Source organism: Caretta caretta, chromosome 3 (assembly GCF_965140235.1).
Source record: "Caretta caretta isolate rCarCar2 chromosome 3, rCarCar1.hap1, whole genome shotgun sequence".
NCBI classification, from domain to species: Eukaryota; Metazoa; Chordata; order Testudines; family Cheloniidae; genus Caretta; species Caretta caretta.
In genome coordinates, this window is record NC_134208.1 from 79248082 (window position 1) to 79320170 (window position 72089).

Below are 72089 nucleotides of genomic sequence, written 5' to 3' on the forward strand. Positions count from 1 at the left end.
AGAAGAAGCTATAAGTGTGGATTCAGGGAAGGATCCTTCATCTCTGAATTGTTTCGACTCTTACAGGGAAGTGTACCAGATGCAAAGCGGAGATCCCCAGAGACAATCGGGGTACCCTGAAAAGACTTTTGGGAAACTGGCAGTTTATTATATCACTGCCACCATTTGGAATTACAAACTGTGACTCACCTGTGCATATGTTTTTCCTGCTTTCACTTCTCGATAACTCTCATTTCCTTTTCTTAGCTAATAAACTTTCAGTTAGAATACTCTAGAATTGGCTACCAGTTTGTCTTTCGTGTTAGATCTAGGATACCAATTGATTTTGAGTAAGTGACTGGTCTCTTGGGACTGGAAGGAACATAAATACGATGTGATCTTTGGTAGAAGAGACCATTATCAATAAGTCCAGTTTGTCTGGGCTGCAAGATGTATTGCAGAGTCTAAGGGATTGTCTGTGACTCCATGGTAAGACTGGTATAGTGATCTAGGAGTTTACATTTGTTACTGGTTTGGTGAAATCTAATTATAGAATACATCACCAGATTGGGGTGTGTGCCCTGTTTTCTGATAGTCTGCCCTGAGGTAGGCACTCACGGTCACACATGGACAGCATGACACCTTCTATAAACAAAAAATCAAGTGTTTGTAGTAGAGGTGTAAATGAATCTGTCTATCCTATTACCTCGGTTATGGTCTGTGCCCATGAGGAATCCCATTGACTTCAGTGGGGCTGCACATGGGTGCAAAGGCCCATTCAAACAGAATGCATTGTAGGATCAGGGTCTTAGTTGTATAATATTTTTAAATGGATAATTCACTGATTAAATTTTTTAAAAAATGAGTAAAATTAGAGATAGCTATGGGAATATTAGATTTGAAACAAACATGCACATATTGGATCATTTTTTCATGCAAATATTGATTTCCTGGTAGCTAGAATAATATTTAAAGGGAAACTACTAAACATGACACTTTGCAAATTATAGCTTCAGAAAATTGTAATTGAGTTTGTAGTTGCCCTGAATTGTGACAAGTCCCTAGCACAGAGAATCCCTGGCTTCTTGGCACTACTGCAATATAATTGAATAATAAATAAAAAAATTACTACTACCACTGTGGCTTAGGAAGGGGTGGCGTAGAATTCTACAACTGAAGAGTGAGGGGAAAGGAAGATCACTATTATAATGTACATCAGCTTAGTGCACCAGAATACGGAGGGGTTCATCAATTTGCTAGCTGCATGTCAGAGATGAGCACGTTTGCATTTTAATGTCATTCACATTTTAATTGGATACAGACATTCATTCTGTAAGGCCAAGGTAGAAGAAGAGTAAAACAAGGGGCAGGAAAAAAAGAATGAAAAATCTTTTTTTAAGATATGTAGATATGTCACTTAACTTTTTTTCTGTCACCTTCCCATTTCACTGCTCATGTTCCAATGAAATTTTAAGGATTTGCCACCATCATAGACCGTGCAACTTTTTCTTTTTAATTGAAAGGATACCATCTTTGCCAAGTAGGTTTCCCTGAGGTTTTCCAGCTGTAATTCAAATGTTATACATCACCATATATATCTCCATCACATTTCAAATATGGTTCAGTAATTTCAATTTATTATAGCATCACAGTAGTAACACTATAGTTATGGTTGATGAGATACTTGTATTATAAACTCCTGTTTTCAGACACTTATAACTTTGTGAAAAAATTACCCTTTGAGCTGAAATTTCTTACACTTGTTCCTAGTCTGAAGGTGAATTTATATTCTGGAAATTTAGTAAACTTCCATTTGTTCATTTTTTAAATAAGTTAACCACTTAAAACATGAAAGAGCCCTCACTTTTTTACAACACTATTCAGATGATTTGCATTTGTTTGAGAAACTCAGAAACATTTTGCCTTGAAAATTCCCAAAATTGATCCACTTCATTGCTTTGATAAATATGAAGAAGGATTAATAAAAAAGTTTGAATGAATGGAAATGGCAAACCACCTTCAATGTTAAAACTTAGAACAACATGCTTTGATGAACCTACAACCTCTGTGTGTTTGGATTTATTTCTCTTCTCTGTGTCTTCTGCATAAATAACTAACTTAGATTATGGTATTGAAATGGTTAGTTATATATTACAGTTCCAGCCAGCCAAAAAGTTTGCATGTTTGTTAGCTAGAAGATTAATATATATATTTTTTTAATATGGGACAAACTCAAAAATGTCAAGGCCAAAAGTTTCCAAGAGTGGCCACCAATTTTGGGTGCCCAGCTGGTAATACCTTGGGACCTGAATTTTAAACTGGGATCACCCACAAGTTCAACTGAAGTCAATGGAACCTGCAAGTACTCAAAAACGCAGACTGAGGGACCATTAGCAGCTACTTTTGAAAAGTTGGCTGCATATCTGGATCAGGATTAACCTTTGTAGGTTACGGTTTTATACAGAAACAGCAACCATAGGTTGCCCTGTTTCTATGCAGTGGTTTAGCAGATTTTTTAAGAATGTTTTTAAAGGACATTGAAAAATTGAAGAAGTTGCAGCAAAAAGCCACAAAATTAATTAGAGGGCTGAAAAAAATGTCTTACAGTTGGAAAGTTAAAGACTGTTTACCTCATTAAAAAACAGATTGAAAAAAAGTGACTCGATTAGAGTGTTTTAGTACTTTCACTAGCAGAAAATGCTAGGTACCAAAGGGTTCTTTAACAGAATGGAGAAAGGCACAGCAAGAACTAATGACTGGAAGCTAAAGCTAGACAAATTCAAATTAGAAAACAAATAACAAATATTTAACAGTGGGGGTAATTAATCATGGAACAAACTATCAAGGGAAGCAGTAGATTCTTCATCTCTTGATGTCTTCAGATCAAGACTAGATGCCTTTCTGGAAGATCTGCTTTAGTCAAACAAAAGTAATTCAACTCAATGAAGGGCTAACAAGATAATATTCCATGACCCATGATATACAGGAGGTCAAACTAGATCAGGGATCGGCAACCTTTCAGAAGTAGTGTGCCGAGTCTTCATTTATTCACTCTAATTTAAGGTTTTGTGTGCCAGTAATACATTTTAACTTTTTTAGAAGGTCTCTTTCTACAAGTCTGTAATATATAACTACACTATTGTTGTATGTAAAGTAAATAAGGTTTTTAAAATGTTTAAGAAGCTTAATTTAAAATTAAATTAAAATGCAGATCTTATCAGTTTAGTGATATCCTTGCCCTTGCTTTTACTTGCTGAGTTTTCCAATGTCTGGCACGTATTTGGATACTTTAAGCTGCACTTCTGACAGGCTTTGAGTGATCAGTTGTTAACCAACTCCGAGAGGGACAGAGGACAGATTTCATGTGAGAAAATACCTGTTTACACATGTATGTGGATCCAAATGTTGAAAGCATTGCAAACGCAATTTTCTTCAAAAAGTTAAATTTCACTGGCAGGGACATCCAGCAGCTCATAATAGAGGCCTCATGATCTCTCTCGGTAGCTTCAAGTACACTCTGCAGATCTCCAAACTTTGATGCCCACAATTCTGAGCTTTTTGACTGAATGAGCTGCATTTCAAACTCTTCAACACCCATCCACTGAAATACAGACAAATCCAAGTTGCTTTTGTTGAACTTTTCAGGTTTAATTAGGAAAGAAAGCATTGGGCCAAATCGCTGGAAACCTTGAAATCTGTCAGAAAATTCTGATTCCAGTTCTTGCATGTACATTCTAATCTCAAAGTCAAACGCAGTGTGCTGTTCCACGTGGCGTGATGGTGATGTAAGCAGCAAATCAGGACTTAAAAATATCCCAGTACAGTGGCGCTGGAACAATTTTTAAGGTGGGGGTGCTGAGCTGTGCCCCCTCTTGCCCTTGTCTGCACCCCTCACTGCCCCAGACTGGGGCCAGTGGGCCACAGATGAGGGCAGCTGCAGAGCCCTGGCTGGCAGCCAGGACCCCAGACCGGCAGCAGAGCCCCCTGGACCAGTGTCTGGGACGCGGGGTCTGCAGCAGGAACCCCAGCTGGCAGGGGGCCAGCGGCTGGTACCCCAGGCCTGCAGCGGAGCCCCCGGGACCGGTGGCCTGGACCTGGGGCTGGCAGCGGGCTGAGCGGGGCCGGCGGAAGGAACCCCAGCTGGCAGGGGGCTGGCGGCTGGTACCCCAGGCCAGCAGCAGAGCCCTTCGGGACCGGTGGCCAGGACCTGGGCAGTGTGAGTGCAACTGAAAATCAGCTCGCGTGCCATAGGTTGCCTACCCCTGGACTAGATGATCTAATTGTCCCCTCTGGTCTTAAAAAAATGCTATGAATTTGACTCTATAAGGTGATTTAGAGTCCATCCTCCCAGCTGAATGGCTCCTTACAGAATATTTCCCAAAATAAATGTATATGTACCAGATTATGAGGATTCAACTACTTTCTCTGGGAAGTACTCATCTTCCATGGACAATTTGGAAAGAGAAACAGAGAAGGAATACTTTCCTCACTACTGAAATGTATCCATCCACTTTACCACTTTACTTTAAGGTGGTAAATGGGGCACTGAAATTCTGCCCTATATCACTGGACAGTAAGTTAAATTAACTGAAATTACAGGGGAATGTGATGACCTAATTTAGAATTTGGCAAAGTTGCTTACACTCTTGTGAGACCACACCTAGAGACTTTGAAAAAAACCATGGAACCTCTAATGACCAAAAGTGTTCAGGTCCTCAGCATTTCACATGGCCACATCATTTCATTAGAGAGAAGACTGTAACTGCAAGTATTAAAGTTATGAGCAAATTGCTAAACCACAGTGAAAACCACCTTATCCAGGATAATGGTCAAAATTCTGTGATTGCATCCACTGTGTCCCAGCATGTCCAAACATAGTTGAGACACAGCAGATTATATTACTCTTGAAAATGTATTCCGTTACAACCTTTGTACCAGCATGTAGTCTCTTTCTTTGCAGATCTTGTTGGCAACAAAGATGATTAAGAAGCCTTTTTGCTATTGATTATTCTACACCTCTTCATTACTATTTACTTCTGTCTGTTTCTGTATGTTCTGCATGAACACACTTGATTTCATTTTTGATTTTGGAACAGTTACCAAAAGACTAATTTAGCAGTGTCTTGTGAATGCTCTTTATTTCTGATTTGGAGCTATTTCCATGTCACTAATCTGCTAAATAAATGGTGATGAACAGCACTAATTTTACAGATTTTTTAATAAATTTTTTGTCATCCAAAATAAATTGCAGTAAACAGTTTGAGAGACATATTAATTAGGTAAAGGATAAACTGGTTCATCTGATTTTGATATGTAAGAATCTGGAACATTCAGAAGCAGCATGACAGGCTTGTTACTTGGGGTTGTCAGAACGTCCATAAGGGGTAACTTAACGATTTCACTCAAAGCAATATAAGGAATAAATCAACAGGAACCCAGCACTTCCATCTGATAAGATTCATGCAAGTAAGTGTGCTCTAACACTGCAGTTTATTAGATTTAAGCACACACAAACATAAACAATAGGTTTAGAACATCCCAGATATGTACCTAACATCTGGAACAGTATTGAGTAATTAAGAGCAGGTTTGTAGTGGCCAGTTGCTCACCCACGGGTGAGAAAGGGTGTCAGGAAAAACGTCTCTCAGGATGGCTTCAGAGGACTACTCCAAGTATATTCTATTAACTAATCTTTTATAACTAACCTCTATAAAACACATAGGTCATAATGACCCCCACTGTATCATCACTTTTCTAACTGTCAATAAACTGAATATCAGAGGTGCCTAGACTCAAGGTTTTCCATCCACCAAGGTTTTCAGTCTCAGTTGTTTACTTCTTTGTCCCCGCCTCCCCTTCTGATTAGCAGAAACTGCCAGCTAGACATGACCTTGCTTCTAAAAGCCTGTCTCCAAATTAACCCTTAACTGTTCTCTCTTGTGTTCTGTTTCATTACTTCAGGGTCGCTGAATGCACATAACATGGTTGCAATTAGCTTGATCACATTCTGCAGTATACACACCCTTCAAATCCAGGGCAATAAGCTCTCCAGATCCTCAAGTCAATCTTTCTTTTAACTAACAGATTCAGTGAGATGTATCTCACTCTTTGGAGAGTAAACAAACACAAACAAAAAAACTATCCCATTACTTCTAGTTTAATTTCATTAACAAAAAGGTAATTCCAAAATAACACTGCATGAACCTCATCTTAAGCCTTTTTCCTAGGCTTGGCTGTTCCTACCTTCCTTCTTCCAACCTCCTACCTTGGCTGTTCCTTCCTTCATTCAAATCTCTGCAGAACAAACTGTAGCTCCCAGAAGGCCCTTGTCCCTTAAATTCGTTGTGGCAAAGTACTTCCACATATGATATCTTAACTTTATACAGCAGTTCAGAGTAACCATGAACACAGATGCACTGTCTATTTTAAGCGATTTTTTTCATGTTTATTATGCAAGGTATTTTAAAGAAATAATAAATTAACTGGTCATATTTAACACTGGGACAAGTGAGATGAAGCTCTTTATAACCCATTTCAATTTTCCTCAAACTTCCATTTTTTAATTTAAATCTTAGTGTTTTTCTAGACAAACACTAATGTGGCAAGCTGGGTTGTAAATCTACAGCTCACTACATTACCGTGCACTAACTATCCGTGTGGACCCTGCTACACCATACTAAAAGTTCCCTTGTGCGCTTTAATCTACTTTGCTTTGAAATGGGAGTAGATCAAAGAACATTAAGGAACTTTTAGTGCACACTAGGAAGGCCCACATGGACTGTTACTGCACGGCATGCTAGTGAGCTGTAGATTTATACCCCAGCTTGCTGTGTACTAACTGTTCTCCTATACAAGCCCTTATTGTGATGCGTTCTGACCATATTTTTAAATTCTTTAGGTTCTTCAGTATTATTTCTCTGTCCTCGCTGGTATCTATTAATTTTGTTAACCTATGTTCCCCTTTTCCAGGTTACTTATAAAGATATTTGAGAAAACCAAAACTAGCACAAATCCCTGTTTTTATTAGACTTGGTTTAGAATCCTTCAGCCAATTTTCAGTTCATGTCACCATGCTTACATCCAAGCCAATCTGAATTAAATTTAGAGAAAGAGCTCATGAAAGTTTTTAATAAAATGTTTTACTAAAACCCAAATATATTATTTCCACTGCATTCATCCACCAAAATAGAAATTGGATCCAGGCTGGCAAACCCATGGATGTGCATGGAGCCACATTGACTCCAGTAGAAAGTTCCCATGGGAACAAGATTCTCCTGACACAGTTCAGTCTCAGGATCAGGACCTAATTTCGTAATGCTGTCCCTCCAAAAAAAATAAAAGTAAAATAAAATAAAAATTCCTCACCTGGCAAGCTTTATTCCTTATAAACGTATGCTGGTTATTGATTATATTTCTCTATCCTTTGGGAGGGGGGTGTGTGTGTGGAAGGAAGTTGATAACAGCTCTTGTTAACTACAGTGAAGCCCCCAGGTGCTCCATGCCTAGATCATAATTTCTCTTATCTGTTGAAGAGCCCCATCTCTTCCTCTTTAATCACAATTTGTAGCATGAATTTTATTTGTTTGAAAATTTATACTGACGAGGTGTTTTCCACTATTCATTTATTCTCCTGTTTCAAAATTTCACTGTCCAGTCAGGAAGCTGTGATAGGGAACACTCACTTCTATTGCTACCTAGTGGTCAGGTGAAGGTTCAGCTGTCTACTTGCTGGATGTCCCCTTAATTCACTGTAGAGCCTCTCTGTGGTGAGCACTCTCTGTTTTGTGACTCAGCCCTCCACCCAAGTCACACATTCCAGTACACCCCTTTCTAGGTACACATACACCAAAAAGACCAGTTTTGGGGCTGTCTTCAGATGCCTGCAAGGGCTTCAGGGCTTTCTCTTTAGGTTGGAGAATTGGGGGTCTTGACCCTTGTATATTCAGGGCCTTCCCCATTTAGGTTCCCTATTCAATGACAGGCACCTAACATTGTTCGCTCTTTAGGAGTTGGTAGGAGACCATGGGCCAACCCTCTCCACTTGGCTCCACTCCAGGGCCCAATGCAAGGCAGCTAAATCCTGCACCTTGGGGTGATAAGTAGCTGCTTCCCAGAATCACTTCCACCCCTTATTCCCCACAAGGTAAATTAAAGAACTGAACACAAAATAAAGGTTCTGACCTTCAAAAACAATCACCAGTCCCTCCTTTGCAGGCTTGGTCAGGTCAGCATCACCAGACCTCCAGCAACAAGAGCTCCTGAAGTACTCCTTTCCCAGAGCCCAGGTCTTCTCCATTCCACTATCTGCCTCCCTCCGAGCTGCTCTGCTTCCCTTTTTAAGCTCTGCCTTCAGCTTGTGCAGGCTCTGCAGGTGCAGCAGTGCAGGGCCAAAGCAGCTCCCTAACCCTTTCTCCAGTGTGAGGTTTGTATACTCCATCACAGGAGCAGAAACAGTAATATGTGAATACTAGCAGCACTGGTGATACATCTCCAATGAAGAGAAACTTATAAAGTGCACCTGTCATGTTTGCAAAGAGTAAGTCAACCAACTCCAATTCCCGCCCCCTCCCCGCAATATTTCACCACAACAGTCTGCATTTCAGAATTTCCTTTGCTACTGAAAATACTGTTGGCACATAATGCCAGTTCCTCACTTCTTCCTTTTTTGTCTATTCTATACAATAATTGCATCTGAAAAAAACACCCTACATTAAAAAGAAAAGGAGTACTTGTGGCACCTTAGAGACTAACCAATTTATTTTAGCATGAGCTTTCGTGAGCTACAGCTCACTTCATCAGATGCATACCGTGGAAACTGCCTAATTAAAGACTTAGCCACTCCCAGTCTCTATTTAAGCCTAAATTAATAGTATCCAATTTGCAAATGAATTCCAATTCAGCAGTTTCTCGCTGGAGTCTGGATTTGAAGTTTTTTTGTTTTAAGATAGCGACCTTCATGTCTGTGATTGCGTGACCAGAGAGATTGAAGTGTTCTCCGATTGGTTTATGAATGTTATAATTCTTGACATCTGATTTGTGTCCATTTATTCTTTTACGTAGAGACTGTCCAGTTTGACCAATGTAAATGGCAGAGGGGCATTGCTAGCACATGATGGCATATGCATCCGATGAAGTGAGCTATAGCTCACAAAAGCTCATGCTCAAATAAATTGGTTAGTCTCTAAGGTGCCACAAGTACTCCTTTTCTTTTTGCGAATACAGACTAACACGGCTGTTACTCTGAAACCCTACATTAAAAGAAGGTTAAGGTTGCATTGAAAAGTTAGGAAAGGCCTGAATTAAAGTAGCTTATGTTTCCTGCCAGATACCTGTTACACTCATTTCATTATAACCTTCATCTTTCAGTATCACCTTCCTCTCTTCTGATTTGTTTTGAATACCTTTTATATTTATGTACAGATTTTTTGGTACATACAACTCTAATTTTTTCTCCTCTTTTCTTTCAGAAGAACTCTTTGCTCTGTTTTATTTTGCCATATTATTTGAATATGAAGATATAACTCTCCATATCCTTACTTCCTGAATAGTTTTAAGCCAGTCTAACAAGTTCTGATGGTCTGGATGCAGGAGGTTGGTGTGCTATCTACTTAAGCAGAGGCTAATTCAAACAATTCCCTCCTGCCATGAATCCAATCCTCTTTTTCCTACAACATTGCTGCGCCAGAAGGAGCTTTATGGTCTCTAAATCCCTAAATTTACACTTGAATAAAATGCATCTTTCTCCAGTGATGTAATTTGCTCCCATATGTTCTGCAGGCAATTAGAATTCCCAAGTATTCTTAAGGATCCAAGACATGCTGATGAGGACATTTATTGTGATGGGACCCTTGAAATAAAGAAAACAGTATGTTATCTTATCTGGCCCTCTTATTAATGAGCCATCAATCAGAATGAGTCATCTATTCCCTGCTTTCAGTAGCTCCCTTTCTGTGCTTTTTGCTCTTGGCATGGATCCTTCAAGTCACAAAAAAGCATCAGGGAAAAGAAAAAATACATGGCTCTATATCAGGCATTGGTGAATTCACTTTGCTCAATTTCAGGCCATTTTTACATATTAGGTTCATGATTTTGAACTCCGCCTCAAAACACTATGGGCTTGCATTCTGCACAGCAAAGATACTCCAAAGATATACACTATGTAGCCCCTTACCCCTGGTCACGTCTTTCCCAGAGGACAGGGTTTGCTTTGCATACAGAATAACTTGTAGATAATAAATACAATTAAATACTGGGAAGTTCAGCTAACAATTTCACGTAAAACTCCCTTTGATGTCAATAAGACTTGCGTGTGTACAGTACACATGTGTGTCCTTTAAGCCAGTTGTTCCCAACTTTTTGGGACACTGTAATAGTTCATCAAATTAGCAACGTGCAGCAATGTGAACCAGTGTCTCCTGTCACATATTCAACTATGCATGTTCTAATGCACAGTGAAGTTCAGTCTGCTAGAAACACTAGTATCACTCTGAGGTTATGGTTTAGAGAAGCCTAAGACAGGAAGTGACTGTTGCTCTATTTTCAGACATACATTTTCCCCCCTTTCTATATCTCTTTGCAGTGCAAAGAACAAAAAACCATTTTAGTGCAAATTAAATACCCAACAGCTGTTGAGAACACTTTTGCACTGTTCAGAAAAGACTGATGCATTGCAACTTCATTTGTCTGAGGAGAAACAAAAAGAAAGTGCTGGAAGGGATTGGATGACTTGTGAGACTATGAACCGGATATTTACTGCCTACAGAAATCCAGTTTATAAAAGCCCCTATAGTAAACCTGCATGCTGTTTTTTAAGAGAAAATGTATTTTGCTTAAAGGCCATGATTCACTCAGAGTTCTCTACACAGTGGTGGGAGCTCCTGCTTTCATACTAGATATGTCCCAGCAATCTGGTGTGAAGAGAAATTACAGTTAGAGTCAGAAAGTGATGTGACAACCCCAGTGCCCTGGCTGCAGAGGCAAGGACAGTCATAAGAATGGCCATTCTCCATCAGACTAAACGTTCATCTAGCCTAGTATCCTGTCTTCCAATAGTGTCCAATGCCAGGTGCCCCAGAGGGAATGAACAGAACAACTAATCATCAAGCGATCCATTCCCTGTTGCCCATTCCCAGCTTCTGGCAAACAGAGGCTAGAGACACCATCCCTGCCCATCTTCGCTAATAGCCATTGATGGACATATCCTCCATGAACTTATCTAGTTCTAGTTTGCATCAAGTCCTGGAGCTATTCTTTCCCTACACATTTTTCATGGTTTCTGGACAAATCCACACAGTACAATGCCACTGCGTGAGAAATGTTTCTGCACTTGTGGCCCAACACCTTGAAATCAGAGTGACTATCCTTCAGTGTTTGATGTCTTCATCTTGAGCCAGCAACCAGCACTTGAGTACTGTGGGACTCCATTTTAGCTCTTAATAATCATGCTGTTTCATATAAGCCTTACAGAGGGAGACCTGCAATGTATATATTTCACCAACTAGGCTGACATTTCTGGCCTGAACAAAAGCAATAAATCCTTGCAAGAACGACTGCAGCAATGAGATCTAATTCTTGATTGCCGAGCGAAGGGGTTCAGACAGAATAGGTAATATTCAGAAAATAATTTGAACTTTGGGGGAGCTTACCAGCTCCATCCTCTGTTTCCTAATGTACTTTCTGCACAGGGAAATAGAGGATTGTTTAAAATAAGCAGGAAATGGAGGCTGAGACCAGAGAAGCAGAATTCTCCCCACACTCATATCAGTTCTAGTTCAAGAGAAACTTCCTCCGAAATAAGGAAGATCCTACTGGTCTGGAACATTGCTGTAGTTAGGTAGGGTGATAGACACATCCAAATACCTTAAAATAGAAAGTGGAAATCTGAATACAAGGCCTTACTATGTAATAATGCAGAACTGATGAGAGTGAGAGAAATCACATCCCTGGTAGGTTGAAGATCAGAATGTATATGTAATGCAGCTGACAGTAATTTGGTTTTGTGGAAATAAGGGTATAATTTATGCCAGACCTGTTAATTAAACTCTAAACATCTCAACACATAATGCTTACCCAGGGGTTAATTTAGCTAATCTGGATGGACATGGAAAGAAGACTGTACAGTGTGTCCACAATGGAAGCGCTATATTAATCAAAAGGCCTTTGAGGCTGGTGCCTAAGGAGCAGTGAGTTGGGGCCCACCATTTTGGAGATGCAGTGAGGAAAAGATGTAAGCATGGGAGGAACAGCAAAGGATGCTAAATATGAGGGCCTTGAAGAATGATGGCTGGCCAGTATATATTTAAAAGCAGTAGATGTGTGCTGTCAAATTAGCAGAGGAACAGTAATGAAGCGTACAGTTGTACATAGCAGAAGAGTTGCCTGCTGGCTGGTGGGGATGGGGCAGGGCGGAGGGGGAAAGGGAAGGAGAAGAAGGGGAACACAGAACTAGTTGAGAAGAGCTGTCTAGACTGCAGAGGAGCAAAAGGGTAGTAGAGTGATGGTAAAACAGCAAACCTTTGATCTGTGAGCTGTTCCCAGTGCAAAGAGTCACTGCATGACCAGATTAAGGAATGATACTGCAAATTGTTTCTGGAGAAGATGGGCATGCTGTACTGAATAAAGCGACTCACATGAAGTGTTCTGCATTGTTCAGGATTTGTCCTGTAGTCTTGACCTGCATTGGGAATACGAGCACAAAGAAAACTGAAGGCCAACCTGTTAGGGTGATCCAGCCCTGCTTATGAAGTAATGTGCACTGGGCACTTATGGGCGCTGTAGGTATGTCTACACTGCAATTAAAAAGCCATGGCTAGCCTAGGTCAGCTGACTCAGACTCACAGGGCTTGGGCTGCCAAGCTGCTTAACTGTAGACTTCCAGGCTAGCGCTAAAGCTGGGGCTCTAGCAACCTGCAAAGTGGAAGGGTCCCGGAGCTCCAGTCCGAGCCCAGAGGTCTACATTGCAATGAAACAGTCTTGCAGCCTGAGCCCCATGATCCCGAGTCAGCTGGGATGTGTCAGCTCTAGGTGTCTATTTGCAGTGTAGACATACCCTCCGAGGCTGACTAACTTTAAAGCCAGTCTACATTAGCTTTTAACAGAACTCTTAAAGGTTTTATACTTTCTATTATGGTCATCACCTTTTCTGCAGGTCATACATTGTTTCATCCACATATTAAAGCTTTTGATTTTTCATGTTTTATATACATTGGAAAATGGTCCATTTTATTGCCACTTACTGTACTCCTTTCTGGAAAAAAAAACAGTTTTCTGAGATTAAGGCACAAGTGGGATTATAGAAATTCCATCAATGAAGAGATGATTAAGCAATGAATACAACCCCCCATTCCCAAAACAAATAATACATGAACTTGAGAGAGGGAGAGAGAGAGAGAGAGAGAGAGAGACACCGCCATTTCATTTCCTTGTGCTTAATTAAAATTAGAATCATATCTGTACAGTTCTTTAATAACAGCTAATCTTTGAACTTTACCTTTCAGCACAGCTTTTTTTATTTGAACACAAATCCAGTGATTACTTTGAGTTCAGAAATAAATTTTTAGCCGCTGAAATCAGAGCTATATCATGACAGCTGTATACCAAGGCTATCTTCTGTTGAAATTCCTAAATGTAGCATACATCAATGTCCATTTCTTAGAGCAATGTCATTGTGCTCTACAAAAAACACCAGCTAATCAATCTTTGTAATAAATAAATTAGGCTAAAAGTCATTTTGTGTCACTTTGACTTTTAACTATATTCACACTGCAATATTACAGATTCTACTTTTGCTGCAGGGAATGTTTTCTTTTTTTTCTCCTTTTCCATCTAAGGCTCACTTTTTCCAATTTAGATTAGGCAAAAGAAAAGTCAGAGATAGAAAAGTATAATTGACTTAATTTGGTTTAATTAACTGCAGGAGAATGAAGACAATTAGTTAATGCATCTTAATGAATTGAATTATGAAATGCATTGCTCCCAATGGGAGCAAATGATCCCTGTAATGGGAAAAATGGGGATGAAAATACACTGAAGTGTCTTTTTTGTTTGTTTCTCTCTCTCTCTCCCTCCCCCTCCCCCCCATCATTAGGGTGGCCAATTCAAAGTAGCTGGAGTGTCATAGATACTTCCTATGCATGTACTAGCAGGCCAAAAGCTTAGAGATGAAATCTACTTGGGAGTTCAGAGTGAATTCTATCACCTAAAATTCCCCAATAGGCCCCATCTCCTGATTTCTAGAAATGATTGGCAGTGTTAATCCAGCTCCCAGTTTATATCAGTCACTGTACAAAGGTGGGATTCAATGATTAACTGAAATAGAAAAATAATAAAAAAAGACAAAACCCCTTTTTCAGGGCTAATATATATGTTGTATAACTGAGTTGATTTAGCTGCTACAGCAGATGAAGATTGAATATGAACCATATTTCATGCAGAATTCTTACCATTACCAACTAATATTCAAATTCTCACCCCCCCCCCAAAAAAAAAATAGTGCTACAAAATCCTTTAATTCTGAAGTTCCATATTTTCTAGGGGCAAACAGGTCTAATTATAAAAAGAAGAGGAGGACTAGTGGCATCTTAGAGACTAACCAGTTTATTTGAGTATAAGCTTTCCTGAGCTGCAGCTCACTTCATCGGATGCATTCAGTGGAAAGTACAGTGAGGAGATTTATATACATAGAGAACATGAAACAATGGGTGTTACCATACACACTGTAAGGAGAGTGATCACTTAAGATGAGCTATTACCAGCAGGAGAGGGGGAAGAAAACCTTTTGTAGTGATAATCAAGGTGGGCCACTTCCAGCAGTTAACAGGAATGTCCGAGGAACAGTGGGGGACTACCAAAAGGTCTAATCATAGTATACACAAGGTAAATACAATGCTGTAAAGAACAAGCTTCCTTCAAAAGTCATGTTGTACAGTGTGTCCATAGTTCGGTAGAAAGAAGAGATTAATTACATTTTGGAATATAAATGAACTATCTTAGTTTTTCTGAATTGTCCTTTGTTCACATAATCATCGTATATTACAAAAAAATCTGGTTATGTTGATATCACATCTTCCATTTATTTCCACTACCATTTAATGTATTTTATTCATTTAACCCAGCAGAAAATGAGATGTTCACAGCATTCCCTTACTAACTTGATAACAAATACATTCCTGGAAAATTACAAATCTTGCATTAACTCAGTTGTAAATATGAAACCTAATTGTTACTGATAGTTAATAAAATTCATTCTGCCACAGTCATCACTTCTGTCCAATATAGGGTTTTATGATTTGAAAATTTACACCATTTTGAAACTTTAAGGGGTTTATCCATAAGTAATTTGGGGCATTTAATACTCAATTTGTATGTAATTTCCACATGAAAATTGTATTATGCCCTGATACTATGTAAATGAAATGAAATTGATACTCATTTACTCAGGTTTCACAGTGCTTGATGGTAGAGGGTGTTCTAAATGAAAAAAAGATTAGAAAGATTTAATATAAAGACTGCAGCATCAGCACATACATAGAGTTGCTAATATTGGGGTGGTTGTATAATATTAGTATAATATTGCTCATAATAATACTGTTACAAAGTCTCTAAGAAGCAGGGTCAGTTAAACCAATATGTGACAGGCACCTCTTTATATTCTGAGTCAAAAACATATTGCCAAGCCAAGAGAAGAGAGTAACAATTGCAGAACACAGCTGTCCTGGCTGTACCACTCCTTGGAGAGCTACTACAGCAGAGTTCACTAATCAAACAAGGAGAATTGGGCTTAAAAATAGACTCATCAGAACAATATGGTTAGTGAACCTCCCATTAAAAGGACTAGAGAACATTTAAAAAGTGCTTTTAGTTGTGGGGCCATAATAAGACACATTTTGAATGTATTTTTTCCTGTAGGTCAGAAGGTTGAAGCAATAGGAAGGGAATTACAAATAACATGTTTTCAGCTTTGCTTTCACAATAGTTTCCAGTTCCTGGGACTTTTCCTGAAATATTTTCAGTTTCTGAAAACTAGAGCTTTATCAATGAAAGTGAAACAACAAGTCAATTTTGTTTTAACGAAAGTTCAGATGTAGCTCTGATGGGGGACGCTTGAGAGCACATCAGTGGCAGTCTGCATTGCTAGTGCTGACAAGAACAACATTTCACTGCCCCTCAAGAAGGACATGTACTTAATACTTAATTTTAGAACATAGTAACAATGTGATCTTTTTACTGTGTAAGCTTTGTCTTTCCACACTTCCTATTGGTTGATGCTAAAAGGCGTTCTGTCACATCTCAAATTAAATTGCAAACTCTTCGGAGATAGGCTCGTGTCTTTGCATTTTTGCTGTAAAGTTCCTTGCTAGTGGAAGTGGTAGTAATAATAAATATTGGCCAGATATTACTGGACGTTAGCTAAAGAAACCCTGATTTGTAAAAGGTTGCATGATGAAATAAGAAAAGGAGTACTTGTGGCACCTTAGAGACTAACCAATTTATTTGAGCATGAGCTTTCGTGAGCTACAGCTCACTTCATCAGATGCATACCGTGGAAACTGCGGCAGACTTTATATATACACAGAGAATATGAAACAATACCTCCTTGGGTGGGAGGAGGTATTGTTTCATATTCTCTGTGTATATATAAAGTCTGCCGCAGTTTCCACGGTATGCATCTGATGAAGTGAGCTGTAGCTCACGAAAGCTCATGCTCAAATAAATTGGTTAGTCTCTAAGGTGCCACAAGTACTCCTTTTCTTTTTGCAAATACAGACTAACACGGCTGTTCCTCTGAAACCTGTCATGATGAAATAAGTTGCATTGGGATTTTGCTAGATGGAGCTAAATCGTAGTTATGTGTTGCTTAATCTAACATGATCAGAGTCAGCATAACTAGTTAGAACAATTAGTTAAAAGAAATAATTTAGCTTGATTTTTCTCTTTCTATGTCTTAAAATAAAACAAAATATTTAGTGATAGGAGAACCCATGCATTTCGTGGGCTTCAATGACTAGCTCTTCAAAGTCTTGTATGTCTCTTGTGCATTGTCAGGGAGATTTTCAAAAGTACAGATGGGGGTTAAGCACCTAACTGGTATTTATGCCTTTGAAATCTTCCCCATGTGCCTCATCAGTTAAGTGTAAAAGATCATTTCTAGTTTCCCATGTAAGGCTTTACTCTAGCTGTGCAGTGCATATCACATCATCACACACTTATTTGTGTCCTCTTACTGTTAAAGACCAGGATGCCTTACCAGATTTGGGCATTGGAGTGCCAAATAGGAACAGAAGTCAATTCTTCAAAAGGAAATGTGTGTGTGCATGAGCCTTTCGGGTCAGGCCAGTCTAGATAAACGAAGTGAAAGTCCAAAAATATTACATTACATCATCTTCAGCCCACACATTAATAAAGAAATCATCTTTTCTTCTGTTAAAGCACAGAGTAATTACATGTACATATGTTAATAATAATTAGAACTGGCCCTCTAGACTAGAAGTCGGATTTGATTAGATAGCATGAAAATCTTATGAGTTGTTTTGGTAAGGATTGATCACCAACAGTTTCTTCTATCATAAGTTGAGGTCTTACAAGAAGAGAAGATTATTCACCAGGAATCTGCTTTAACATAGTCTTTTCTTCCCTTATCTTACTGGGCAATCACCTTGGCTAGCGATGGTACGTCTCCACCAGTCACAGATCAGGACACCAGATCCACCAATCAATTACTTTCCCTCAGTTAGTGAAGCCTCCACAGAAGGAAAGAATCAGTCAAAAGCATAATAGGTGGTGTAATGCAAATAGAATTGGTTGGGAATTTTCTGTCAAAATGTTGTTTTTTTTTCTCCAAATAGAAAAGTCAGTTTCTAAAAATTGAAATTGTCTGTGGGAATTCATCCAGGCAACTTACCTAATAGAGGAGAGCTAAGGATCTGAGCATCCAAACTACATTTCCCATGAGGCATTGCAGAAGTTTAGGTGGACACAATTCAATGCTAACCAAAAACAAAGCTGAACAATGCCAAACCAAATCAACACATTTTGATATGTTCAACAATCCAAAACTAAATATTTTTATATTTCCTTCTGAATTAAATGTTTTCAAAACTTTCTGTTCAGCAAAAAATATATATATTTACACTTTTCATCCTGATTCTGGATGACAAAAAAAAAAATCAGAACACTGGAATTTCCCAGAAATTCCCATTTTCAGCTAGCTATAACTCCAAGCAACATTCCCTGAGGAGATGTAAGAGGAACAAACCAGATTGTTTATAATAGTTTTGAGATTTTTCTCCTGCATAAAAAAATCCATTTTTGTTTTCCAAGAAAAAAAGAAGACACTAAAATATACCCATAAGGTTTTATGAAATGAAACATAACACATATAAAATGATTTACTCTGTAATCACATTTACTCTTCAAATGAAAAAAGGTACACACTTTATCCAAAATGAAAAGTAAAACTAAAACACAATAGAGTCCCCAGTCCATTAACTAATTTTGGACTTTCCGTATTTTAAAAGCTGTTTTTCAATAACAATAATCTCTTACTAATGTATTTTCTTTCCAAAGCCTACTCTGTTATGAAGTTTTGTCCAAATCAATCTGAATGTGCTAAAAGTAAACATAATTGAGTCTGAGCTCACTGGACAGGAGTAGAAGTCTTTTAAAAATTAGCAACGTTTTAAATACAGCCATCCCATCTTCCATTTCCTACAATTTCTGATGTAATGAAGTACAACAGAACAGCCTTTAAAAAAAAAAGTAGGTATGTGGATTTTAAATACTGAAAGAGAAGGAAGTAATTTAGGATTATCTCCCATTAGCAACATTTCAGCCTCTACTTTCTGTTCTGAGCACAACCCAGGACCCTTGCATTTGATGTCAGTCATGTTGGCTTAGTAATGGAAAAGTTCCCCTGCTTCTGTAATCCCTCTGCTAGGTGGTTAATGGCAAGAAAAAAAGGTCAGCTTCAAAATATCGAAGATCCCTCTTAAAACTAGCAAACACCAGCAGCTCAAGACCCCACTAAGAATTTCTGGGTTCATGAAATACCTCCTCAGGACACCTGTAACAGTCCACACTTTCTCAGTTGCAAGTATAGGGTTCATGTATGAAACAAGGAAAACGTTATTGGGGGAAAGGGAATTTAACAACAACTTGGGGAAAACAGCAACGATCTATCTATGTGGATGATAAATAAGGCACCTGCACAACATGGTAACTTTGACAGGAGTCTGTTAAATTGGTTCCCCACCCACTGTGGGTATATCCAATTGGTAAATTTCCCCTATACCATGTTACTTCCCTCTCCCACATCTGCTAAACCCAACTCACAGTTTGATGTCAGTTGGTAGTGTAATCCCAGATTCCTGAGCTGCAATTGGCCATGTCCCTTGGGAAGTGCTGTGTAGTCCCAAGGCTTCACCATCTAACTCAATTGTAGTGATTTCAGCTTTATTTAGTTGCAGAGTAGGAAGTGTCTCACCAGAGTTCACTCAGCTCTGCTGTTGTCCTCTATGGCTTCAGTAAAAAGTAGCCTCTGTGTCACCAAAGAGTCCCTCAATGGTGTAGAATCTAAGAACATATAGGATATAGGACTCTTGAGCAGAGTCCTTGCCAGAAGATAGGAGCCTCTTTCCCCCATCTCCCTTTGATTCCTCTATTCAACCAATTCTGAGTTTGTGTACAGTTATGGTGTCTCCCAAAGTGCCACTGGAGAAATTCTGGGTAGAAAACTTATAGAAACGACTCTCCCCCCTTGTAGCTATACTTCGTGCTTTAACCAATGGATGGGATAGAGCTTCTTCACTTCTGGAATTTCTAGGTAAATAATTTATGCAGATGAATCATAGGACTAGAAGGGACTTTGAGAGGTCATCTAGTCCAGTCTCTTGCACTCATGGCAGGACTATATTATCTAGACCATCCCTGACAGGTGTTTGTCCAACCTGCTTGTAAAAATCCCCAGTGATGGAGATTCCACAACCTCCCTAGGCAATTTATTCCACTGCTTAACCACTCTGACAACTAGGAAGTTTTTCCTAATGTCCAACCTAAACCTCCCTTGCTGCAATTTAAGCCCATTGCTTCTTGTCCTATCCTCAGAGGTTAAGAAGATGGATGAAGATCTGTGGTCATTCTCCCCCTCTGTTCAACAGATGGGACCAGAAAGCTTTGTAGTCTCTAGAGCTTCAGGCCACTGGGCTTACACTTCTATGAGTAGAGTTTTTCTTGCACTGTTCCAGTTCTTTGTTGTTGCTTAGCTCAACAAGATTTCCCTTGAGACTTCAGTAATAGTGTCATACCCATAATTTGCTGAATCCCTCTGAAACCATCTTCAGAATCCATTCTTGTGTAACTTACTTGCCATGTTTATATCAAAATCTGTGCTGTACCCAGCACAACATTCAACATACTTATGTTAGTTGGATGGAAATGTACAGGCAGAGGGCTCAATCTTGTCATCTAGCCAAGATGGATTGAATGCAGCACTTGAGGTGAGACATGGAAAAAGTTGGGTATATTCTTTCTTTACAATCCCCTTAATCTGGGTGCCAACTCCATCTCATAGCACAAATTAGATCAGCCCAGAGGCTGCTTTAATTAGTTCTGGTTGATGACAGCTCCCAGTATTCTATTATGTCATCCTAGATTTGCTAGACTTTCTTCCTTTCACCATGTCCCTTTTGCTGGGTCCTGGGGGATACAGCCAGCTTCTCTGGCTGTATGTTACCCAATGATTCTTCCACACCAGGGAACTTTTCAGCTGGCTGGGAAAGCAAAGTGTAAAACCCCTTAGTGCATCTGGAGTGGCCCAGAAGGGCCATAGATAGGGCTAGGATCTTGTCCATGATCTTCCTGACAGTTCCACTAAATATTTTTGGCAGCTATTTTTCAATCGACAAGCTATGAACCTCATGGTTGTGGAAGAATTTAACCTCCACAGTGTGAGTTAGGACTGTGTGAGGTAATTCCGCTTTTTCAATTTAGTTTAAAGAATCTTCCAAATGTCCATAAATTTGGACCTGGGATGTCCTCTTGGATTTTTCATTTTATTTGTTATCTGAGCAAATGGCAAATACCTCCTTTCCATACACCCTCCATGTCCTTGGATAGTGTCTTCAGCAACTTGGACATAATATTCTGTGTTACTTTTCAGATGTAAAATCACTAGGATTAAGGAGGAATGCATTTTCCCTGTTGCCTGGATTCTTGTAGCCATTATCAGGACATTTTTCATGTTTGGCCAACCATATGTGTTAGGGGGCTTATTCATTCACCCACTTACTTCCCTGGTCCTTCTCGCATGAACAGAGAGCAACAATACCCGAAGTCCAAAGGTGCAAACAATTCGATGTTTATTGGGGTGAACTTCCAGCAAGCATGATTCCAGTTTCCTTCGTTAGTATCCTCCTTCCCGGCTCTGACACCACAGAGCCTTACACCTGTGTCCCTGTTCCCATTCCTGCCCTTAGCCAAACATGATTCTAATTTCCCCAGCCCCATTCCCTGTTCCCATTTCCCCTTTTAGCAAAATATGATTCCAATTTCCTTATCCCCATTCCCTGTTCCCATTTCCCCCACCCGCATGCCCACCCCCACCCCCCTACTTCCTGATTGACTGCAGACTATATAATAAAACTTGACTTCTGCTTTGCTATACCTTAACCAATCATTTTCCTGAAATTTAACTAACCAATCCTAACATATTGTAACATGATTATATATCCCACCACCTTAATTAGTTTACACCCAGCAAAATTAATTATACAGCAGACAGGAACAATCACAGAACCAGACAGAGATTATACAAACAAACAATAGCAAAGTGGGAACTATAATGACAAAACAATACAGAAGTGAGGATTTCACATCCCAGCTATTGATAAGTGAGTCTTGCCAGACAGGATGCTATCAAACTAAGTTTCCTTTTACATTTTCTAGGCACTTCCCTTTCTCTGGAGGTGATAGGCACTATCAGGACAGGATTGTATTCCTAACAACCCAATAGCACCTTATTTCAATGTGAGTAGTTTGGAATGTGAGAATGTGACCATTCGCTTCCCAGCTTATGGCTGCCTCTGTTGCTTAGCCAAAGGCCTTAGCCTAAGAACAGGGCCTCAGACTGTCACAGTAAGAAAAGGCCCTTACACCGGCAGACAGTGATTTTGATTCTCTTTTGTACCTCTATAACTAGCCAAGTGATAAGAATACACCTAAATTCTTAGAGCATAGGCCTTCACAGACAGGCCTGAATATCTATATCCTAACAATATGTATTGAAGTCACTGTTGATTTTTTATTATTCTTAGCTTTTCCTCAGCCATACTGCAGATGAAGATTGCCACTATCAAATAGTGTAGATAACATCACTTCCTCACAGGGGACAAGCTATTATCTTGTTTAGGTTAGCTCCCAGAGAAGCAGAGAAAAAGTACATCAACTCACCTCCACTTTCACAGACAATGTGCTTCCTGACCTCAAACAGGTAAGTTACCTTCCCAGGGGTACTATTTTTCTTTTGCCTCAGAGTATAGCAGTTGTCACATTTAACAACAAGGGGACACATTTGATAGGATAGTCTTGTAAGATGCCAACTTTCATACTTTGACTTATCTGGCTCATTGAATATGCTTCTTGCAGGGTAAAGTGCTAGATCCACAAATAGATGTAGGTGCCTAACTGCCAATTTTGGTGCCTAAATCCAAAATTTAAATCCTCAAAAATCTCTGTTCGACAGCTGCCTAACTTTATTAAGTGCCTTTCCAATGGTAAAATCCCCTAGCCATCTATATTTCTGCTGGTGAGCATAAGCAGAGCTACCTAAGTCTTGGTATTGCTGAGCTGCTCACTATCTGGCTCACACCAAGCACCTGCAGGATCCTCATACTGGGTGTTCTCTTTCCTTGCCCATCTCACCTGTGAGACCTGATCAGATAGACATGCTCTGAGCATGCCTAACACATAAAAATGATGTGATTGTGATGGTACCCACCCCCATCTCTCTTATTCCCTATAGCCCAGTGGTAGCACTCATCTAGGAGGTGGAAGACGTAGGTTCAAGCCTCCACTCTATCTGACTGGGAGCAGGGATTTGGACCTGGATCTCCCCTATCCACTAGGTCACAAAAGGGTAGTCTGAGGTGGGAATATCTCCTGTTGAATAAATATTTAAGTTGGCCAGAGAGAGAGTGTGAGAATGACTCTATAGCCTGGTGGTTAGGGCACATCTCTGTTAGAGGCTGTAACAGTTCCCAGATGGGGAATATGGGGAAGGGGAACCCAGGCCCTCCCACTCCACAGAGCTCTGACCCAGGACCCTTTGGGCTACCAGTAATCTGGCAATGAAGGTTGCCCTCCATGGGCCTCTTCCCCACTGCCCCAAGAGGTCAGCTTAGTCCAAGGTTTTCTCATGGTTGCGAAACCCAAACCACAATAGATAAGAGGGAGTTACCAATGTCCAAGGGTCACAGCGTACTTCCTCTCTGGTTGTCTCCAGGGTGCCCTCCCCCTTTCTTGATGGAGGGCCCCTTTGGACAGCTGGATCAGTCTTAGGCTTCCCTCTGCTCTGCTCTGCTGGGGCTGTGGGCTGCAGGTCTTCTCACCTCCAGCTCTACCACCCAAATGAGCTAATTCCCTGCCTTTTAATTTGCTCCAGCAGATGGAGCATTTACTGAAGTTGTGGCAGGGCAGGGCTGGCTGAGCCTAAAATAATCCCTCAACCCCTTGTTGTCTAGTGTGGGGTTTGTACACCCCATCACAGAGAGACACTGAGGTTCCAGTTCCTGCTCCCAATTCATATTTATTTATTCAGACAAAGTGAAACGGCATCTGTGAGAGAGGTATAGTGAGACCATCCCCAGAATAAGGTGGAGCCTGGTGGCTAGGGTGCTCACCTGAGAGATCTGGGTTTAATTTCCTGCTCTAGGTGGGCTATTGGATAATAAAAAAAGAGAATGGAGATGATGCCTCCTTTTGTGGATGATGCCTAAGACCTCTTGGAAATCTAGCCTGAAAAATTGAAACCCTTCATTTCAGTATGTCCATTGTTTACTTTCTTTAGTTTCAACTGACACAATTCACTGAACTCAACACATTCATAAAATGTTTCAGCCAACCCAAATCTGCATTTTTCACTGGAAAAATGTTTTGGACAAAAATATTCATCCAGATCATTAGACCCCAACCTCAGAGATATGTGTGATTCTTCTTACAGATGTTAGACTCCATGCCTTCATGCATCTATGTGACATCATTAGCCAAACTATGCCTGAGGCCTCTGCAGGGCTGTCTACGTCAGGAAGCAAACTAACTGCATCTTGACAGCATGGAAGCATTGGGTTACAATGCCTCAGGACATTCAAGACTCATTGTTGAGGGAACAAAGGAGAAACATGTCTGTCAGGGAGTTCCTTTCTCACCAGCCTCATCTTTTGCAGAAATAAGTTTCAGAGTGAGCACAAATGCTTATCTAGATCACCACAGTTCTGATGGTTTATGGACTCTGTAGGAGATGTTCCTCTGTGCTGAAAATTAGAGCTTTCTCCCTCTCATTGATTCCAAACCCATACAAATACTGACAAATAAAACCACAATGATGTATTATTACACCATGTGGCGGTTCAATACAAGACAGGACACGGCTTTAGGCAAGCAAGCAGGCTGGTCTGCTGATGGGATTACCCCTGTCAGCTTTTCCACCTCTTTTATTTCTCTCCCCCCTGCGCATCACATACCCCAACCGACCGCAAAAGGCATCAACAAAGGAAAAAATATGACTTTGATTAATATTCCTATTTACTAGCCTCTATCTACTACAATCTTTATTCTCAGGCCTTGAGCTTCGGCCAAGGAAGCTTCCCACGGCTGATGTCCTTATTTTGACTTCCCAGATGGTCCATGTTTTCATGGTCCATGTCCTTGGACAGAACAGAGCAATGTGTGCATTGCTCCTACACAACAGTCAGGGTGTGCCCTGACTGTTTCCAGGTGCATGAACGCTACATGAACCCTTCAACACCAACTGCCAAGATATAACTTGATCATTACATCTCAGAGGAGAAATCTTGAAGTCACTTGTAATTAACACTCCTCAGAATCACCTCATGAAAAGCCTTTATTTTTGTATTCTCCCAAGAGTAAGGATGCATATGGACAAGCCTCAAAAGGACAAAAAAGTCAACCTACAATTATAACTGTTCTCTGAGATGATTTTTCATGTGGCCCTATAACCATGATACCCCTCTTCACTTGCAGCCCCAAGTGCTGGCTCTGAAGCTCCCATTGGCCAGGAACCACGGCCAATGGGAGCTGTGGGGGCAGCGCCTGCAGATGGGGTAGCATGCAGAACCGCCTGGCCACACCTCCGCTTAGGAGCTGGAGGGGGGACATGCTGCTGCTTCCGGGAGCTGCTTGAGGTAAGTGCCGCCTTGAGCCTGCACCCCTGATGTCCTCCCGTGCCCCAACCCCCTGCCCCAGCCCTGATCTCCCTCCCACCCTCCAAACCCCTCAGTCCCAGCTTGGATCACCCTCCTGCACAACAAAACCCCTCATCCCCAGCCCCACCCCAGAACCCACACCCCCAGCTGGAGCCCTCACCCCCCTGCACCCCAACCCCCCTGCCCCAGCCCTGATCCCCGTCCCACCCTCTGCATCCCTCAGTGGAAGTGGAAGTTGTTAGGCCACTAGTAGGATATGTCCATAGCTGCAGCTGTGCCAATATAGGACATCAGTGTAGACACTTACTACAGAGCTGGAGGGGTTCTCCCATCATTAATCCAGTTCCTTGAAAGGCAGAATTCTTTTTTTTTTTTTTGATTTAGCACTGTCTACACTGGGGGTTAGGTTGGCTTAACTAGATCTCTCCTGAGTGTGAATTTTCCACAACCCTGCAAGACATAGCTATGCCGATGCAACTCTTCAGTGTAGACCAGCCCTTAGAAAGGGATTCCTCCTCTCTAGGTGGGTAGGCTCTACTACCCAAACCACTCCTTAGGGTGAAATATACATCCACATGTATTGTATAGACATACCATGCTAACAGCAGATCCAGATACCATATGAATAATTATTAAAGCACTCCCCCATATTTGTCACAGAAATCATCCATACATTTCAGAGAGCCCAAGATTCACCTGTAAAGAATTAAAACCTTACAAAATGAACAGTAACGGACTGTTCTATTATTCATTATTTTATGTCTTTCTTTTTTTGTTTTTGTTTTAATTACTCTGTTTGTTCCTCTTTTTGTCTGTTCTCTCATTGTAATAAATAACCTGTTATAACCTATGCTGTGTTTTAGTATGTATATTCTTTATTATGTAAAAGTAGGTCCTTGTTGTACATGATCTTCAGAAAAATGGACTATTATATTATAAAGTCCTTGTACTATTCATCAAAATAATTTATAAACCATCACATGTTTATGGTGATATCTGAATAATAAAAGATAATACCAGTAAGAATATATACAATAGATATATCTGTAAGCTTGCAGAGAAAACTTTCCTTAATGTTTTTGTTACTTGGCTACTTAAACAGTTTGGAGAACCAAAGGGATAGAATAGTTAGGAAGACAACTCATAGATACAGTATGCTTTCCTTACAGCAAACAGACTGACAACATCCTATACTTTTGTTCACATAGGAGATCTATCTTTGACTTCTGTGATCAACTCCACAGGCTGCTGAAAAGTAGAGTGAGTCCTGTACTTCAGAAAGTACTTTGTGCCTCTGTTTTAGTTATGAGGTCTCTTCAAAAGGTTACAGTGCATATACATTAGCTCAAATAATTCAATTATCAGTGTCTTGCATGCCTCATACAATCCATGGATATTGTGCTGAAAATTATACCAGCATTCACTTTGTTCCAAGGACACATCCTCAAAAGAAAGTCATAGACTATGATATGCCTCTATTCCCAAATGTCTTAGGAGCATGACTCTATTCCTGGACCTATTGTGTGAGCAGTAAACAATGAAGAAATCTGTTAAAAGAGAAACTATTTCCACAGCATAAATATGCAAATGCCAAAATATTATAACATATAGATTTGCAAATTACCTGGGTTCTACTCATACTCCTTTTAATGCTGCACGTTAGGAGTACAAATTTAGATTTTGGAAAAAGGGCATTTTGCATCAAAAATCATTCAGATAGAAAATTTCCAACCAGTTCTATTAAATAGTGAATCTTCACAGCAGTCTGTGATTATAGGTAGAACAATAAGTAATGTTTTTTTTTTAATTGTTATTTAGACTATAAGCTATAGGGCAAAGACCAGTGTGTTTGAATAGTGTTTAGCACAATGGGCCTTGATCTTCATTGCAATCTTCAGTTTTGCCAACCCCAAGCATTCAGAAATCAGGAGAACCTTCCCCCACCAAAATAATCAGCTTAAAATACATTTTAGATCCTTTTTATTTACCCTCTGGGATTTGACTCGTTAGGTTACACTTGGGTCATATTTTCAAGCTTTTCTCTGAAAGCACAAGAGCCAGAAACTTACCTTTTAAATGTTAAAACCTGAAATTTTCACATATTCACATCAGTCCAGGGGCTGGCTTTAGGAAAAACATCAAGTATTGCAAGACTTGTGATATAATAGTAAGAGCTGTGCTGCTTTTAGATTCTCCAACTCAAATGCATTAGATGAAGATGCATCTCTCTGACTCACCGTAAATTAAGAAGAAAGATAGTCTGAAGACTAGCAATAGACAATAGGCCTTAGACATCTCAATTGAGACACAGCTGATAGGAGGGAAGAAGAGCAGTATGAAGCTTCTACGTCTGGGGCTTACTTGTTCTATTCCCTCTTAATGCTAATCCTCTATTGATCTGCATCTTTAGCTCTTCTATGAACATCATAGTAAAGATGTGCAAAATGATTTCCTATGACTAACATTAAACAGAACTTCAAACAAAGTTTTTAATGTTTTTAAAATATCTCTGGAGCAAAAATTCAGGATACAGAAGCAGAACTAGCTGCTGTAAGAGGTTCTGAAAAAAAGGGAGAGAAAAGCTAGTGCACATCGTTTTATTTTGTCACAACTCTTCTTATTTAAGTGATTTCATTCATGAAATGTACATTCAGTGCATTTCCAAAAGGCTATAGAGTTAGGTCTTTAATTTTTCCAGTTTATTGCAGACAGCACAAAAACAAGATTGGAGTCAAGAGTCCTTGATTTATTTGCCTTCATTCCAGAGAGCTTTCCTGGGATGTTTGTTTAGAAATCAAGATTATATATGATTTTGCTGCTTTGGACTAAATCCTGCCACCCATACTCACACTCAGAAGTACCTGACTCTGCAAGATGCCCCATTGAGTTGTCCCAGTGGTATCATCAGCAGAGGATATTGGGGAAACTGATTTGTATTCAGCATGAACATTAGAATGTTATGCAGCATATGATAATGCAACTGGAGTCCACAGTCCCTTTTTGAGATTTATAAGAAAGTGAACATTCAAAGTAGCCTGGTATGCATTCTTCACAATGCTTTCATCAGTATGAAGTCAGAGTTCATTTCAGACTATTAGCTTATTAGCTCCATTTTCAAGAAATCTGTAATCAAAATTCTGCATGAAAAGTTAAATGTTTTAGTACAAAAACACCTTGCTTTGTTTTTTTTCTCAGAGACTAAAATTCAGATCTTAACCTGAATTCCTAACTAGAATTATCAGTGATGCCTAGTTCTGTCTCCAGTGACATTACAAACTCCACATATACACACACACACACACACATCCTCCACAAATAATTTAGCACAATAGTGAATTTGTATTTCAGGAAGGTCATAGAGGAGGGAGGCCACATTTCATATGAATTCTATAGAGACTGATCCTTTCAGATCAAGGCAATAGTCACAGGCAGTTCAAGGCAGACTGTCAGATTCATACTTGCTTTTGTACATGGTTCTATTATTAAACCCACATAAAGTCAATTTCCACCCTTGGCTGCACAAGATGATATGCCACAAAATTCAGTAAGGTTCCACTTTGTGTAAACTGGAATAGATTTTAACCCTTAATTTTTATAAATTGATTTAACTTTGATCCCTCCCTTTTGTAAAGAAAACAAAACAAAACAAAACGCCTCTACCAAGCCGTGTGAAGATCATTAGAATAAAAATTCTTCTTCTTCAATTCACATCCAACAGGTCACCGATGGCAATGGAGCCAAATGAAGTAATTTTCCACTCTGTATTTGTTTTTTATGGTCTAAAATTCACCAAGTGTTCAACAATGACTCTTTGGTGTGCACTGGGAGAGCCAGACTTGCCCTTTATTAGTGGTTGCCACCACTGGCTACTCTCCTTACAGTTAGCATGCCAGCTGAGGTAAGGTCCTGGGGTGTGGCACCGTGGGGCACATGAAGCTACCTGGAGACACTAGTGAGAATTGAGAGATTTGCTAGGACCAATTGCAAGCAAACCACCCTTAAAAGTGTGGCTGTCTACTATGCAGAGGGGACTATCTGTTGAGCTCACCCCATGCATCCAATTACAATGATTAGTTATGGAATAAAAATAAAGTATATAATACTATTAATCAAACAGAGAGAAACATATTTTTCAGCACTGGTAATTTCCTGAAAAAGGACATAATCTTAATTTTTCAATATTATTTTTAAACTGCAATATTCATATATGAGTTTTAGGTTCTGGTCATCATCAGTACATTGACTATGGTTTTATATTTAATTAATAAGTGCCTGACGTTTATGTCATATTACATTGACTGGCTTCATCAAACCTATTTTAGTCTTTAGCCGTGCCTCGTTTTAAATCAGCTCAATGCTTGACTTTTTGAATAAAAAGGACACTAATCAACTCTCCAGGAGAAAATGAGATGTTAGCTGATTCAATTCTTTCAGCTTTCAAAACAGTAAATATCAGCCTGAAATGATCTATTCTGGTGGCAAATTAGTCTAGCAATTTCCCTTGAGAGACAGCCGACAGGTGCCAATCAGATCTGCAAATGTTGTTTTTGTTTAACCATTGAGCATTGTATCTCGGGAATTTCAGAAGAACTGCAAAGAACATTAACTTTGACACATCAGATGACCTATTTTCCTTTACTTTACAACAATAAAGTTTTAAAAAGGTACAGCAAGTGGTGTTTCAAGCAATTAAACATTTTCCAATGAGTTGTCAGGGTCGGGCTACTTTCTCTACACCATATGTGACAATTTTAGTGCATAGATAGTTTGGGTTGAGACAGAATTAAGGTACATATCTGCATTGCTATTTATGTTTTGTAAAAACTCATGGCAATTTAAACATATTTGTCTTGTCAGCTGGAAAAGCACATTTTAATTTCTATGGTTGTCTGTTCTGCCAAAAATAAAATAAAGTCCTTATGGGGGTGGCATAGGAACGAATTAAAACCATTTTGTAAATATGCTTTCTGAGATCTGGAAACATTCATGTTGAAAATTCAGACAAGATTCTGTGTTTTGCAATAGTATTCAATCTAAATGTAATATTTATTACAGTACCACAGAATAATGGTGAGTAATATGGTTGACATTCAGAATTTTTACACTGTTAGTTATTGAGGCCGGATTCTGTCAGCTTTATATTAAGTTGTACTCTGTGTTCAGTCTCATTTTCTTCATTGGAATTGCACCTGAAATAGGACAATACTCCATGTGAGTAAAGGTGGCATAATCTGACCCTGAAATAGTCTCCTTATTACTTATCAGGTAAGTGTCTTCATTCTCCTCCTTCAAACCTAACTTCTTTTAGCAATCCCTCCCTTATTTTTCATCATTAATATTCTCTCCCCCTCCTTCTCCTGAACGGCTGGCCTGTATTTTCTCTTGTATTTGTCTTGTCTTACTTAAACTCTTCAGGAATGGGACTGTGTCTCTATTTATGTGTGTATAGCACCATTTAAAAATGATGGTGCTGTATAAAAGGAAGGATTTACAAATATTTGACAATTGCCACCCGCTCAATGTCCCATTCTGACAAGTTAATATTGAGCTGGTAATAATACAGAGTTGGACACTGTTTGACAGTAATGACCAGGGACTTAGTTTTATCTGGATTAATAATCAGACCAAATGTGTGCTGCTTCTTGCCCAACCAGAAGGCCATCAGCTGCATCAATTCACCAAACTGAGCAAATTGGCATATTCAAGATCTTAAAGCAGAAAGCAGAATTTGGTGCTTAGCTTAACTCCATCAACAGCTTCCTCCTCAAGCTTATCCATCAACCAAACAAGCAATGCCAATATTGAACAATGATGGTGACAGAACACAGCCTTGCTGAACTCCTAAGGAGACAGGAAGCCATGCCATGTATATGCCACTGACTTCATTACGTAAATAAAGCTGTGTACATTTTACTCTAATTGATTTTTGCCCTGGCTATATTGGCTCAATACAAATCCACCTCCTTTTGAGGTTTAGCTAGCCCAGAAGGATATGGATATTTTCTTATGAATCATGACAGTAAAATTATGACACACCGGGATACCATTTTTTAATTTAAGAGAAGACCAAATCCTAGGTGTCAAGGGATGAAAAACCAAACCAAACATAACACCACAAGAATGAAAGAAAGTCCCAGAAGAAGAGGTGTGCGTAGATATCCCTTTGATTCTAACTTCCATTATAGATTTAAAAAAGAAAATCTATTAGCCAGTTAGAAGACATTAACTTTTCCCTGTTACCTTGACAGATGAAAATACACTTATCAAGAAATTCTCTTCCAGTCTTTCATTCCTGATGATCTTATGTGAAGTATACAGTCCTTCATTAAACTGCGCATCTTTTTAGTCATATTGGTCATTCCAGAACTGCAGCAAATTCCTGGCATAAATCATCGAAAGCACAACATCATTTACATTTGCACTGAAGTCTTTGCAGAGGCTACTTAACAAGGAGACTTTGACATACTTTGCAAGCTTTCTTTTAGAAAGCCTTATAAAAATGCCTACCGGCTTTACTCGTTCCCTTCTCTCATTGTGAAAGTGCCATAAGACTATTGGTAACAGAACTAAAACTTCTTCATAATTTAGAACGGAATATGGCTTTTAGATGTTTAATAAAATTAACTCTACACAAGATACAACAAGAATCACTCAGCAATAAGATAACTCCATTGTAGACAGGTCCAATTAGAAATCAAGTTGGTATGACTAGTGAGCAGTTGAGATATTCAACACAGCACAATCTTTAAAAGGCAGATCAGTGTCTGAATTAGAGTTTGTTTCCTTTGGAATTGCAACATAGTGATAGACATGGGATTAGAAGCAATTTGGCCAGCAGAACCAAGAAAGCCATGCCATTGTTGGATGTGTATGTTTTGGGTAACAAAACACTTACAACTGAAAGTCTGAGGAACACCAGCAGTTCCTAGCAGGCTGGGGTCAAGTAGGGCTGATCTGAGGAGAATGTGGGTGTGTAGGGGTTTGATCGACACAGTTTGTGAGTCAGCAGGTCTCATCTGTGTTTTTATGCTATTTAACATCTCTGTTTAAATTAATATTCGTCAGGAACTATAAATACTTAAGAACAACTTCAGAGTTAATGTAAATTTACACAATGAGAGGCAAGGTTATAACAGAAAAAGCAACTAAAGTGGGAGTAAGGAGGAATAGTATAAAGCAGAACCTAACACCAATTTAAATGCAAGATGGCACTGTACTTTACACAAGAATATACACCACCCTCTCTATTTGACCTTTATATTATGAGCTACTTGAGGAAAAGGCCCCTTTTTCTGTACTACAGCAGCCACGTGCATGGTGGTTGGTAAAATTAATATTATTTATAAATAAAATAATGTGGAGTAATTTATTAATCCTGTGTTTATTCATTACTCTCTCAAAAGAGAAATAACCCACTGAATGTCTATAGCTTCCTTAATGCATAGAGGCTGAAATGTACTATTGATTACTTTCCATAGTGATACCATTGTGTACCACGTAAACCTCAAATGTTTGAAGTATCACTGTACATATACGATAACAACATGCAAAGGCACAACTTGTTTAGGACAACAGGAGAAACAATACACAAAGAAATACTTTGCTATGGTAATTTTGTAAATGACAATGTGTTTTTTTTTTCTGACAAGAATATCAAATGTTACAGGTCTGTCTGAGTCACAATGTCCTGCCACATGACATGTTAAACAGATATGTTAAAAGGGGGTTTAAAATTAGCTTTAGGGAGTAAAAGTTGGCAGCATCAGAGATATTGAGGCAGGTGTCTGACTCTTAAAAAGAACAACAACAACAAACACTCATCAAATTAAGTGAGAATTACATTTGCTAGCTAGGAATACTAAAGTGTAAATAGAGCCACTATTGGGCATTCACAAAATCACTTTCTCTCATTAGCCGTAATATGTGTGATGTATACATTTCCATTAAGATGTGTTATCTGTTATATTACCTTTTCTTTATATCTATGTTAGATACTGATTTGGCCCCTCATTGCCATAGTACAGGGATCAGCAACCTTTGGTATGCGGCCCATCAGAGAAACCCGCTGGTGGGCCGGGACGGTTTGTTTACCTGCAGCGTCCGCAAGTTCGGCCGATCGCAGCTCCCACTGGCCACGGTTCACTGTTCAAAGCCAATGCGGGCTCCGGGAAGCGGCATGGGCCGAGGGATGTGCTGACTGCCACTTACCGCAGCCCCCATTGGCCTGGAACGGACAAGCACAGCCAGTGGGAGCTGCGATCAGCTGAACCTGTTTGGACGCTGCAGGTGAACAAACCGTCCCGGCCTGCCAGTGGATTTCCCTGACAGGCTGCATGCCAAAGTTTGCCGATCTCTGCCATACTATCTAGGTCTCCTGTGAGGTAGGGTACGTGATTTGGCTAAGGTAATACAGAAAGTCTTGCAGAGCAGTGACCTGAAGCCAGGTCTCCTAAGTCGTAGATTAGTGTCCTAACCACTGAATCGTCAATAAGAGCCAGATTGTGGATATTAAAACGACTTCAATTCTAGTGGATGAAGGACACTACACAAGCAGAAGTTCCTGGAGGCATTCTGCTTCCAGAGGAGAGGCAGGCTGACTCTGGGTGTGCTGGGAGGTAAATACAGAGCACTAACCACTGCTAAATCTTCCAACATGCTGCATCTGCAATCCTATCTTGTACGTGGTGTGCAAGAAGGGCCATGCACTTTCCTCTTCCCCGATCCCTTTGAGATACATAAGGCTGCTGTAAGCACTAACCCATCTCTCCTGTGTGCTAAGGGAGCAGATAGAGCAGGCTGCAGCTGGTCCCTGTACGAGAGGTACAAGAGAGAAGAGCTGCCTGTGCCTTTTTCCTCCTACAGTGTGCACTTCCTAAAAATGCTGAAATATGCATTTATATGACACGCCATATATTGGCTTCCAAAGAAAACAAAAGTAGAAGGGGTGTATTTCTGTTTACTAGAGAGAGCTTAAAATAGGGATCAAGGTTAGGATTAAGAACAGCCATGATTTCTAGTTTTGAAAAGATGACATTGAGTTAGGGGAAAAGTTATATCCTGACAGCTAGTGGGCTAGAGAGATGTACCTTCCTAAAAAGCCTGTAAGGCAGTTTCCCTGGGGTGCAGTGACTGCTTTAATACCCTTATCATTCCTGCCAATGGCCGGAAGATACAGCACACACTACTCAAAAAATCTGAAACATGCTGTCATTCAGCAGGCACACGAAGCACTAGTGCCTGACGCTGGGATTCTTTGGGGAAATCTGACATATGTTTGCACTAGTGGGACCGGACACATGTTCTGAAGATGTGATGTTCATGGCAATTCCTCCTCTTTGATCCCAACAAATCCAATAAAGGCTCTCTTGTTAACACAACAAGTGGAAGAGGATAACTGGTTTTTGTGAAGTGTAATTTTCCAGCCGAAGAGGGAAGCAGTTTGAATGTCTGCAGATCCCCCCCATATTTATTTCAGGCATCAGGACCAAATTTACTTAAAAGAGACACATTTGTTTGTGCAAAGAGTTGTGATTCCAAGACTACATGTATTTGTTCAATTTACGAGTTTGGCTGCAACGCAATTAAATTGAGTGTCCAATCATGCAAATTGCACAAAAACGTAGGCATGAAATTGTGTGAATTAGCACACATTGCTTGGGTTTTATTTGAAAAATGTATGACACTCACTCTTTAGCTTTTGAAAGTTCTTGAAGACTGGTCAAACAAAGGATTGGACTGGGCAAAACTGATGATCATTTTTATACCATATTGAGGGGGCAGGGGTTGAATTGCTTAGAGATTGGCTTATGCAATAAGTCTAGCTATATATTTCACATTTTTTAAAACTGCACTCATTTGAAGCTTCTCTCCAAAGTACCACAGAATCTGTCTTTGGCAATACTGGCTTGTGAAGAAAAGACCAGGAGACAGAACAAAGCACGGACAGTCATATGCATGTCATGTATTCACATAACAGGTCATTTATGAGCAGAAGTAGCCAGGATACATGCATGCACTACAGTTCCAACTCCAGAAGGAGCTCTGGGAGGTATAAGGATCACATGCCATTAAGAATGCTTCCCTCTTGTCCTGACAAGTTATGAAACCGAACCGAGGCCCTGGAACGAATAGGAGCCAGTTGTGCTCCAAACACCTCCTGTAACTTTGGACTGCCCCCCTCTATGACCAAGAAGGAAATGGATGACCAGGAACTCTGCCCACTCATTAGGAGATCCCATTGGAAAAATGGCTGAAATAACCTCAAGGCTGGAGGCAGTCAAAAAATGTGCCTCTTCTGGTGACCCCTGGTACTTGGCTTCTCCTTAGACCCTACTAATCACCTTCTCGGCCCTCTCATTACAGAGTTTATGGGAATACAGAGAACTCATGAGAAGAGATTCCATCAAAGAGACATGGTTTTGGGTAGAAAGAAAAAGTCTGCGGCAGCTTGTTTCCCACCACAATCCCACAGTGCACCCAAAACATTACCTACTATCTGTCCACTAAAATAATAAATACCATACAAACCCTAGCACTAAAACATCAAATTAAACGTAAACAGATGCTATAAACTATGACCAAAATAGGCATGTAGTGAGGTGATGTGGCTCCCCACCACCCCAGAGAGGGACACGCCCATCTGGAGGCCGGGGTGGGCAGAGCTAGGGAGCTCTGAGCCCGCCCCTCAGAGGGTCAGGCAGCAACCCAGAAGTATAAAGGCTCACCCTCGGAGCTCACTGGAGGGACAGCCGCCAGGGAGGCCAGATGCCTCCAGCTTAGCCCGTGACTGGGAAGCCCCTGTGGCCCAAGATGCATGTCAGGACTGGCCCAACTTGCCCTGTGCCCCCTACCCGGAGGAGTTGTGGGCCTGCCGCTCGCCCACTACCCCAAGGAACCCATGATGCTGGAACCCCTGGAGGACACCACCGTGACTCAGGTACCACAAGAGAGTCTCTTTTTTTGAGTGTTCCAATAAACCAAACACAGTCTAATTTGGCAGGAAAGATCTTTTTTTCACTATTGTGTAACTCTAATGGAGATCTTGTGAAGCATGTGGTATCTGGAAACCTATACGAGCTGTAAGTCATTTAGCTTTTTGTACTTTTCATTTTCTCTTTCTTTATGATAAAGCAGTTAAAAATAATCACAAAAACACACACCCCAAACCCATCACTTTGGTCAGCTCTAGCAAAACAAGTATGCAGAAGCATCTTTGATTATAAAGGAAATCAAGAAAAAACAAAGATTTCTAAAATATGCTCTCCCCCGGGACATCATAGCCATTTGTAACAGGGAGAAGGGAAAAAGATATTGTATGAAGTTTTGATCTGAGAGTTAGACTAGTAATAATTAGAAAAAAAAACAAAGGGGTTTGGAATGGATATCAATCCTCAATCTTCAGGGCATAAAACAACCTTTTAATTAATAGGATTAGCACATCATTGTGAGCACATCATTGCTGGTTGTGTTTTAAACTCACTTTCTGCTGAATCAGCTGGTGCTGACCACTGTCTCAGACAGGATATTGGTTAGATGGACAAGTGGTATGATGCAGAAGGGCAGTTCCTAGGATTCAATGAGCCATTCATTGGACACTTTTACCTGTGAAAAAATTATGGTATCCTACATTAGAAAGAATATTAATCCAGTGCATTTTCACATAAAATCACTTCCAGGTGTCACCAAATGAGTGATATTCACAACAAGGATGAGGATGTTGGGGAAATTCCCAAACCTGAGCCGTCTTTTGTAGGTGACAAATCTGAGGAATTGTCACAGATTGAAGTGTCACTAGAGGAGGTTTTGGAATTAATTGAGAAACTTAACAGTAACAAGTCACCAGGACCAGATGGCATTCACCCAAGAGTTCTGAAAGAACTCAAGTGTGAAATTGCAGAACCTTTAACTATGGTTTGTAACCTGTCCTTTAAATCAGCTACTGTACCCAATGACTGGAAGATAGCTAATGAACACCAATATTTAAGAAGGGCTCTAGAGGTGATCCTGGCAATACAGACCGGTAAGTCTAACATCAGTACCGGCCAAATTAGTTGAAACAATAGTAAAGAATAAAATTGTCAGACACATAGAAGAACATAAATTGTTGCACAAAAGTCAACATGGTTTCTGTAAAGGGAGATCATGTCTTACTAATCTATTAGAGTTCTTTGAGGGGGTCAACAAACATGTGGACAAGGGGATCCAGTGGACATAGTGCACTTAGATTTCCAGAAAGCCTTTGACAAGGTCCCTCACCAAAGGCTCTTACATAAATTGTCATGGGATAAGAGGGACGATCCTTTCATGGATTGAGAACTGGTTAAAAGATAGGGAACAAAGGGTAGGAATAAATGGTAAATTTTCAGAATGGAGAGGGGTAACTAGTGGTGTTCCCTAAGGGTCAGTCCTAGGACCAATACTATTCAACTTATTCATAAATGATGTGGAGAAAGGGATAAATAGTGAAGTGGCAAAGTTTGCAGATGATACTAAACTGCTCAAGATAGTTAAGATCAAAGCAGACTGTGAAGAACTTCAAAAAGTTCTCACAAAACTAAGTGATTGGGCAACAAAATGGCAAATGAAATTTCATGTGGATAAATGTAAAGTAATGCACATTGGAAAAAAATAACCTCAACTATACATACAATATGATGTGGGCTAATTTAGCTACAAGTAATCAGAAGAAAGATCTTGGAGTCATCATGGATAGTTCTCTGAAGACGTCCATGCAGTGTGCAGTGGCAGTCAAAAAAGCAAACGGGATGTTAGGAATCATTAAAAAAGGGATAGAGAATAATACAGAGAATATCTTATTGCCCTTATATAAAACCATGGTACGCCCACATCTTGCATACAGATTTGGTCCCCTCATGCCAAAAAAATATACTGGCATCAGAAAAGGTTCAGAAAAGGGCAGCTAAAATGATTAGGGGTTTGGAATGGGTCCCATATGAGGAGAGATTAAAGAGGCTAGGACTTTTCAGCTTGTAGGAGACTAAGGGGGGATATGATAGTGGTATATAAAATCATGAGTAGTGTGGAAAAATTGAATAAGGAAAAGTTATTTACTTGTTCCCATAATATAAGAACTAGGGGCCACCAAATGAAATTAATGGGTAACAGGTTTAAAACAAATAAAAGGAAGTTCTTCTTCACTAAGCACACAGTCAACCAGTGGAACTCCTTGCATGAGGAGGTTGTGAAGGCTAGGACTATAAGAGGGTTTAAAAGAGAACTGGGTAAATTCATGGAGGTTAAGTCCATTAATGGCTATTAGCAAGGATGGGTAAGGAATGGTGTCTCTAGCCTCAGTTTGTCAGAGGGTGGAGATGGATGGCAGGAGAGAGATCACTAGATCAGTAGTTCCCAAAGCTGGTCCGCTGCTTGTTCAGGGAAAGCCCCTGGTGTGCCGGGCCGGTTTGTTTACCTGCCGTGTCCGCAGGTTCGGCCGATCGCAGCTCCCACTGGCCACGGTTCACCGCTCCAGGCCAATGGGGGCTGCGGGAAGGGCGGCTAGCACATCCCTTGGCCCACACCGCTTCCTACAGCCGCCATTGGCCTGGAGCAGTGAACCGCAGCCAGTGGGAGTGGCGATAGGCCAAACCTGCGGACACAGCAGGTAAACAAACCGGCCTGGCGCGCCTGAACAAGCGGTGGACGGGCTTTGAGAACCACTTCACTATATCATTACCTGTTAGGTTCACTCCCTCTAAGGCACCTGGCATTGGCCACTGTTGGTAGACAGGATACTGGGCTGGATGGACCTTTGGTCTGACCCAGTATGGCCGTTCTTATGTTCTTAACAAGGTTTGCTGCAATACAAGGTAACGTAAAGGGAATTTTCATGAGAAAGTATCCCCCAGTGTCTCAAACAAATTCTCAAATAATAAAATTTATCTCTGTGTGAAATTTATTTATAGAGCTTATTGCAAAAGTATTATACTTGTTTTTGCTATATTGCAATTTCCTTGGTTTATCTTGCACCCACTTGGCTTCCAGCAGAGAAATAGAAAGTTTTATTTGGGAACTCACTGAAGGAAATCCAACCAAGTGTTGGTGGCATTACATTTCTCCATTGTGTTGGGACAATTTCATTTTGTAGGAAGCCAGCTCAGCTGATGAGACTGACTGCAGGATGGATGAGCGTATATAAGACTCAAGGACCTGTCACTATCCCTCACAAAGCATCCACAGAACACCAGCCTTTAAATGAGTTCTCACACACAAGTACTGTGTCCAGTTTTGAGCCCCACACTACAAGAAGGATGTGAAAAAATTGGAAAGCGTCCAGCGGAGGGCAACAAAAATGATTATGGGACTGGAACACATGACTTATGAGGAGAGGCTGAGGGAACTGGGATTGTTTAGTCTGCGGAAGAGAAGAATGAGGTGGGATTTGATAGCTGCTTTCAACTACCTGAAAGGGGGTTCCAAAGAGGATGGATCTGGACTGTTCTCAGTGGTAGCAGATGACAGAATGAGGAGTAATGGTCTCAAGTTGCAGTGGGGGAGGTTTAGATTGGATATTAGGGAAAATCTTTTTCACTAGGAGGGTGGTGAAGCACTGGAATGTGTTACCTAGGGAGGTGGTGGAATCTCCTTCCTTAGAAATTTTTAAGGTCAGGCTTGACAAAGCCCTGGTTGGGATGATTTAGTTGGGGATTGGTCCTGCTTTGAGCCGGGGGTTGGACTAGATGACCTCTTGAGGTCACTTCCAACCCTGATATTCTATGATTCTATGATAATTACAGTCAGTCTCCGGTTAGTACCACTGGTAATGAGCTTGCAGGCAATTCATTCCCATCACCACCTTATACAGATTACTGGGCTGCAACCTATGCTTCAGCTCACGTCCTGTACCAGAGTAAGAACCTGATTCTCGTAAGACATGTGGTGGGCAAGGAGGAAAAGGGAATAAGTGGAGAGACAAAGTAGAGGGAAGGAATGCAACAGAGAGATAGAAGGAATAAATAAATGTAGAAGAATGCATGTAAGAATGAGTAGGGAAGGAGGACTAGACTGAAGTATAGGGGAGAGAATAAAGGGGGGCAGGAAGTAGGAGAGAATGAGGGAAAAGGTGTGGTAAGGGAAGACCAAAAAACCAGCCCAGTGTATACATTCTTAGCCCTGGTCTTCACTTGGGGGGTGGGGGGGAGACTGATCTAAGTTATGCAACTTCAGCTACTTGAATAACGTAGCTGAAGTCGACATACTTAGATCGACTTACCATGGTGTCTCCACTGCGGTGAGTTGACTGCTGCCGCTCCCCTGTCAACTCTGCCTGCACCTCTCATGGTGCTGGAGTTCAGGAGTCAAGGGGAGAGCACTCAGGGGTCGATTTATCACGTCTAAACTAGACACGATAAATCGATCCCTGCTGGATCGATCACTGCCTGCCGATTCGGTGGGTAGTGAAGACATACCCTTAGACTCATAGAATCACAGGTTTAGAAGGGACTGCACGGGTCATTTAGTCTACACCCCTGCCAAGCTACAGGATTTGTTTATTTAAAGCATCCAAGACAGATGGCTTTCAAGCCTCCTTTGAAAACCTACAGTGAAAAAGGTTCCACAACCTCCTGAGGCAGTCTGTTCCATTGTCCTACTGTTCTTACAGTTAGGAAGTTTTTCCTGAGATTTAATCTAAATCTGCTATGCTGTAGTTTGAACCCATTGCCTCTTGTCCTGCCCTCTGTGGCCTGTGGCAAAAGAGAGCAACTTGTCTCCATCTTTTTTTTTGGGGGGGGGCAGGGGTCAGCCTTTCAAATATCTGACTTAATTTCCTCTTTTGCAAACTAAACATACCCAGTTCCTGCAGTCTTTGCTTATATGGCTTACATTCCATCCCTTTGATCATCTTTGTTGTGCACATCTAAATTCTTTTAAGTGTCTCTATATCCTTTCTATACGTTGGTGACCCAAACTGGACACAGTACTCCAGCTGAGGCCTAACTAGCACTGAGTAGAGCGGTACTGTCAACCCCAGTGACTTTCATGCTATGCCTCTGTTAATGACACCTAAAATTGCATTTGTTCTGTTTGCATCGGTATCACATTGCTGACTGATGCTGAGGCTGTGATCCACCACAATCCCCAGATCCTTCTCAGCAATGCTCCTGCCAAGCCAGTTTTTCCCCATTCTGTATTTTGGCATTTGATTTTTCTTCCCTAAGTGTAGCATGTTACATTTGTCCTTGTTGAATTTCATTTTGTTGTCTATAACCCAGTTCTCCAATTTATTAAGATCCCTCTGAATTTTAGCTCAATCCTCCCAAGTATTAGCAACCCCAACTTTTATGTCATCTGCAAACTTGAGCAGGATGCTCTCTATACCTACATCCAGGTCATTAATAAAAATGTTAAACAACACTGGACCCAGAACAGGTCCCTGTAGAACCCCACTTGAGACCTCCCTCCAATCTGACATAATTTTATTAACAGTTACTCTTTGTGGTTGCTTAACCAATTCTGTATCCACTTAATAGTAGTTCTATCAAGCTTGCATTTCTCCAGCTTACTTATCAGAATGTCATGTGGGATTGTGCCAAAAGCCTTGCTGAAGTCCAGTATATTATGTCCATTGCATTCCCCCTATTCAGCAAATCAGTTACCCTGTCAAAGAAGGAAATCAAGCTGGTTTGGCATGATTTGTTCTTGGTAAATCCATGCTGGTTCTAGCGATTCTACCTTCATCCCCTAGCTAGTCACAAATTGAATGTTTGACACATTGACCTATTGGCTTCCCAGGTATCAAAGTCAGGCTGATGGGTCTATAGTTCCCCGGCTCCTCCTTTCTCCCCTTTTTAAAGACAGGCACTATGTTAGCCCTTCTCCAGTCTTCCTCTCCTGCCACCATGAGTTTGTAAATATTATTGCCAGTGGCTCTAAGATTTCTTCAGCTAATTCCTTCAGTACCCTCGGGTGAATAGCATCCAGCCCCACTGATTTGAATTCATTCACACTGGACTGGAAGTTCTGTGACATCTTCTTTACTTATCCCAATCTGCATCCCTTCACCTTTATTGTCTATGGTAACTTCACTAGTCATCCAGTCACATGTTTTATTTTGTGAGAAGACTGAAGCAAAGTAGGCATTGAGCAGCTGTGCCTTTCTATCTTCCATTACCAGATCACCTTCCCCATTGAGCAGTGGACCCAAACTATCCTTGATCTTTCCTTTTCGCCAGACGTATTTCAACACACCGTTTTTGTTGTTTCTAACATTTCTTGCCAGCTGTAACTAATTCTTGACCCTGTCCAACATCCTTCTCCCTTTATCTATCACCCAGGAAGGGTATCCCTATTGTTAAATGTGAAAAACTGATCACCCTAGGTATGCCAGTCCTGATTTGAGTCTTCATTCAATCAATAAAAAGAATACACACAGAAAGCAGTGCAAATTCTGATCTCAGTTACACCACATTAACTCTACTAGTTTTCCAGTGAAAGAATAACTCCACTGCTGTATTTTAAGTCAACAGAGTCAGCTTGATTATTAACAGAGCAATATATAGGGGAGACTGCTAATTAAATAAGTTCATTCTCATGTCTGGTCACCAGCTGTCAAACAGTTCTTTGAGATGATCATAGACTGTTTCTTTGCATCTTAATAAGGCTGAAAGTGAAAGGAAATTAAAGTTAGTAAACTTTGCTTAGTTTCTACTCTCTCACATTGAAACTTTCAGTTAACAGAATATAATTGCTTCTTTCTTGTTGCAGTTGCTTCACATGTCTGCAGCTAAAAATAAATGGAATAAGCTTACCCATCCAAATCCATTGTACTATAAATCATACCTGTGTTTTATGAAATAATGTTATCTCTAATATTGAAACTTTCATTTTTTGTACTCTGCTGCAACAATTATTATTTATGATACACAATGGAATACATCAATTTGATGATACTTTTTTCACTTTACCAGTCACTCTGCTGTCCATGGTACTGCTGTAAGCAGGCATATCATATCAATTGAATAAAGGGCCAAGATGGTTCTCTCCATATCAATAGACTTGTTAACATTGACATTTTAGAATTTTCCAATGAAAGAGAGGTGTCTCTACTTAAATTATATATTTTACTGAAAAAAGGTACCTAAAGTACGTTGGGATGCCTTCTGAGACCTCTTTCCACTCTGGTCCCCAAGAACTCAGTTTGACTCCAGACTTTATCACTCAGGTATCTTTATTTCTCATATAGCAACACTACATTACATTGATTGGACTCAAGCACAGATGGGTAGATGCAGGGTACATCACAGCTCCAAAGTTGCACAGAAATTTTCTCTCATTTTGTCCCTTGTTATCTAGTTCATAGTAAATAGTTCCCTGGATGTTCTCCTTCTTATTTTAGCTGGCTTAGATATTCTTTCTTTTTAGCCTGCTGATCTATTTATTTACTTTATTTAGCACAATTTTCCTGGTTTTAGACAAAGAATTTGTTTACCTCCCTAACCGTATTTTCTACCCATGTGTTAATTACCCATGTCAGGCCAGGCCTCTGCTAGAAAGTTAAGCTCTTAAATGTCTCTGTATTTACCTAAATAAGTAACCTGATTTTCTAAAAGTGCTCAGCACTCGATAAGTCCCACTGAAGTTAATAGGAGCTGCTGAGTGCTCAGCACTTGTGGAAAATAAGACCACTTATTTAGGTATAAATAAGCATTTAAGAATCAAGCTTCAGGCACTCAACTTGATCTAAATGGGCAGAGAAGGAACAGAAATTGCACTAGTTATTTGGCTCAATATACAGGTAACTAGGTGAAATTCTATAGCCTGTGTTATACAGGAGATCAAACGGGATGATCTATTGGTTCTTCTGGTCTTAAAAATCAGTGAATATATGAACTTCGAACTTTGTAGATACACTGATTCCACCTATGATTCAGCACAATAATCTTTCAAATTTAATTTGATGATATTACAGAGTATTGTAAATATGAAAGCTGTGGAAAAGATACAAATTCTCCAGAGTTTGGAGGACACCAAGTCCTGCTACTTTATCACGCATAGCAACCAGACGGAGTACAGCCAGTACCCAGAAAGCAGGAGAAATACCAATGCTTGGCTTGAAGTAAAACAAAACCAGCTTCTTACCATGAGAAGAGCAGTGATTTAGAATAGATCCATTTAGCTTTTCTAATCTAATAGGATTGAGCAGTAGGCAAATAAAGTGCTGTCTGTGGAAAATTTGTACATGCATAAAGTTATATTTTAAATATCTGAAAGTTTAGAAGCCCTTTATTGAACATAGGATGGATTCAATTCTAAACAAATATCCAACTGTTTTATCTTTCATCTTCTTCTACTAACAGCAAAGAGAAACATAGTCTTTGCTTAATAGTCAGGAAGGTATAAACAGTTAAGTTACCTTTTATGAATCTATGGCAGTGGTGGGCAACTTGCGGCCCATGGGCCGCATGCTTCTCGTCAGGGTAATCTGCTGGCGGCCTGCAAGACAGTTTGTTTACATTGACCATCCACAGGCACGGCCACCCAGTGGCCTCAGTTCACTGTTCCATGTATTTATTAATGTATTTATTTTACATTAGTTAATTTAATATGATATTACAGTTCTTTTACATAATCAAAAGAAAACCTATTTTACATTATCAACAAAAATGTTGATGGTTCTGAACAGAAAGTTTTCTTAGATTTCATTTTTGCAAGAAATTTCAAAATTTTAGCTATTTGTTCTAAAAATGAAAACAAATTTAGAAATGCAAGTTGCTTGAGATAAGCACCTTGTATTCCTGTGCATCTGTATACAGGCTATGTAAAGACTGGGGCATGGGAAGTCAGGCATTATGGTCAGAGTTGGGTGCCAGGAACTGGAGCTGTGTGTCTAAGCTGTTGACAGAGTCAGGCGTCAATCCAAGGTTCAAAGGTGGAGTTAGAGTCAAGGGATGAGCCAGAGGTCAAGCCCAGGATTGAAGCCAGAGTCAAGCCAAGGGTCAAGCCGAGTCAGGGCATGTCTACACTACAGACATCCAGCTGCCACAGTAATTAAGTCAGTAGTGCCTGTCCACACCACACTCCTTCTGTCTCTGGAGCATGTCCTCACCATCAGTGCTTGCATCAATGCTGAGAGAAGTGCACTGTAGCTATCCTACATTGCAACTCGCCGCAAGGGGATTTGAGAAGGGCTTCCAATGCCTCATGGGGCCAAAACATTTTCACCCGGGGAACTGGGAACATGGTGTCAGCATCCTATGATGCTGTTTCCCCACCCTTTCCCCTGAGCTCAACTACAACCCATAATATTCCATGCGTTTTTTCAAAAGGCTGGCGTAGCCACGTGTACACCATCTTCTGAGAAGCATGGATCACACTCAGCTCTGCACTATTATGGTGAACATAATAAACACCACACGCCTTTTCCTGCAGTATTTCCAGAACCAGAAAAGGAGCCACTGCACGGAACATGGCAATATCCTTCAAGAAGCCCTGCTGAAAGCCATAGAAAGAAACCATTCCCAGTTGCTTCTGGCAGTAACACAGCAGATGAATATGGTGGAGTGCTGTTTCTAGTCCTAAGCAGCAAGCACTGACTGGTGGGATTGCATCATTATGCAGTTATGGGATTATAGAACTTTCGTATGCACAAGGCCCCTTTCCAAGAACTGTATGCAGAGCTCTCCCAAGCCCTGCAGCACAGCAACACTCTGACAGTGGAGAAGCAAATGGGGATCGCTGTGTGGAAGCTTGCAACTTAAGACTGCTACTGGTCAGTGGGGAATCAAGTTGTAGTTGGTAAATCCACTATGGGGGCTTTTGAGATCCAAGTATGCAGGACCATAGATCACCTTTTACAAAGAAGGTTAGCAACTCTTCGCAATGAGCAGGACGTGTTTTTTCCTAAATGAGGTTCCCAATAGATGGCACGCATATTCCTATCTTGGCATCAGACCACCTTACCTAAGGGTACATAAACGGAAAGGGATACTTTTCAATGGTGTTACAGGGGCTGGTGGATCACTGGGGCATTTTACTGTCATCCATGTGGGATGGTCAGAGAAGGTACATGACACTTGCATCTTTAAGAACACAAGTCTGTTCAGAAAGCTGCAAGTGGAGACTTTCTTTTCAGAATGCAAAACAAGTATTGGTGATGTTTAAATGCCAGTAGTGATCCTAGGAGACCCAGCCTACCCATCACTCCCATGAAGCCGTACACCAGACACCAGGATAGCAGCAAGGAATGGTTCCTCAAGAGGCTGAGCAGGTACCGAATCGTGATTGAATGTGCCTATTTAAAGGGTTGCTGGCAGTTTGCTTACTAGGTTAGAGCTCAGTGAAAGCTACTTGCTGTGTGCTCCATAATATCTGTGAAGCAAAGGGTCAGAAGTTTCCATAGGGGTGGGGCATGGAGGCAGATAGGCTGTCTGCTAATTTTGAGCAGCCAGATACCAGGGCAATAAGAAGAGTGCAGCATAGAGCACTGCATCTCAGGGAGGATTTGAAAACCCAATTTAATAATGACTCAGAGTAATGTGCACTGCTTCTTGAGTTGTGCCTTCCCATACTGTGAATTTCGCTGTGCCTGCTGGGTTTCTATCTTGGGCAGTACTGGGGGTGTGTGGTTGAGACTTCCTGTGCCTCCTTCTGATTTAAATAGTGCATCCAAACCAATTGGTGGGACCAGACATCTCCCCCAATCAGGAGCTTCATGGTACAGTCCTTGGTGAGCTAGAACTCTGTTAGCTCAACCTCTCCAGATGTTCCAATGAGCTGCCAGGTTGCAGCTGCTGTCTGAGCACTGCTTGAGGAGTGTGGGCCTGGAGATGAGACTTGTGATCTCTCACAGGCTAGCACAACACAATACAAATATTTAAAAAGTACAATGCTTAGAACAGCAAAAAACAGATTTTTGCCTTATGTTCCTCCTAGAACTGGCTAGTTGAAGTCAACATACTTAGATCTACTTACTGCGGTGTCTTCACTGCGGTAAGTCGACTGCTGACACTCCCCTGTGACACTCCCCTGTGCCTCTCGCTTCGGTGGAGTACCAGAGTCAATGGGAGAGCACTCGGCGGTCGATTTATCGCTTCTTCACTGGATGCGATGAATTGACCCCTGCTGGATCGATTGCTCCGGAGGTAAGTATAGACATGCCCTATGTATCTGGCATGTAGCAAGGAGCACAACAACTCAGTAATTATAAAACAATGTCTGCAGTTTCTCTGTGCATGGGGCAGTGATTTTTATATTAATTTTATTATTTACAACCTACCATGATTATTCTAAAATGTCCTTAACCTAAAATAGTTAAAAGGGTAATGTAAAGCAGGCTCACTGGGCACACTTTTAATTTCTATTGCACTAAACAGCACAAGCTACACAGATGCCAAAAATCACTCTCTTACACAAAGAACAAGAAATAGATAAAATACTGATTTCTATTATTTTAGTCTTGTCTCTGCTCTAGCACATAAGCCATCATTTGCTGGTCTTGACATTAGTCTGATATACATTTTACATATCACCATTACATATTAACCATTCTGGGAAACTTGTTTTCACTGAATGTACAGAACCTTTTTCTCTCACTACTATGGTTAGGAAAAGTGGTAGGGTACTGACTATTATTTGTTACTGGCATAGTATAAATATACAGATAGAAAAAAAAAGAGGGGAACAGTGCATTATCTATTTGAATTATTTATGTTATTATTAATTATTATTATAGGAGTTTGGCTTGACGGTGATAGGTTTGACTGTGATAGACAATTAGTTAATTATACTAAATACCTCCTGATTCATACAAATAATAATCCCACTGGCTTAACCTGCGTAGTTCCATTGGCCGCAATGGAACTACTTATGAGTAAAATAATCAGGATATGATTCAAGGTATGTAGCAATCTAAAGAGTGTTATGTGTACCATCCAAATATTGTACTTGGCACATAATTTTTTTCTCAGCTTCTTGTTCCATATTAATAGAAAATGGGGAGCATCTGGTGTATAAGAGTATGTCTACACTGCAATGTAAGCACATTCTTGAGTCCAGGCTCAAGCCTAACGTCCTTTGTGTCTACACTGCAACTGAGCTAACCCAGGGCTTAGACCCAGGGTTCCAGGACCCTGCAGGACTGGAGGGTCTGAGCTCAAGTTAAGCCAGGACCTAAGGTCTGAGCTCTATTGCTTTGCAGTATAAGCATAGCCCCACTAGACTCAGGTCCCAGGAGTCAGCCAGAATTCCATGGAACAATTCCTCAGTCCTCTCTATCTGAACAATCTGTAATCCACTCTGTTGAAAATGGAAGCCAACCCCTTTCTTTGCAAACAGCAGCAGTTCAGGTCAGCATTAACCCATTGTTTTCTGATCACCAGTCTGCAAACACACTATCAGAGAACCTCCTGGGTTTGCAATGGACAGTGATCCCAACAAGCCTTTTGCAAAGCAAGCTACTTCCTGGTAACATGCAGGGTGGGCAATAAAGTTTTCCCACAGTGCACCATGGAATTAGGGCTAGAGAAGCCACATTTCAGGGGGGGAGATGTTAAGGACTCTGGGATATGGTTACTTTGCGCACTGCACTGTGGACACCAGAGTCTTAGTGTGATGGGGTGTCTGCCCCACAAAGTGTTAATAGAGCCCTGGGGAGGCTGCACAGAAGGCAGCCAACTAGAGAAGGTCTGCAAGGAGCAGCCAGTCAGGGCTGGGCTTGCCCATATAAGAAGGGCTGGGGAGCAGAGCAGCTTCAGTCACGCCCTGGAGCTTGTGGAGGGAGGAGGACTGGCTGCCTTGCAGGCTGAAGGCAGCAAGCACCTGGGACAGAGCAGTACTACAGGCAGAGACCTGGGGAGCTAAAGGCAGATCCTGGTGGGCTGCAGGGATCTGCAGGCTGAGGCCCTGAGGCAAGGGCAAAGAGGGTGCTGGGGAAGTGGCCCAGGGAGATCTACAGAGGAGTCTGAGGGGGTGCCACAAGTAGTAGCCGTCTACAGGGTCCTGGGGCTGGGACCTGGAGTAGTGGGTGGGCCTGAGTCCCTCCACATCCCCACTTGCCACTGAGGAAGTGGGTGGACAGTGGACTGAAGGTCCCCTTGAAGGCAGGAGCACAGAGCGTGGCATAGCCAGAGGGCTGTGTCATGAAGAGGATGCCGTTGTCATGGGAGTGACACGGGTCCTTGAAGCAGAAGTGATGGTGGTGAGACACCACCAGAAGAGGGCGCAATGGCTAGCAGGTCTGATCCCCAGGACATCCAGCATGGGGTGCCACAGTAGTAAGCTGCACTCCGTCACACTTAATTTTGAACACAGGTTAGAAAAGTCTTAGAGTTAAAATACAGTGTAGATGCTCAAGCCTAGGGTCCCCTAACCTGGGTCAGCTGACTCAAGTCTCACTAACCCTGGGCTTACATTGCAATGTAGACACATCCTGAGATGAGGGTAGGTGGAGGCAGGAAAGAGAGGAAGCAAGTTGCCAAAAAATGCAGTGAAATTCTTTAAATAAAAACAAAAGACCTGGATCTCTTTGAACTTACACCAATGTAAACCAGGTTTACTCTACTGAAGATAGTGGAGTACCATTGATGTCAGTCAGAACTGAATAAGAACCACAGTGTGGCTTGTTGTTTTGTTTTTTTAAATAGATATAAATTCTTATCTCACAAAAATGTTTCAGTTTTCAGGCTGAAGCAAAACTGTCCCTCTCTATGCCCTCTGCCACTCATTTCCTTTCATGCCAATAGTCTAAAGTAATGGTTTTTTTTCAGTTTCAAACGGGCATAATTAGTGTCAGTGACAGTCAGAGAGCATCTATAAGAAAGTGAAATTATTTACAGAAACTTTCTGGTGAGAAATTATTTTGAAAATCTATCTTCATTTGAATTATTTTCACTCTAGCTTTAGATGCTGCTTTTTCACATGCTCAGGATATCTAGATACCAATCTACTTACCAGAAGTTTGGTAGGAAAAGGATATATATATATAATGTGTGTGTAAACATCTATATAGATTATAGATACAGATACACGTACAGAGAGATAGTTGCTGAAACAGAAAAGACAATATGCATTTCTAGTCTGAGCCTGTATTCTACACACAGGACTCCTATTGAATTCAGAGTTCTCTACACAAATGATTTAGCAGGATTAATCCCCATACAATATAATAGTATAGATCTTCCTTTTCCACTTCATCATTTAAACTCACTTTTCTACATCACAAACTCTTGCATGCTATGGAGATGGGCTCAGGTACAAACCAGTAAGACAGAAAGATAGTTATACCACAATACTCAATGCATAATAGTATGTTGCATCTCTACAGAATAGTGTTTCCCATCAGAAGATCTCAGTATACCTAAAAATATAAGTGTAGTATCACATCACCCTGGAATGATACGCCATTTTTTTTTAAATGAGGAAATTGAGGCACAATGAGATTAAAGTGACTTGTCCATGGTTACACATGAAATCTGTGGAAGAGCAAGGAGCAAAACACAAGTCTCCTTCCTCGTGGTCTTGGGATTTAACTAAAATGTTATTAATAGACAGGCAGGTGGAGAGTGAGGGGGGGGTGAAATTCTGATTCCACTGCCATCAGTGGTAAAATTCCCATTGATTTCAAGGAGGGCCAGGATTTCACCCTGTGACTGTGTGTGTGGGGGGGGGGGGGGGAGAGGTTGGGGATGTTATATAGCTACAGAGGGCTAGGTAAATGAGGTTATAGTAAAGATTATCAGTATGATTGATATCTTGTGTATTTACATCTATATAAAAATAGGCAGGAAGATAGTATGTGTGGCCATATATTCCTATGGCTATTACCCTCATTCTTTCTCTCTGCCTCAGCCTCTTTGCGACACCCTAAGTCCATGCTGCAACCCCCTAAAGACTAAAGGCCTCTGCACAGGAGCAAGAGTCTACCCATGAAGATGTCATTACAACCCCCAGGCCTTTGACAGCAACTTCTTAAGGGCTTGGATTTTAACTATGGGTTTGTAAAGACTGAAGAGCCCAGCACAGTGGGGTCCTAATCCTTATTGGTCACTACCGTAATACAGAGAGATACTCAAACATACAACCAGACGTATATGCATGTGTTTGTGTTTAAATACAGTTAAATGTAATAAATATGGCAGAACAGACATGCAGTTATTTGAAAACTGCATTGTAGCTTTCACTGTCTGATAAATTTATGACAATGGAACAATAATCAGTCCATACTTAATAGTAGCACAAAGACAACTCTTTGGAAAGCACCTGGGCTTTATATTTAATTCACAGACTCCTGTATGGAAGGCATTATCAAAGTCAGCTGTGATGAAATCATTTTATTTTATTAAAGAAATTCTCTTAAAAAATCAAATTAAAATGGAAAGTTTTGTGATTCTTTTTTTCCATCCAGAAAAGTTACAATCCATAAAAAGCACTCACTGTGGAAAGCAGGTAATTACAGCATCAAGCGTAGAAATACTCATTAGAGTTACAACAAGCTGTTCAAAGGGGAGTTGAATTCTGCTACAGAGCCCTCCAGGCTCTTTGGAAAAAAGTAACAAACTCATTACTATTAACTGTTGAGACTTGGGATAAAAACCTGGCATAAAAGCTGCCAATATATTTTGTTTGAATCAAGCGTTTTTCTCTAAGTATAAGATCAGTTGGGGGAGAGGGGGGAAAAAAGCTCCTTAAGTTAAGAAATAAAATGGACCATAAGAGCTTATTCCTCATTTGTCTAGGAGAAAAGAAAAGGAGTACTTGTGGCACCTTAGAGACTAACAAATTTATTTGAGCATAAGCTTTTGTGAGCTACAGCTCACTTCATCGGATGCATGCAGTGAACTGTAGCTCATGAAAGCTTATGCCCAAATAAATTTGGTTAGACTCTAAGGTGCCACAAGTACTTCTTTTCTTTTTGCGAATACAGACTAACATGGCTGCTACTCTGAAACTTGTCTAGGAGAGTTCTTCTTTGATTATCATTAAACTTCTGCATAAGTCATCATTCTGGAAAGCTTTCTCATTTAAAAACAAGTGTTTTTTTTAACAAAAGGTCTACTTACATTTGGTTTTCACAATATGCTCATACCCCTTATACTAATTTCATCTTTAGATATAAAGGTGCCTTCTATAGCAGAGTACATCTTCATGGGATAATAGCAGTGCAAATATTTTATTTTTTAAGTCAAGAGAAATCCTCTGCAGGAATACAATACCCGTACTATTTATATAAATAATTAAAAAAAGGAAAAGTCTGGAATTACAAGTATCTTAGAAAACTTTTAAATAGTGGCATGGGCATTTTGTAGAGATAGTGTTCATTTTGTTTTTCAGTAGGAATCCTTTCTTGCTTTCCTTCAATACTGGTTAGATTTATGGTGCTCAGTGCTACCAGCACTGGGAGTTTTACCATCAACATCAACCAAAAAAGAGTCAACCCAGTGCTCTTGAAATCCCATCCCCTGAATCCCATTTTGCAACTATCTCATTAGATTGCATATTATCCCCTTGGTATTTGAACTGGGGAAAAGAAAAAGTTACACTTTCCTATATCCCTTCCCCATGCAGGGTTAGGGTCTGACCTTGAAACTGTTACCACTGCAAGTAGGCAACAGGAGTCACACTGCAAGCTGTGCATTCTTTCCAGTATGTTTTCTTTTACTCCTTTCAATATTTATTTTCTCAGTATATGCTATTCACATGAATAATGGCTCAGAATGCATTTTATATTATGTACCTATCGTCCTGCTGTTCCCCTCCCTGAAATCAACCCCTGCAGAGTTTCATAGAAAAGAAGAGCTTAATTAGAACATACTGTTCCTGCTCAAATGGTTATTATTCTTTGTTTCATTGATTGATTTTTTCCACTCCACTTACTGTCTGTTAGTAGTTCTGTTTCTGCTGAGAGATGGGTACTTCAAAACTAATAGACAACTCAGAGATTTTTCTTTGTCTGCCAAATGCTTTTCATCTTTAATCCAAAAATAGAGTGAAATGAAGATAAAAAGCATCCCCCCCCTCTACAAATTCAACTTTTAAGTTTGAAGATATTAATCAGGATTCTATCAAACAAACAAAACCCCAAAATACACCCCACAGACATTTTACCTATGGGGAACATTTTCAAAAGTGCCTAAGCCTCAATTTCAAAAGTAATTTAGGCATTTAGGAACCTAAGTCCCATTGACTTTTACTATCTTAACTGTTACCCACTGACATCAAACTACATGAAACTCAAACTCAGAGTTAAACAGCAGAGAAAGGAACAAACAGAGCAAGTGGGGAGTCATCAGAACCTCTTCTTGAGATTCGAGGTATCTCTGGAAGTCTAGAAGCAGTTGGAGCTGTACTGAGATACTGTGAAATCCCCAAGGCTGGAAGCAATAGCTTTATTACTTTATTAATATTATTATACTCACGTTTATTATGGCTGTGCCTAAGGGTCATTTAAGAATGGGACTCCATTGTGCTAAGTACTACACAGACACAGAGTAGTAGATGACCCCTACCCCAAAGAGCTTACATTCTAAATAGACAAGACAGACACAAGGAGGAGGAAGGACTATAAGACACAAGCAGAGTGAATAATGTGATAATAGTAATAATGCTATGTTAGTGACATTATTATTATATTATTTTGGGTTATTTTACTTAGGCGGAGATCAGTTAAATAGAAAGGAAAGGGAAGTGGTTGAGGGGGGAAGGGCAGGGGAGAAGATGGCAAGAGGGTCAGGTGTGAAGTGAAGATGAGGTGAAGAGGCAGCAGAAGGGTTGGAGCAAACAGCCAATCAAACAGAGAATGTCCAGACTGTAGAAAGTTCTCTGAAGGTCCCTGCTTTGGCTGCTTTTGCTCCTACCAGCTGGAATCTCTCTGGCTGGCTTCTCTCCACAGTCTTCTCCCACAGCTTCCCCAAGTCACACATCCCTGAAATAGAGGACAGTGCAGGAGCCACCAAAATGGACTCCCAAACATTTTAGACATTGTTGGATTTTGCGCACTTTTCTGAAACTGAGGGTATGTCTACACTCCAATTATATACCCATGGCTAGCCTTTGACAGCTGACTCGGGCTTGCACGGCTCAAGCTAAATCACCTCAACTAAAGGGTTGTTTAGTTGCAGTGTAGATGTCTAAGCTCAGTCTGCAGCCTGAGCTCTGGGAGCCTTCTACCATACAGATATAATCAAACAAATACAATTAATACTCAATGGGGACTCCATTCAGAAAGAAATCTTCCCTGACCTCCCTCTTCTGGCCTTCAAACAACCTTCCAACCTCTCTAAGCTCATCATCAGAAACAAGCTCCCCACAGACCAGGATGCACCAACTCAAAACTGAGTGTCTGTTGTGGGGACAGTTTGACAATTTGACCCTGTGCTTGACTGATTGTTTGAAAAGTGTGAATTGGGAGTGCTTTGTTCCAGGTGAGCCTTGAGTGGGCCTGATTGTTATAAAAAGCCAGTCAACTGTGAACTGGCTGAGCAGCGAACAGCAGAGAGGCTAACAGAGGGAGTTTGCCTGGGATCTCCCTGGGGAGAGCCCACTGAGGCTTACATCTTGCCAGCTTCTCTGAGTAGTCACTACAACTCCTGAGGAAGCTCGTAGAAGGAAGGTAATATGGATGGGGAGTGTTCAGCTGTTGTGACCTGCACTGGATGTGCCATGTTTATCTTTCTTCCACAGGACAGAAGCGACTTTGTCTGTACAAAGTGCGAGCTGGTCACCATATTGGAAGAGAAGGTTCAAAGTCTGGAGAAACAAGTATCGACCCTGCGTTGCATAAGGGAAACTGAAGATTTCCTGGACAGACGTCAGGATATGATTCTACGGACACAATGTTCTGAAGATTCAGAGCAGGCTGCGCAGCGGGGACAGGAGGACGGTGAAGAAATTTGGCAGCATGTGACCTCCAGAAGAAGAAAGGGGAGCGTCCATGTACCAACAACGCAGACACAGGTAACCAACCGTTTTCATGTTCTCTCCACAGGTACTAACGCAGAGAGTGGACTAGATGATACATCTGAGGGAAGGGAACAGAAGGAGACTCCGCTGATTGGAAGGCATGAGATGCACCTTCCTAGGGATGGGGGTTCCACGTCCGCCGCTCCCAAAAGAAGGAGGCAGATGGTGGTGGTCGGGGACTCTCTCCTCAGTGGGACTGAGTCATCTATCTGCTGCCCCGACCGGGAAAACCAAGAAGTCTGCTGCTTGCCAGGAGCTAGGATTCACGATGTGATGGAGAGACTGCCGAGACTCATCAAGCCCCCGGATCGCTACCCCTTCTTGCTTCTCCATGTGGGCACCAATGATACTGCCGAGAATGACCTTGAGCAGATCACCACAGACTACGTGGCTCTGGGAAGAAGGATAAAGGTGTTTGAGGTGCAAGTGGTGTTCTCTTCCATCCTCCCCGTGGAAGGAAAAGGCCGGGGTAGAGACCATTGAATCGTAGAAGTCAACGAATGGCTACGCAGTTGGTGTCGGAGAGAAGGCTTTGGATTCTTTGACCATCGGATGGTGTTCCAAGAAGGAGGAGTGCTAGGCAGAGACGGGCTCTACCTAACAAAGAGAGGGAAGAGCAGGTTGGCTAACCTAGTGAGGAGGGCTTTAAAATAGGTTCACCGTGGGAAGGAGACCAAAGCCCTGAGGTAAGTGGGGAAGTGGGATGCCGGGAGCAAGCACAAGCAGGAGAGCACGAGAGGGGAGGGCTCCTGCCTCATACTAAGAAAGCAGGACAAACAGCGAGTTATCTCAAGTGCTTATACACAAATGCAAGAAGCCTGGGAAACAAGCAGGGAGAACTGGAAGTCCTGGCACAGTCAAGGAATTCTGATGTGACTGGAATAACAGAGACTTGGTGGGATAACTCACATGACTGGAGTACTGTCATGGATGGATATAAACTGTTCAGGAAGGACAGGCAGGGCAGAAAAGGTGGGGGAGTTGCACTGTATCTAAGAGAACAGTATGACTGCTCAGAGCTCCGGTATGAAATGGCAGAAAAACCTGAAAGTCTATGGATTAAGTTTAGAAGTGTGAGCAACAAGTGTGATGTCATGGTGGGAGTCTGTTATAGACCACCGGACCAGGGGGATGAGGTGGACGAGGCTTTCTTCTGGCAACTCACGGAAGTTACTAGATAGCAGGCCCTGGTTCTCATGGGAAACTTCAATCACCCTGACACCTGCTGGGAGAGCAATACAGCGGTGCACAGACAATCCAGGAAGTTTTTGGAAAGTGCAGGGGACAATTTCCTGGTGCAAGTGCTGGAGGAACCAACTAGGGTCAGACCTCTTCTTGACCTGCTGATCACAAACTGAGAAGAATTAGTAGGGGAAGCAAAAGTGGATGGGAACCTGGGAGGCAGTGACCATGAGATGTTCGAGTTCAGGATCCTGACACAGGGAAGAAAGGAGAGCAGCAGAATACGGACCCTGGACTTCAGAAAAGCAGACTTTGACAACTTCAGGGAACCGATGGGCAGGATCCCCTGGGAGAATAACATGAGGGGGAAAGGAGTCCAGGATAGCTGGCTGGATTTTAAAGAATCCCTATTGAGGTTACAGGGACAAACCATCCTGATATGTAGAAAGAATAGTAAATATGGTAGGCGACCAGCTTGGTTTAACAATGACATCCTTGCTGATCTTAAACACAAAAAAAGAAGCTTACAAGAAGTGGAAGATTGGACAAATGACCAGGGAAGAGTATAAAAATATTGCTTGGGGATGCAGGAGTGAAATCAGGAAGGCCAAATCACACTTGGAGTTGCAGCTAGCAAGAGATGTTAAGAGTAACAAGAAGGATTTCTTCAGGTATGTTAGCAACAAGAAGGTGGCCAAGGAAAGTGTGGGCCCCTTACTGAATGAGGGAGGCAACCTAGTGACAGAGGATGTGGAAAAAGCAAATGTACTCAATGCTTTTTTTGCCTCTGTCTTCACGAACAAGGTCAGCTCCCAGACTACTGCACTGTGAAGCACAGCATGGGGAGGAGGTGACCAGCCCTATGTGGAGAAAGAAGTGGTTCGGGACGATTTAGAAAAGCTGGATGAGCACAAGTCCATGGGGCCGGATGCGCTGCATCCGAGAGCGCTAAAGGAGTTGGCGGATGTGATTGCAGAGCCATTGGCCATTATCTTTGAAAACTCATGGCAATCGGGGGAGGTCCAGGCCACTGGAAAAAGGCTAATGTAGTGCTCATCTTTAAAAAAGGGGAGGAGGATCCAGGGAACTACAGGCCAGTCATCCTCACCTCAGTCCCTGGAAAAATCACGGAGCAGGACATCAAGGAATCAATTCTGAAGCACTGAGAGGAGAGGAAAGTGATCGGGAACAGTCAGCATGGATTCACCAAGGGCAAGGCATGCCTGACTAATCTAACTGCCTTCTATGACAAGATAACTGGCTCTGTGGATGAGGGGAAAGCAGTGGATGTGTTATTCCTTGACTTTAGCAAAGCTCTTGACATGGTCTCCCACAGTATTCTTGCCAGCAAGTTAAAGAAGTATGGGCTGAATGAATGGACTAAAAGATGGATAGAAAGATGGCTAGATTGTCGGGCTCAACGGGTAGTGATCAATGGCTCCATGTCTAGTTGGCAGCCGGTATCCAGTGGAGTGCCCCAAGGGTTGGTCCTCGGGCCGGTTTTGTTCAATATCTTCATTAATGATCTGGAGGATGGTGTGGGTTGCACATTCAGCAAGTTTGCAGATGACACTAACCTGGGAGGAGAGGTAGATATGCTGGAGGGTAGGGATGGGATTCAGAGGGCCCTAGACAAATTAGAGGATTGGACCAAAAGAAATGTGACGAGGTTCAACAAGAACAAGTGCAGAGTCCTGCACTTAGGACGGAAGAATCCCATGCACCACTACAGACTAGGGACCGAATGGCTAGGCAGCAGTTCTGCAGAAAAGGACCTATGAGTTACAGTGGACAAGAAGCTGGATATGAGTCAACAGTGTGCCCTTGTTGCCAAGAAGGCCAATGGCATTTTGGGCTGCATTAGTAGAAACATTGCCAGCAGATCGAGGGAAATGATTATTCCCCTCTGTGTGGTACTGGTGAGGCTACATCTGGAGTACTGCATCCAGTTTTGCCCCCACGATCCAGTTTTGCCCCCACCACCCCACTACAGAAAGGATGCGGACAAACTGGTGAGAGTCCAGTGAAGGGCAACAAAAATGATTAGGGGACTGGAACACATGACTTATGAGGAGAGGCTGAGGGAACTGGGATTGTTTAGTCTGCAGAAGAGAAGAATGAGGGGGGATTTGACAGCTGCTTTCAACTACCTGAAAGGGAGTTCCAAAGAGGATGGGTCTAGACTGTTCTCTGTGGTAGCAGATGACAGAACGAGGAGTCAAGTTGCAGTGGGGGAGGTTTAGATTGGATATTAGGGAAAACTTTTTCACTAGGAGGGTGGTGAAGCACTGGAATGGGTTACCTAGGGGAGGTGGTGAACTCTCCTTCCTTAGAAGTTTTTAAGGTCAAGTTTGACAAAGCTCTGGCTGGGATGATTTAGTTGGGGATTGGTCCTGCTTTGAACAGGGGGTTGGACTAGATGACCTCCTGAGGTCCCTTCCAACCCTGATATTCTGTGAAAGTGGCACCAGAGCCTACCAGAACAACAGATGTAAAATCTGCCGACATATCTCCACGGCTACAATAATCAACACCCCTCACAACACACACTTCAAGATCCTGGGGTCCTATACATACCTATCCCAACATGTAGTGTACCTCATCCAGTGCACTATGTGCCCCAATAAAAATTATGTGGGTGAAACCAGAAAATCCTTCCTCTCTCAAATGAACTTACACAGGAAAATGATAAAAGACAAAAACACAAAATTTGTGTGTGGGGGGGCGGAGGGTGAGAAAACCTGGATTTGTGCTTTCTCACCCTCCGCCCCCACACACACAAATTCACTCTCCTGCTGCTAATAGCCCATCCAAAGTGATCTGGATACGCTATTACCAGCAGGAGAGTGAGTTTGTGTGTGTGCTTTTTGAAAAAAAAATGGGGTGGTGGTGAGAACCTGGATTTGTGCTGGAAATGGCCCACCTTGATTATCATACACATTGTAAGGAGAGTGATCACTTTAGATAAGCTATTACCAGCAGGAGGGTGGGGTGGGAGGAGGTATTGTTTCATGGTCTCTGTGTATATAATGTCTTCTGCAGTTTCCACAGGATGCATCCGATGAAGTGAGCTGTAGCTCACGAAAGCTTATGCTCAAATAAATTGGTTAGTCTCTAAGGTGCCACAAGTAGTCCTTTTCTTTTTACAGATATGTTGGCAACAAGAATGTCAGGAAAAGTGTGGGACCCTTCTGAATGGGGGAGGCACCCTAGTGACAGATGATGTGGAAAAAGCTGAAGTACTCACTGCTTTTTTTGCCTTTGTCTTCACTGACAAGGTCAGCTCCCAGACTACTGCACTGGGCAGCACAGTATGGGGTGGATGTGAGCAGCCCTCAGTGGTGAAAGAACACGTTAAGGACTATTTAGAAAAGCTGGACGTGCACAAGTGGGGCTGGATCTAATGCATCCGAGGGTGCTGAGGGAGTTGGCTGATGTGATTGCAGAGCCATTGGCCATCATCTTTGAAAACTCATGGCGATCGGGGGAGATCCTGGACAACTGGAAAAAGGCAAATATAGTGCCCATCTTTAAAAAAGGGAAGAAGGAGAATCTTGGGAGCTACAGACCGGTCAGCCTCACCTCAGTCCCTGGAAAAATCATGGATCAGGTCTTCAAGGAATCCATTTTGAAGCACTTGGAGGAGAGGAAGGTGATCAGGAACAGTCAACATGGATTCACAAAGGGCAAGTCATGCCTGACCAACCTGATTGCCTTCTATGATGAGATAACTGGCTCTGTGGATATGGGGAAAGCAGTGGACATGATATATCTTGACTCTAGCAAATGGTCTCCCACAGTATTCTTGCCAGTAAGTTAAAAAAGTATGGATTGGATGAATGGACTATAAGGTGGATAAAAAGCTGGCTAGATAATCGGGCTCAATGGGTAGTGATCAATGGCTCAATGTCTAGTTGGCAGCCAGTCTCAAGCAGAGTGCCCCAGGGGTCTGTCCTGGGGCTAGTTTTGTTCAACATCTCCATTAATGATCTGGGTGATAGGATGGATTGCACCCTCAGCAAGTTCGCGGATGACACTAAGATGCGGGGAGAGGTAGATATGCTGGAGGGTAGGGATAGGGTGACCTAGAAAAATTGGAGGATTGGGCTAAAAGAAATCTGATGTGGTTCAACAAGGCCAAATGCAGAGTCCTGCACTGAGGGTGGAAGAATCCCATGTACTGCTATAGTCTGGGGACCAATTGGCTGAGTGGCAGTTCTGCAGAAAAGGACCTGGATGAGAAGCTGGATAGGAGTCAGCAGTGTGCCCTTGTTGCCAAGAAAGCTAACGACATACTGGGCTGCATTAGTAGGAGCATTGCCAGAAGATCGAGGGAAGTGATTATTCCCCTCTATTCAGCACTAGTGAAGCCACATCTGGAGTACTGTGTCCAGTTTTGGGCCGCCCACTACAGAAAGGATGTGGACAAATTGGAGAGAGTCCAGCGAAGGGCAACAAAAATGATTAGGGGGCTCTGGCACATGATTTATGAGGAGAGGTTGTGGGAACTGGGATTATTTAGTCTGGGATTATTTAAAAGAGAAGAATGAGGGGGGATTTGATAGCTACTTTCAACTACCTGAAAGGGGGTTCCAAAGAGGATGGATCTAGACTGTTCTCAGTGGTAGCAGATGACAGAACAAGGAGTAATGGTCTCAAGTAGCAGTGGGGGAGGTTTAGATTGGATATTAGGGAAAACTTTTTCACTAAGAGGGTGGTGAAGCACTGGAATGGGTTACCTAGGAAGGTGGTGGACTCTCCTTCCTTAGAAGTGTTTAAGGTCAGGTTTGACAAAGCCCTGGCTGGGATGATTTAGTTGGGGATTGGTCCTGCTTTGAACAGGGGGTTGGACTAGATGACCTCCTGAGGTCCCTTCCAACCCTGATATTCTATGATTCTATGAAGACATCTTGGCATGCGGCCAGGAGGGTGGTTGGCAGAGAGGTGTGGTAAGTGACCAGCAGAGAACCTGGTGGAGAGGGCCAGAGCAGAGCTCTGCAGAGGCATGGCAGTTGGGGCAACGAGTGAGTGCCCAAGCAGTGCAGTGTGTAAGGTGCCTCCTTATTCCTCCGCATCCCACTGCTTTCCACACAGGGTGGGAGGTGAACTCTGTGGATGAACCTCTGAACTCTGGGGCTGCACTGGCCAAGGACAGCAACCGTGAGTGGGGTACAGAGAAGGGATGGGCACATTAAATAGACTTTTGGGCTGCTGGACTTAAGATCCTGATGGAGAAAAGACACTGCCCAACTTACTTGGGGATGGGTCTTTTGCTCATGGTTTGTGTTTATGACAAACCTAGTTGCACTGTTCTCCCAAATTAATGCTGAGTTAATTCCCTCCTTTTATTAAAAGTTTTTGCTACATTCAGACTCTGTGCTTGTGAGAGGGGAAGAAGCGCCCAGGGGGGTGATGTTTAATTGTCCCAGTCACTCGGTGCAGGCTCGAACCGGTTTTGTGTTGTATTGTTGAAAAGGAACCCCTAGATACTGAACCCGGGCCTTTGTTGCTGCTGGCTCTGCCAGGCAGAAGGGTTACACCCAGGAACATATTTAATAACAAGCATATAGTAAAATTTCCTAACTACAAACACATTTGAACAGGAATAATAATAATTTACAGATTGTAGCTTTTCAAGTGATTTCAAGTGGAAATCACTTGAAAGTATTACAAGGCACACTTTCTACAAGATTTATTGTGATTGTGCAACAGTGGCAATAATAGTAGTGTAAACATGGTCACCTTCCTTTTTATACCGTAGTAACAACTGGACCAGGGACTTAAGTGAAGATGGGGGACAACTAAAGAATAACAGGGTCGGGAGTGGGGGTCGTAGGTTCAAAACTGGGGATCCAGAGGGGCACACCGAGCAGAGAACCCCAGACAGCACCCACTGCTCCTCAAAGGTGCCTAGAGAGGCATCAGACTCTGCCTAGAGGAATTCTGCCCAGATGCATGAGACAAGGAGGAATGGAAATAGCTCCCGTAGTTGCAGACCAGGAGGTTGATGAGGAGGTCTCGTGACTTCGTGGGGCTCCGGGCAGGGTTTGCGTATATGAAAAGGTATGGGGAAAAGTGCAGTCAGAACTTCAACAGGAGGAGCCATAAAAGGGGCTGAAACCTGGCACATTCCAGATAGGCGTGTTCCAGGTCTCCCTCATGCTGCAAAAGGTGCAGGCATTGAAGATGGCGATGAACCATACCAGGTACATGCCCGTGCTCACGGCTCCATGAAGGAGCTGCCAACTGATGTCCCCAGCGGGCCGTGGAAACATGGTGGAGTACAGTCTGGCCCACCAGGGTTCCTTACCCTCCGCAGGTGGTAAAAGGTCCCACCACTTAGTATCAGGGAAGGACACGAGAGTGAGGAAGTGAAACATGTGGAGTACGATCACATACAGTTGTTTCTTAGGTGCATTCTGGAAAAAAAAACAGCTGAAGGGTGCACAGCTGGCTCAGGTTGTGGAAAGGAGAGTGTCAGGGTGGGCTTGCAGGGCAGGGGCCTGATGAAAAAGTCCAGAGAGCCAGGGATGAGGGGCAGGCAGGGAGCACCCTCTCGCAGGACCCACTAAAGGGAAGCCCGACAGATGGGTGATAAGTTTCTCCCCACCTCCTGAAGCATGAGTGGCGAGGGTGGGGGGGGGATATGAAGGGTGGAGAGCCCCCTGCACTGACCAAGTGCCCAAGGATCCACCCAGTTCCCCCAGTCATAGTTCAGGAGATCTCCAATTCCGGTGGTTTCTGCCAGGACCAGTCTCCGGAACATTGAAATGGACTCGAATGTGTGGCAGAAAGGCAGACGCCCAAATAGAGCAGTGGACCCACACTCCTCGGAATGGCCTGAAGCATGAGTGGGAGGGAGCTAGTCTGCCACCCATCCCCGACCATCAGGCCAGAGATCGACCCAGTTGACCTGGGTGGAGGAGGCCGCCGAGTAACTCGCCTGGCAAGTCTCCACCCATACCAGGTCGCCCAGGTCCTGGACCACGAGGAGCACATTATTGGCATACACTGACAGGACCACCCACAACTCCGGCTCATGAAGCACCAATCCTGTCGTTCTCTGGTGGAGGACACAGAGGAAGGGCTCGACCACCGGAGTATACAGCTGGCCTGAGAGCGGACACCCCTCATGTACCCCTAGCCCAAAGGTGACCGTTTCAGTCAGGCTCCAGTTGAGCTTGACCAAACACTCCATGGAAGTGTACAGCACTTGGAGAAAACCCACAAACTGGGCCTGATGCTGAATGCCCACAGAGTGCCCAGAAGATACTAATGGTCCACCCTCTTGAACACCTTCTCCTGGTCCAGAGACAGGAGGGCAAATGACAGACCATCCCTATACCCGATTTCCCCCAGGTCCCAGACCAAATAAAAGTTGTAAAAGATGGAGCGGCCTGGGACAGTGTCGGTCTAGTCGGGGTGGACTCTATAGTCACAGTGAGATGGCCTTCACTACGACTTTGTAGTTCGTGCTGAGGAGCAAGATGGGACGCCAATTCCAAAGGAAAAAATGGAAATCCCCTTTCTTTGGTAGCAAGGCGAGCATGGATTGCCTGCACGACAGGTGGAGGACCCTGCTCCCCAAGGACTTGGCCCAGACGGTGACAAGGTCCGGGCCGAGGACTTCCCAGAACATGTGGTAGAACTCCACGGTCAGCCCGTCCGTGCCCGGAGATTTACTAGTGGGCATAAGACAGAGGGCTTCTGAGAACTTGGCTGGAGTGAAAGGCAGCCCCAGATGGTCCCGGTCGCCCACTCTGACCGTAGGGAGTTCATCCAAGAGCACTCTGCAAGCATTGGCATCAGTCGGATCTGGGGAGAAGAGGCTGGCATAGAAGGCCCTGGCCCTTCCATGCATCTCCTCTGGATCCGGGGGGGGGGGGGGGACACCATCCTCCACCAAAAGGCAGGTGACATGCTTCTTGGCCCCCCCTTTTTCCTCCAAGGTATAGAAGAAACAGCCGTGTAGAGGGGCGAAGAGTAGGTCCAGATGGCAAGTGGGGATGGTGGAGGGGGAGGAGTAGATGGGCTAGGAAAAGGGCTTCATGCTGTGTAGGATTCATACAAGGTTCATGTGCTTGGCAACATTCAGGGCACACCCGGAGTATTGTGCTGGACCTGTGCACACACAGCTCCTTTCAAGGGCATCAGCCTTGGAATCTCGCCCAGTTGACATGAACCGTGGGAAGCCTCCCAGGACTGGGCTCAAGGCCCGAGAGCAAGGAATGCGGTAGATAGAAACTGGTAAATAAGAATGTTAAACAAAGCCAGTGTATTCCTTTTATCTGTTGGAGAATGTAATGCACGGGGGGCGAGAAAGAATAAAGGGGAAGGTGGAAAGCTGATAGGCAGAAGCCCGTTAGAAGACCAGCTTGCTTGCTTGCTTAAAGCTCTGTGCTGTCTTGTCATTGAACCGCCACAACTGGCACCCAAACGTGGGGCCCTCAGCACTCACCTCGCCCGGCAAGGGTTTCAGATGCGTCACTCATCCACTTTGCGGATCCCGGTGAGTATTTTTCATTGTGGTAAGTATGGGAAGCTCCGTCTCTGCTTTGCAAGTGCAACACCGCTGTGAGCTACAGTATTTGCTGCATAAGGCTCAGCATGACTGCCCCACTCGAGAGCTCACTCTCCTGCTACAGGAGGTGAGTGCCCAGTGCCCGTGGTACCCTGAAGCTGGAACCCTTAAGCTAGCGGACTGGGAGCAGTTGGGCCAGACATTGCACAAGGAGCCTCGGGCGCCCGTGCAGGCTTTACACGCCTGGCACCTCTGCCGCGATGCGATACAGCGTGTCGCTTCGGACAGGCCCCCCCCACGCCAACAGAGGGGCTGCCGATCTTGCCACCCCCGTCCGCTCCTGCAGCCATCCCTCCCCCTGCTTTGCCCCCAGTGCCTCTATTACCACCGCCTCCCTGGCCTTCCTCACCGGAGCCGGTGTGTGATCACCATCCCGCCGTGGGGCCCCATGTTCCGGGGCCCCCCGGAGGGTCATCCGCGTCTGCTCAGGGGCTTTCGCTGGTGCAACAAATGGTTCACGCAGCGAAGACTCGCTCAGATCTTACAGCAGAGGAGCTGGCTGAGCTGGTCTCAGTTTGTCCGGTGACCTGGCAGGATGCTGGCCAGGGCAACCAGGTTGCAAACTGGGTCAGTTTGCCTTACTCGGTGATCAGAGAGGTAAAGAAAGCGATTCGCGAGTTCGGCCTCACTAGCACGTATGTGCGTGGTCTCATTGAAGGGCTAGGTACTGGGTACTCTCTGGTCCCTGAAGACTGGAAGGCGCTGTTGCGCATGATGCTGACACCTAGTCAGTATGTTATTTGGCTTAGTGAATTTCGGCAGATGGCGGAACGCCAAGCCCAGGTATATAGAGAGCAAGGTGTCATTTATGAGCAGTTGGCAGGGGAGGGCCAGTTTGCTACCGTTCAGATGCAGTCTCAACTCCCTCAGGCCGTCTTCCCCATTATTTCCACCTGCGCCCAGCATGCTTTCCGGAAGGTCCTGGATTCAGGCAAGCCTACCAAAAGCTTTGCCAGTATCCGTCAGGGTGCATCAGAGTCCTTTATGGATTTTACCAACAGATTGCAGGAGGCTATCCTCCGACAGGTGGATAACCCTGCGGCAGCTCAGGAGATCCTGTTAAAAATGGCGGTTGAAAATGCGAACGAGGATTGCCACCGTGCTCTCCAGGCGGCACAAGCCTCTGGAATTCTAAAGCTGTCAGACATGCTGTGGGCGTGCCAAAACATCGGAACTCAAGCACATAAAGCTGGGGTTATGGCTGCCGCCCTGAGAAAAAGCGGGAAGGAGGGGAAGCGTTGTTACCGCTGTAGTAAGGAGGGTCACTTTCAGCGGGAGTGCCGCTCCTCGGCGGCGCCCGCCCGCCCCTCAAAGAAGTGCCCCAAGTGTCGGAAGGGCTATCACTGGGCTAATCAGTGTCGTAGCGGGTCGGGAAACTGCACGACGGGTCCCCCCCCGAACCCAGGGCCAAACGGGGGTGTTTCCCACTCAGAGAACTGTTCCTCTGCTTTAAGATCCATAGACTCCATGAAGGCGGCGACTGCCGGAAGTGCAGGGCTTGATTTGATTATGCAGGAGGATGCTGACTTTCGGCTGCCGGGGGAGGTTTGCGCCATACCTACCCAGGTGATGGGACCTCTCCCTGCCGGATTTGTGGACCTGGTTCTCCCTCGCTCACACGCTGAGAAACAGGGTTTTTTTGTCATCCCAGGGGTCATTGACGCCGATTACACCAGTGTTATTAAGGTTCAGGTATGGACCCATCTTCCGCAGTCGCTCCCGCGTGGACGGTCAATTGCGCAATTGATTTTAGTCCCCTATCAGGTGCCAGCTGCAGAGGATCGAGCCCGGGGCGGAGGCGGCTTTGGATCGACTCTGGCTCAGTCGCCATCTCACAACACGTCCTCTCCACTTGTTGCTCTAACAATGTCGGTCCACCACTCGAAACCTCAGTTAACACTTCTCTTAAATAATGTTCCTTTTACAGGGCTGGTGGACACTGGAGCTGACGTTACGGTGATTCGTGATTCGGAGTGGCGGGTTGGTTGGCCAACAGTTCCTTCTAAAGAGTTGTGGGGGATCGGGGGTAGCAAACCCGGGCGCCAAAGTTTGTCTTGGGTCACGGTCTCCAAACCAGGAGGCCGTGCCCTTGCTACAATCCGCCTTTTTGTACTCCCTGTCCACCTCAATATTTGGGGCCGTGACTTACTTACAAAGCTGGACACCACCCTCGATATTAATATATAATGGCCCGAAATCCTCCCTCACCCACCTTGCCATCCGCATTACCATTAGTATGGCAATCCTTAGAGCCCGTATGGATTGACCAGTGCCCCCCCCCCAGAAAAGCTGAAAGGGCTTCATTCACTTGTACAATAATATTTGCATGCACAGCGCTTGGAGAGCTTTACTAGTCCTTGGAATTAGCTGCTGTTATTTTGGCCTTTCAACTTTTTGCTGATTGTCCCTTTAATTTGATCGTGGACACGCATTATGTTTATCAGGTAATTGATCATTTACCCCTTACCCTTATTACCCCTCAGGTCGATGCGGACCTTCTTCGCCTGTTTTTGTCCTTACAGTATCTCCTCACCACTCGTAATTTCCCTTATTTTGTTGCTCATATTCGCAGTCATACCCCTCTGCCTGGGCTACTTACTGAAGGCAATGCACGCGCCGATCGCGCGTTACGTGGTCAGGTAAATTCCCTTTTTTCTGACCCCATTGAAAGCCATTCCTTTTTTCATCAGTCTGCCTCTGTTTTGGCTCGACAGTTTCATATTCCTGCTGATCATGCACGTTCTATTGTTCGTTCTTGCCCCCACCGTGCCGCTGCTGCCCCTACCTTTTTTTTATGCCGTTAACCCCAGAGGTACCGCAGCGAATCAGCTGTGGCAAATGGATGTCACCCACGTGCCACAATTCTGCCCCTATTCGTTTTTACATGTTTCCATTGATACCTATTCAGGATTCCCCTGGGCAACCCCACAGCGTGGGGAAGCCACTCCCAAAGTTGTTCACCATTTGCTAGCCTGTTTTGCTGTTATGGGTCGCCCGAGCCAGATAAAAATAGATAATGCCCCAGCCTACTGCTCCACAGCCCTTTCCACCTTTTGTGTCCAATGGGACGTCTGTCTCACACACAGGATCCCTTATAATTCCATGGGCCAAGCCATTGTTGAACGTGCAAATTGCACGCTAAAAACCTTGCTCGACAAACAATTAAAACAAGGGGAGCTGCGTCTCCGAACCTTAGGAGACATTCAGCAACAATTGCATATCCTTTTGTTCACTTTAAATAATTTAACGCTGAACGCAGATCAGCAGACCCCCACGGATCGGCATTTTCACAAATCCGAGGTACTGGAAAGACCGCGTGTCTATTACCATCAGCTGCCCGATCCGCAATGGTTGGGCCCAGTGCCTCTAATTAATTGGGGTCAGGGATATGCTGCTGTGTCTCTCCCTGCAGGACCGTTGTGGGTTCCAGCCCGGTGTGTGCGACCGGCACTGAAACAGCGTGGCGTGGCACCAGGGGCTGTCAAACCCCATACCGGAGTTTCAGCTGACATTGGAGGAGAACGCGGTGCCTCCCGGGTCGACAACGGCAGGATGGAAACGGAGGAGGCGTAGCATCCCAAGCCAGCCCGTGACATGGGGAGCAGTAAAAGCATTGGTCGCCGCGGCTCAACGAAGACTGGCAGCAAACCAACCGCCAGCGACTTCTGAGACTTTGTGGCAATTCTTGCCCAAATTACTGCTAATTCTGTATTGGTTGTATGCCTTTTGTGCCTGCTATTTCCCATAGGGGTTGGCTCAGGAGCGCTTTCTCCGTTACGAGCCCGAATGACATATAACCTATGGGAAAGATTGGCTTCAATAGCAAATGTTACCCACTTTTGTTTATTTGATTTTGTAGCAGCTGAAGAATTGTTAGGTACGTGCCTTATTCCAGTATGTCATCACCCTGAGGAATTGGAAATAAGATGATGCTCGCTGCTTACGCGAACCTCTCTTCCCAGTACTCTAGCATAGTTAATTGGGGCCCGGCCAATTACACTTTACCTTCTTGAGCTTATTTTTTGCTGTTGCTGTGTGCAATGTATTTCCTTTTTGTTAAGGCTTTGTTGAGAACCGCCCTGGCAGGCTCCACGAGTTATGACCTCATCTGTCCAGGAGTTAATTGGCTTGCAAAAGCAAATTGATGGCTACCATGAGATGGCCGAGCACAAATAAACAAAAAAAGGAGGGGATGTAGGATTCATACAAGGTTCATGTGCTTGGCAACATTCAGGGCACACCCGGAGTGTTGTGCTGGACCTGTGCACACACAGCTCCTTTCAAGGGCATCAACCTTGGAATCTCGCCCAGTTGACATGAACCATGGGAAGCCTCCCAGGACTGGGCTCAAGGCCCGAGAGCAAGGAATGCGGTAGATAGAAACTGGTAAATAAGAATGTTAAACAAAGCCAGTGTATTCCTTTTATCTGTTGGAGAATGTAATGCACGGGGGGGTGAGAAAGAATAAAGGGGAAGGTGGAAAGCTGACAGGCAGAAGCCCGTTAGAAGATCAGCTTGCTTGCTTGCTTAAAGCTCTGTGCTGTCTTGTCATTGAACCGCCACAATGCTGCTCCGCCTTCTCCCCACAACAGCAGTAGCTACTACCACCACAGGAACAAAGTTGGAAAAGTTACTCAGTCCAGCAACAAACCCCCTCCACAGTGTCCTGCAGCATCCTGCGTGCTCTCCCAACAGGGGTCCTCCTCCTTGGCGGCGGCAGCAGCAGCAGCCTCTGACGCATCAGGAGCAAGCAGCAGCCAGCCAGGAGAGACCCCACTGATGGTGGTAGCAGCAGAGGTCCTCACTCCCCTCTGGAGGGCAGGCCAGCAGGGACCCTGACACAGAAGCAGGAGCCCAGGAGTCCTCACACAGAAGCAGCAGCCTGGGAGACCTCAAGCCACCAGGACAGCAGGGAGAACTGGTCAGTCACTGTAGTGAAGCCAATGGGCCTCCCTCAGAACTGGAGTGTGAGGGACCACTACACAGCATCACAGTGATTACATTTCTGTGGGGATAGGTGTTACTACTTGTTTATTATGCAAATACAAATCAGTCTTAAACTCTGAAGATACTAGTAAATCAGAATACCAAAACTTGTATGCGAACTGCTTTTGAAAAGTATTTAACATTTGTGATTAATTGTACATCCCTGTTCTTCAGCTATATAACAATTCCTAGCTCTTATCAATAGATCTCAAGCACTTTACAAAGGAGGTAAACATTGATATCCCCATTTTAAAGATGCAGAAACTGTGGCACAGGGCACGTCAGTGACAAAACAAGGGACAGAACCCAGGTCTCCTACATGCCAATCTCGGTCTCTATGCCATAGGCTATACTGCCTCCCTCCCTTAGTGATACTTGTGTTTCTTCAGGGAAGAAATCAAACTTTATGTTACGATATAAGCCTGTAAAATTGTAAGTATAAAAAGCAAAAATAACCAAATCAGCATCAACAATACTGGCATTGTCACCTCTGACTCTGATATAATGTAGATTACTAAATATTTTTGAAAGTAGAGTGTGAAATACACCATTGGAGATAATTCATTGGGGAAAAATATGGTATAAAAAGGTGAAAAGGCCAAATTGCGCCCTCAAATGCATGTTTGTGACTTCCAATAAATAAAATAACTGTAATTGTGTCTTCCATCTAAGGATCTCAAAGAACTTGATAAAATGAATGAATGGAGTGTGTTGCAGGGTAGGTACCCCCGTGAGGGGAGTGCTATGTTATGGGGTGAATTAGAGTAGGGGTTTGGTGGCCTGAGTGGCTTACTCTCCCACATTGCCATAGCAGCCCTGGCTCCCAGGGCAGCACGGCCTAACGGCCAGAGTCAAGGGAACTACCCTCTGATGCGGTTCAGTGCAGCCTAGTGGCAAGAGTCAATATGGCTACCCTCCTATGCGGGGCTTAGTGGCCAGAAAAGAGTGGGATGCTACCCAGGGATGGGTGGCAGCTAGGGTAGGGGTACCCAGGTGCTCCCTACTCAACCAGGTCCCAGCCTAGGGCCCTAACTGTGGTGGGTGTATCCACCATGGAGGTCGGGGGGGGTACATATGAAACACTGGATCAATGTCTAGTTTCCCTGGAATAGTTCCTACCCTTCCGAGTCTGGGTGTCTCGAGGCTTCTGCTCTCTCTCCTCTGTCAAGGTGGTGGATGGCTGGGGGTCGGTTGGCGTCTCAGCCCAGCTGGTTCATAGGTGCTGGAATTAGGGTTGCTGGAAGTACTGCTGCACACTCTAGCTTGAAGTGGTTTCCATCAGACACAAGGTTTACAGTTTACAGCACCCCCACTATAAAAATTATTCCAGCACCCCTGGGCTAGTTTCTGTGTCTTCAAGCTCCAGCAGTCTTTTTGTAGGAGTCTGCAACACACATAGAATCATAAAATCATAGAAGATTAGGGTTGGGAGAGACCTCAGCAGGTCATCTAGTCCAACTCCCCTGCTCAAAGCAGGACCAACCCCAACTAAATCATCCCAGCCAGGGCTTTGTCAAGTTGGGCATTCAAAACCTCTAAGCATGGAGATCCCACTACTTCCCTAGGTAACCCATTCCAGTGCTTCACCACCCTCCTAATGAAAGAGTTTTTCCTATATCCAACCTAAACCTCCCCCACTGCAACTTGAGTCCATTGCTCCTTGTCCTGTCATCTGCCACCACTGAGAACAGCCTAGCTCCATTCTCTTTGGAACCCCCCTTCAGGTAGTTGAAGGCTGTTATCAAATCCCCCCTCACTCTTCTCTTCTGTAGACTAAATAATCCCAGTTCCCTCAGCCTCTCCTCATAAATCATGTGCCCCAGCCCCCTAATCATTTTTGTTACCCTTCGCTGGACTCTCTCCAATTTTTCCACAGCTTTTCTGTAGTGGGGGCCCCAAAACTAGACACAATACTCCAAATGTGGCCTCACCAGTGCCTGATTAGAGATGAATAATCACTTCCCTTGATCCGCTAGCAATGCTTCTACTAATGCAGCCGAATATGTCATTACCCTTCT

The 72089-nt window shown here is 42.9% G+C and overlaps 2 long non-coding RNA genes across 2 annotated transcripts in view; both read right to left on the reverse strand.

Moving 5' to 3' along the window:
• LOC142071409 (uncharacterized) overlaps nucleotides 1-8468 on the reverse strand; it is an 8866-nt gene extending 398 nt beyond the window's left edge. The window contains exons 1-3 of the long non-coding RNA XR_012667441.1: nucleotides 8161-8468; nucleotides 3356-3580; nucleotides 1-1543 (exon numbers count right to left, since the gene is read on the reverse strand). The exon at nucleotides 1-1543 is cut by the window's left edge and continues 398 nt beyond it. This is a non-coding gene — a long non-coding RNA (uncharacterized LOC142071409). The remainder of the gene's footprint in view (nucleotides 1544-3355; nucleotides 3581-8160) is intronic.
• A 22008-nt stretch (nucleotides 8469-30476) lies between these two features.
• Nucleotides 30477-36999, reverse strand: LOC142071410 (uncharacterized). The gene is made up of 3 exons (XR_012667442.1): nucleotides 36892-36999; nucleotides 31653-31791; nucleotides 30477-30601 (listed from the first exon to the last, which is right to left on the reverse strand). It is a non-coding gene; the product is annotated as an uncharacterized LOC142071410 (long non-coding RNA).
• Between the last annotated feature and the right edge of the window lie 35090 nt (nucleotides 37000-72089).